The sequence below is a fragment of the Cryptomeria japonica genome, chromosome 1 (genome assembly GCF_030272615.1).
Source record: "Cryptomeria japonica chromosome 1, Sugi_1.0, whole genome shotgun sequence".
Classification (NCBI taxonomy): Eukaryota; Viridiplantae; Streptophyta; class Pinopsida; order Cupressales; family Cupressaceae; genus Cryptomeria; species Cryptomeria japonica.
The window spans coordinates 179,601,520-179,673,608 of record NC_081405.1 but is presented as its reverse complement, the minus strand read 5'-3'; positions in this window follow the sequence as shown (position 1 = coordinate 179,673,608).

Genomic DNA, 72,089 nt, shown 5'->3' with positions numbered 1-72,089 from the left:
TATTACTATCAGAAATAATGTTTTCAGTCTACTAGATCATGCTGGTCAGATAATGCATCTATTTCTCCGATGATCAGTCTCCTTGATTTGATGCTTTAGATAGCTCAACCTGCTGAGATATAAGACTTTCAAATCTCAGACCAAGTTTTGTTTTTAGCTCCCGGGCCTTCATCTTTATCCTTTCTTTTTCCTGCTCTAGTTTCTCTATCTTTTCGTCAAAAACTGCCATTTCTTGATAAAAAACCAAGGTAAGTTCTGAAGAACCTATCATATTATCTGCTATGTCATCGATCTCCTTTTATGTTTTCTTAATCTTCTCATCAATGTCTTCAGTCAGGTGGTGAGGCTTGCAGGCTTCCTTATATAATTCTTTGTATTCCAAAATTGTGGAATTAAGTACCTATAATAAGGAATCAATATGCTCAGTACAGTCCTTGATAGTCTTCTCAAAGAATTCAACTTTTCTTTATTCACCCTTTCCTTAATAGTTTCTTCATTAACCTTGTCTACAGTTATAACATTTGAAGCAATAAATTTGGATAATGCATCCAATTTACCCAAAGAACCATCAATATGATCTATCTTACATATCGATGCAATCATTTTCAAAACAGACAATGTATCATCACTGGCCTTGAATGCTAAGGCATTGCAATATGTGATCCTCTTAATGGAATCCAAAAGAGCATCTGTTATGTTTGTAGGTCTAAAATATTTAGTGGATGTGCTTAGTTCTGTAATAACTTTCTTTTCAATAGATACTTGACCAATTGCCTTAACCACTTCCTCATTTCGAACATTTATTTCCTCTTTATTTATAGTTTTTGTTGGTTTCTCACTCTGTGTATGTACCTCTGCTTTTGCTGGTTTCTCAATGTTAGGCTTCTTAGCTTCCATTGGTATTTCAATGTTCTAAGAGTCAGTAGTGTTAATCAGTGACTCAGAGATCTTAACATTCATAGTATCAGTTGTCTTAACCTCTGTAGTCTCTTTATCCATAAAAATATTAAAATCTTGTGTATATACATTCATACTAAAAGGAATTTCTGATTTCGGGTAAGTATCATCATGAGTTATTTCTTCAGTCTTCTTTTTCAGTTGACTGTCTATATGTATTGGTGTCCCTGAAGTTATTGGTGGGATGTCCTGTGCTGATGGAGAAGGTTATCTTTGACCTTTATAATAGGTACACTACCAATTCTACCTTTACCTTTGTCCTTCTGATATACCTTTGCAAAAGACTTATCCATTTTCTGTCTATCCCTTTCTTCTTTCTTTTCTTTTTCAACAAAAAATGTGTCCCATTTTTCTATGGTTTTATCTGCTATTTCTTTCACTCTCATATCCATTAGACTAACCTGTCGATGACCACTCACAAAAACTAATCAGTTGGCTTCAATAATTAGTTCATCAATCTCTTCCCTAGAATTAACAGGGTGAACTGCCAATAATGCTTCAACCTTTAACTTTTTATCCAATTCCATCATTGACATTCTTTTAGCCTCTAACCTCAAATATAACTCATTAGATAGATCATCTATAACTTCAATCAAAACTTTCTTGTAGATGTCAAGATGCAAAATAACACTTTCCTCTATTGTCTCCTTCTTAGAGTCCTTGAAAGAATGCTAAAATTTATTCACATTGTTAAAATTACCTTGTGTTATTACATTGATCAATTCCTTTGGTGTAAGGGTATCTAGTGCCTTAGGTTGTTATTTACTCTTTGGAGTTAATTTCTTCTGGGGCTCTCTCATAGCCTACTGCTTCTTCCTTAATGTTCTTGTGTTTTTAGTAAAAGGAGAAGGTACCAGTGAAGTTTTCCTCTTCTTCCTTTCAACTCTTTTGAACTTTGCTGCCTTACCACTATCTATATCAGAAGAAGTGACAACTAGTGAAACATGAGCTACCAGTTCCAGTCCTTCCAGTTCACTAGCAGAAATACCACTTAAGTTCGTCACTTTTTCCTTAACTTCTTTACCCATTTTCGATACATCTCTGATGAATTTTTCTCTTCTTTTTCTTTGCTTCTGCATCGAAACAGCACTCTCAATAGTGTCAGCACTGCCAAAAATTTCTTCAGAAGGTTCCCTTGGTGCATCAACAAGTGTCTTAGCATAAGCCTCAAGAATATTCAGATCAACTTCATATCTCATCTATGTTGTCCAAATGGTTCTAGGAGTAACAAATTCCATCTGTGTTTCATCTCTTTTGATTACAAAACATATTTACTTTTTCATACTTATCCATAATGCTCCGCCGTATCCTTTCTCTATCTTTCATCTTAGTTTGAAAGTTTTTGAAATAGTCTGCTACAATGTTATCACAGTTAGCACCTATGCTAGTAATAGCTTCCATGATCTGTCTACCTACATGGATGTCATATTCAAAGTCCTTGTGACCAATGTTGGGTATCTCCTTTGTGAAGTAAAGCATTAAACACACAAGTAGATTCCCAAAATGCAATGTTCCCTTCTTGTCACCCTTAATCTTTTTCAAGTTATCTAGCAGTTCATCCTTAAGCCATTCACAGATGTCAATTTTAGCATTGTTCTTAACCATATCATACGCACTATGTATACATAAGCTAGAAACAAATTTTAACTTGTTTACATGAGTAACTCTATCCAAATACCATGCTCACATATTTCACATTTGCATCAGTGATGTCACTAACTCTAAGAGATCTGTTGTCAAATGTAGCTCCAGTTAGGTCTATAACACCCTTGTTTGGTATCTTCTTCCTTTTGTGAGGTCTAGTACTGGTTGAGGGTAAACCAGTAACTACCTTGATTTCTTACTTAGTAATTTTGAAAATAGAGTCTAGCCACATAAACTCCCCATGAACTCTGCTTAGTACAAAATGAACTATCTCATCTGGAAATTCAGGAATGTTCAGAATTTCAACAAATCCTAAATCCTTAACAATCATATGCTCCGGCTTGACTAAACCTTGTTCATCAGTTATAAAATCTTTGTACATATTTTTCAAATCATGAGACCATAAATTCTCTATGTTGTAGTGAATATAAATCATGGGTCTTTGAAAAAAGCAACTCCCTTCAGAATCTTAGAAAAGGCTCTGATGGAATCATCTTGCTTAGCAATATCAAGAATGATTTTAAGCATGGGTCTAGGGTGCTTAATGTTTTCTACCATAGTAGGGTTTGCAATAAATTCAGGTACAGAAGATGAAGATGCCATTTCAAAAGATAAATACCTTTAATTTGAAATCCTTGAATGCTTGAAAACACCTTTCTACTTCACCTTTAGAATACCTTTTCTCTCTCTTTGCCCTCTTCAAATGCTTGGATGCTTGGTGAATTGAAATGAAGGTTATCTAGTGCTTTATAACCAAAATTTTCTCCAACAACTACATTAAATGCTTGTTGGTTAAGTGAAGTCTTAACATATCTACTGGTAAAGAAGAAATATAACTTCTTACCATCAACCGAGGGTAGAATGCATGATTTTCAATTTTCTACCATACCCTCTAAGGATTATTCCTTAGTTAGATGAAGAATCTCCTACCAGTGGAGGTTACTCTATTATACCAGTGTAGAGACAGATTCATCAACTCTCTGATCTCTCTTCTTAATCCATTATTTTTAAAAAAAATTCTTTATTTTGTTTACTTTTTCTTTTCCCTTCTCATTAGATCCTTTATTGTTCTCCGATATAGTCTTGCTTCTACAAAATTTTGTAATATTCCCAATGTTGTTACATGCATAACAAGTTACATTATTCCTCTGAATAGCCTTTCCATATCCTTGACCGGTTTGTGTTCTGCATTGATTAGATAAATGTCCAAATCTACCACAAACATAGCATTTCACATTCATTCTACAATTTTCTGAGTTATGACCAACTTTACTACATTTGGAACATTGATCAACGAGTAAATTTGTATTTTGATTATTTCTAAATCTACATTGATTTTGTCTATGACCAAATTTGTTGCAATTAAAATATTTCCCATTAAATTTATAAGAATTAGGAACTTGTCTTACCAGTTTGCTATGATCTTGATTGTTTGCAGTCCCGAAACTTTCTCCATGTTCAAATCCAAGTCCAATTGTATCTCCATCAAGTTTCTATCTTTTTAGCATGTCATCAAGCCTTTCTAAACTTTTCTTGAATTTTTCTTTATCTTCATTTGCAGTGATCAACTCATTTTATAGAATTCCAACTTGTCTCCTAAGCTCCTCTTTATCATGTTTCATGTGAATCAGATCTATCTTTAACATATCATTTTCATGACAAAGCCTCATATTTTCATTTTCTCGATCATTAAGTCTCCTAATCAAGTCTTCTTCATTCTTCTTCCTATCTTCAATATCCTTAGATATCCTTGTGGTTAAATTTTGAATTTCATTCTTCATGTTAGTGTTCTCTTGCCTCAACTTCTCTGCAATATCCCTAAGAGTTTCCTTTTCACCATCAAGTTTTTGCATTATCTCATGAAGTTCCCTCCTCGTGTTTTGTGTTATAACCAGGTTCTCCTGAAGTCCTTTAATGAATTCTTGGGCAGTCCATAGATCATCTTCAAGTTTTATATTCTTCAATTTTTCTACATCAAAATCTTCAAGAGCTCCTTCCAACTATTTTCTCAAACTCTCCATTGGTACTAGTTTTAGAATCTTCCTCAAGTTGTTAGACTTTTGCAAATAGAGGATCGGGCCTTGATACTAATTGTTAGATACAATGACAGTCCCAAATACATTGAGAGGGGGGTGAATCAGTGTCTAACCAGTTGATGGAATATTTGAACTTATTTATAACTTTGCAACCCAAATTAATATACCGATAAATGAGTAATAATGTAGAAAAGAGAAATAATAGAGACAACATAAATGCACACCATAATACAAGATATTTTGGCAAGGAAACCTAGTAACGCAAAAAACCTCGGTGGGATTTGTAACCCACAATATTTACTCACTGGCCAATATGAATAAATATTACTTACAATAGGGGCATGCACATGCAGGAAGTCCAACAACCTAGAGCGCACTGTTGAATGAAAGAGTCTCACTCACTATAAAGTGGATAATTAAATCCAAGACAATGTACTTCTCAAATTAGCATTTGCAATGCTTGATTCAGTACTAGTTCAAGCTCAATTAGAAACCTTAACCAAAAACCTACCGACGAATGATATTCACTCACTTAACCTATCTTCTAAGATCTATTACATAATTGCCTTTTTTCTATTATGTATATTTTCTCATATCAAAATGACCTAGAAGATCTCATACATATATATGTCTTTACAATACATCATGTCAACTTACAGATATTTAATTACATTACAATACAATTCATATAAAAAAAATTGTTTTATGTTGGCATGAGTGCGGGTATGCTTTATTGCTAGTGTAAACTAGATGCCAATGAATGAACTTGTTGTGCCTACCAATGCATGTAGATGATATCTATGTTGCCGGTGAACTTGTAGAGTCCTGTTACCACTTGGTTGCCATCAATGACAACATCAACCATTCTCATATGAGTGTATAATGCCAACAATTAGAACATATAAATATAAATCGATAAATGAAGAAACATATAACATGACGTAAATAAACTAGCCACATGAATGAACACCGTAACACACTAAATTTTATATGTGGAAAACCTCAAAGAGAAAAAACCATGGTGGGATTTGTTACCCACAATATCAATTCACTGGCCATATGAAAGATATTACATAGCATGGGAGCCAGCACATGCAGGAAGGCACATTGCTCAACACAAAATGGTCTCACTGACTACAAGCTTCTACTGAGATAAAACAGTAATGGTGAGCTCACAAAAAGCATCTATAATGCCAAAAAGGGTTCTGGTTATAGCTTTGTTCTATATCAGTTCATAAACACTAAACACTTTTACCAGTATCTCCTTTCCTCCAAGAACATTTTAGAAACTATCTACTGATCATTGCATGATATAAATTTTGCATACAAATGATCTACATACATATCCTTTGCATCACTCAATTCTACTTCCTTTTCCTATATCAAAATAACCTAAGAAACTGATTTATATACCCTATACAAACAATATGCCTTATGTTGGCGTACAATACATTACAAAAGATATTCAATGTCGGCCCTATAAAATAATAAAAAAATGATTTTATAAATAAACCTTTCGGATCCCAAAGTGATGTCGGCTTCACTGAAGTGCTTGATGCTGATGCTGGTGCCTGTGTCGGTGATGACCCTAGTTACTACAATGTAGGTATCTACTGGTGTATGCCTCTAATGCCGGTATCTGCTGGCATATGCCTTCTATAGAATATTGTTGCCATCAATGAAAACATATGAATTGAATGAGTGTCAAATACCAACAATATCCCCCTTTGGCATTGATGGCAACACTCATGTGAAAAATGGATTCCCCATCGGTTCAACTAAACCAAAACATGCTCCCCCTAAGATGATTGAATATATCCTCCCCCTAGGATTATATCCATACTTCCCTTTTCATTTCATTTTTCACATACATATACTCCCCCTTTGCTATCAATGCCAAAGACCGGTGAAAGAATTGAAAGAATTGTTAGGAATTTGTGCAAAAGAATTAATAATTATAGATTACTTACTAGAGCTTGACCAGTTTCAAGATTTCCAGATAAGCTTTTTCTAGTAAATGTATATAGGTATCCCAACCACTTTTGAATGTTTAAAGGTAGCAAGTGATTCTTTCTCAGTGACTTCTGTTAGTGTGGGCTTTGCAAGCATATCCATGTGTTCCCTCTTATGCACACCAAGTGAATCCAATATTGTAATCACCAAACCTATAAGACTCCTTGCTCTCTGAATGATCTTGCCTCTTTCCTTTTCAAAAGAAAAAATTTGGTTCTTGAAAGTCAAAATTTGTCCATCAATAGATGTTGTCAGTGAAGTTAGTCCATCAAAAGAATTAGAAATATTAGCAATCTTTTATTGTAACTCCTTTATCCTCTTATCTACATTTGTTGTAAGAATATCTATATTAAAATAGACCCTGTAGATGTTAGTACACTATTTCAAATAATTTTCAATAAGTATAAGTTTCTCTTCAATCTTCCTTTTCTCTCTCTCAATAATCTTGTCAAAAGTGGCTTTCTTAGCCAAAGTGAACCTTAACATTTCTTGCCGATCAGAAACCTGTTGTAATGATTGAAAGTTTTTAGAGATGTGCTCTGTCAATACCTTATGTTTTCCAGAAGGGCTCGCTTCATTTAAAATCATACAATATGGAATCAGTCTGTGCAAAACTGTTATTGATTGATCTATTATTCTTGTCTCCAGATCCCTCCTTCCTTAGCTTTTGAGCAGCCATCATCATTAGCTCTATGGGACTCATCTCTATTATTGATTTCTTCTCAACTTGAGAAGTGTCAACTGCCAAAATTTTTGATGAGGAATCAACTGTTGGTTCAGTTTCCTTTTCATTTTCTTTCTTTTCCTTATCCTCTCCTGGTGTATTCCTTTTCTCATCCTCTTTTACACAGGTGTCTTCGCCACCTGGTGTAGTATCTGTTATTGCCGGTGGATTATTATCCATAATATTATCAGTAACCTATACATTATCTGCATTACCTCTCTTGAAATGTACAAATGTTGTCTCTACCTTTATAATCTATACACTCTTATTATCTATCGGTTCATTCAAAATTTGATTTGAACTTCCCACAAATCCTTTCCCTTTAGATCTATCTGGAATGGTGGTAGCTGTTGCCCTAGCAAATTCTTCTTGAGAAGTAAGAAAATCAGGATTATTTTGGAATAATTTAGCCCAACCATCTCTATTCTCATTTATTATTTCATTGACTCTACCCATCATTGATCTTATTTGTTGAGGTTTGCTGCTAAAGATTGTTCAATTTCCAACTTCTATACATCTTTTCATTTCCTCATTATTTATAGAACCACAAATGCCTAAAAGCTAAAATTCTTTAATCTCTCTGTCCCTCTTGATTGCATCTAATCTCCTTGCATCTAACTTATTATACAATGATAAAGGAATTTCCTTCAAAACCTCTACCAAAGCCTTCTTATATATATGTCTAAATGTAACATAATTTCTTCTTCTATTTTATTTTATTCATTGTCATCTAAATGCTCATATAAATTTGACACATTCTACAAAATTTCATCTTCAGTTACCTCATCTATTAATTCTACACAAGTCATGTTACCGGATTCAGTTGCTTCATCACTCTTACTCTTCTTCTTGTTGGGGGTTGTAGGAGTGGATGGAGCAAGCTTCATCTTCTGAGTAGGTTTCCTTGCCAAAGGTGTGGATGTTGTTGTTACCTTTCTTATTAGCTTCCTCCTTGGTTCCACCTTCTCCTCTTCTATCGGAGACTTATTAGATTTATTCCTTTGTATCCTTGTGAATGTGAGAGGTTGATTATCCTCTACATCAGAGTCAAAAGTGATAGGAGATATGAAAGTTGTTGGCCTCTTTACCTCAGGAGCACTTTTCATTATAGTTGTTGTAGCTGCCATTGTCAGTTGATCTACTAGTTTAGATCTAGAACCTAGTTTTGTATCTATCTTGAGAATTACATTTTGAACGAAGGCAAAATTTTTGTCTATTTTATTTTCCCTCCTTGTCTTATTGAAACCAATTTTAACTTCATGAGCCTTCTCCTCTACAGTACCAAAGTGTTCAACCTTATCATCCAAAGGAGAATAAATCAGCATTTTAGCATATAGTTCCAGAATGCTATCATCAACTTTATACCCCAATTCAGTGCCCCATATTGTTCTAGGTTCCACCACTTCCATAAGAGCCTCATCTTTTTTTACCATGAAGTAAATTTTAGTGGAGTATTTGTCCATAATGTGTTTGGAGATTCTCTCCCTTAGTCTCATGTTCTCTTTAAAAGATTTAAAGAATCCCCATAGCTTCTCATCCTTGTTGCTACCAGGTCTGGTGATTGTATCTTTAATTTGCATACCTACTAGTATGTCATGAGCCCATCATTTCTTTCCCAAACCTAGTAGCTCATTCATGAAATACAACATTAAGCAGACAATAAGATTGCCAAACCAAAATGTTCTTTTCTTAACACCTTTGATTTTTCCAAGATTTATCATTAATTCATTTCTTAACCATTCACACAAATCATACTTTCCATCATTCTTTATCATTTGTTATGCAACATAGATACAGGAACTGGCAATATAGTTCAATTGACTTGATTGTGTTACCTCGTAGTCAATGATCATGCTAGAAAATTTTACATTTGTATCTTTAATGGTGTTGATCCTCATCGACCTTCCATCATGGGTTGCACCGATGAGATTTTCAACCTCAGTGTTGAAGATCTTTTTCCTTGGTTCCTGTCCAACATTAGGTAAGTAGGTGACTTCCTGGATTGCTTCTTTGGTGATCATGTGAGGCTGGTCCAGCCAGATGAATTCATTATGGACCCTACTCAAAACATATCTAATCATTTTGTCCTTGAATTATAGCATGTACAGGATTCCAATTAACCCTAGGTCTTCAATGATTTGATATTCTAGCTTGATTGTTCTAGAGCTGCCTAGTATCACAGTGATACATTCCCTTGATTTCCTTAGTGCCTAAATCCTCCAATGTGTAGTGAATATAAGCCCTGACATCTTCTACATAAACTACACCATTGAGAACCCTTGAGAATGTGCCAGTAGAGTTTTCCTTCATTGCAATTTGAGCAAATTCCTTGAAAAAAGGTCTAAGCATATCCTTAACCTCAACAATAGTGGGATTTGTAATGAAAGTAGGAGCAGATGATGATCTGGATTCCATTTCAAAGAATTACCTGGATAACAATCGTTGGTTTGAAAGATGTAGATCACTTCTTAGATAACTATTGGCAATATTTAGAATACCCTTGCTTTCTTTTGATCGCTTGTGATTTTCCTTTTCTTCGCTCTGGTTGGCTCGAGTGCTGGGTGAGTGAAAATGAGTCGATTTTCCCTTTTTATCAGCGAGTAAACATTAATACTTCATTATCATAAATGCTTAGCAGTGTGCCCTATTGGATGTCGGTTTCATAGTTTTATGCCGAATAAACCTCCATCAATGATCAATACGACTCTCCAGATCTCTTTCTAGAGCTCTTCCGGGGAATATGCAAGATTTGCAATGAATTTGTCAACCCTTAAGACATATGCCTTAGTTACCGGTTGAATTTCCTGTTTGTGTAGAAATGCTTTGTTCTACTAATGGATTTACTGGTGTAGTTGCATTTCCACTTGGTTCTTCAAACTTTCTAAATCATCTCTTGGTGTGATCTTGTTTTATTTCATCTACCTTTTTCTTTCCTTTCTCATTTACTTTGTTATTGCTAACCAGTTTAGTCTTGCTTCTGCAATACTTAGCAATATGACCTATTTTGTTGCATGCATAACATGTAACATTGTTCTTTTGCATTCCTTTGACATATTCAATGTCATTCCTTGATTTGTATTGGTTAGCGAAAGGTCCAAACTTTCCACATGCATGACATTTCACATTCATTCTACAATCATCTAACTTATGACCATATTTCTTGCCCAAATTTATTACAAACAAAGCATCTACCATTGAATTTGTAAGAATTAGATTGCCTTACCAGTTTCCTCTAGTCAGATGAGTTCTACATACCGGTTGTCTGATCTTTATTTGCAGTACCAAAGCTTTCACCTTGTTCAAATCCAAGTCCTCTAGAATTATCACTCTGCCTTTGTCTTTTCAATAAATCATCCAACTGTGAAGGACTAATCTTGATTTTTTCTTTATACTCACTTGCAGTAGTTAGATCATTTCTTAGAGTCATTATTTGTCTTTCAAGCTCTTGTTTATTATTTTGGGATTGTACCAAATCAGTTCTCAACATATCATTCTCATGAGCCAATCTACCACATTCTTCAAATTTGTTCTTCAGAGATACAACAAGATTTTCTTCCTTTTTCTTTTTGTCCTCAATATCTTTTAGCATCCTCATAGTCAAGTCTTGCATATCATTCTTCATGAGCATGTTTTGTTGACTTAACTTCTAACATTGTTCCTTAAGTGCATTTTTCTCTTCATCATCTCAGTTTTGCAAAAGTTCCTTCCTCCTAGCTTGAGCTGATGATAACCTTTCTTGTAGAACAAGAATGAATTCATTTGAAGAATTCAATTCATCTTGCAGCTTTAAGTTCTTCAACCTTTCAGCATCATAATTCTCAAGTGTCATCTCAAGTTGCTTCTCCATAGCCATATTCAATGATTCTAGTTTTAGGATCTTCTTCAAGCTATTAAAATTACTCTAAGGCATGAGGATCTGATACCAATTGTTAGAATACAAGGAATCCAAGAACACTTAGAGCGGGGGGGTTTGAATCAGTGTTCTGTCGGTAGTGTAAGATTTTACCTTATAATAACATACACATGTAAACAAATAAATGAAGAAACATATAACATGAAGTAAATAAACCAGCCACATGAATGAACACCATAACACACTGAATTTTATACATATAAAGCTATAAGGAGGAAAAACCATGGTGGGATTTGTGACCCACAATATCAATTCATTGGCCATATGAAAGATATTACATAGCATGGGGGCCTGCACATGCAGGAAGGCACACTACCTAGAGCACACTACTCAACACAAAAGAGTCTCACTAACTACAAGATTATGCTAAGATAAAATAGTAATGGTGAACTCACAAAATGCATATGCAATGCCAAAAAGAGTTTTGGTTATAGCTCTATTCTATAACGATTCATAAACCATAGCCTTTTACCAATATCTCCTTTACTCCAAGAATGTTTTACAAACAATTTACTGATCATTGAATGATATAAATTTTCTATACAAATGACCTATATACATATCCTTTACATCACTTAGTTCTACTTTCTTGTCCTATATCAAAATGACCTAATAAACTAACTTATATACCCTTTACAAACAATATGCCTTATGTCGGCTGACAATACATTACAAATGATATTCAATGTTGGCCCTATAAAATAATTACAAAATGATTTTGCAAATAAAACCTTTCGAATCCCAAACTGATGTTGGCTTCACTAAAGTGTTGGATGCTAGTGCCAGTGCCTATGCTGGTGATGACCCTGATTACTCCAATGTTGGTATCTGCCAGTGTATGCCTCCAATGCCAGTATCTACTGGTATATGCCTTCTATAGAATCTTGTTGCGATCAATGACAACATATGAATCCAATGAGTGTCAAATGCCAACATCTACTAGAAAAGAAGAAGAATAAAAAGATAAAGGAAACAAAGGTAGAAGAGGATAAGAAATATGCTTTGAAAATTGCTCTTAAGACTCTGAGATATGTGTAGAAGAATCATTCAAAGAAACAAATTATTGGAGACAAGAACAAAGGTGATATCACAAGAATCAAAGTGGCTAAAGAATAGGTGAACTTATGCTTAATTAGAGAAATAGAACTGAAAAATAGTGAAGGATGCTTGCAATGTTCAACATTGGATGAAATATATGAAAGAAGAATTGGATCAAATTGAGAAGAATGAGACATGGGAACTCATTCCAAGACTAGGTGACAATAATGTGATAGTAACTAAATGGGTATTCTAGAACAAAGTAGATGAGTATGGTCACATAATGACAAATAAGGAAAGACTTGTATGTAAAGGCTATTCACGGGTAGAAGGAATATATTTTGAGGAAACTTATGCTCTTGAATCTATCAGAATGTTTTTGGCTTTTGTGGCACACAAGGATTTCAAGGTCTATTAGATAGATTCCAAGTCTGCATTTTTGAATGGAGAACTAAAAGAAGAAGTTTATTAGAACAATTGGAAGGATAAAATCTATCACATACTCTAGATATGGTCTAGAAATTGAAGAAGGAGATGTATGGTCTGAAGCAAGCTCAAGAACTTAGTATGCAAGGCTTGATAGGTATTTACTGAAGAAAGGATTTCAAAAAGTTACTATTGATAATGTTGGATGTTTGAGATATTTTTTGGAAATTTCTATTAGTATTTTGCAAATATATGCTTAAGTGATATCTAATAGATGTGTTGTCATTGATATCAACATAATTTTCTATCTGTGATAGTGTTAGAGTGAGGTCAATGAACTATTTTGTTTAGCATGTTGATGAACAAAGTTTATAGATTAAAGGGTTTCTAAACGATTGTGTATAGATGATTTCGTGTAATTTTTCAGAGGTCCACATGAAGATTTGAGTGAGTTATGGTTATCTATGTTATGGTTGTTTTTCTATTATTCAATGATGCCAAAGTGTCAGTATTTTGATCTGCATTGTCCCGCATTGTAATATCTCAATTTGTGGATTTGGAAGAATATTTGGGAAATTGATGTGTGTCTCCAATTCAAGTGGTTCATGGTTTAGAACTTTGCAAGTGATTTCTCAAGGTTGTCAGTCGTTGCAGTTAGTGTTCTTGAATTTTGGTATATTGGTGATGTGATTCTAGTAATTTTAATTGTTGTAGATGTTTGCAATGGCAATTCATGTTTCTTGTGGATGTTTCGAGATCATATTCCTTTTGTGTTGGTGGTCCACATTGGTTGTTCTACATGTAATTGGTGATTTTCTTGGGTTTGTTAGTGTTCTTCATTGTTTTGGCTAACCAGATGATGACATTGCATAATTATTGGAGGCGTTTTTCTTTCAAGGCATGTGATATGGGTCTGTGCTATGTCTTAGATGACATTTCTTGGTATGCATTTGATTTTATAGCATGTATGGTTATATTTTTGTAATTAGGTGATGAGTGCTGAGCCAACCTTGTGAAGAGTTGATGTCATGTATAAATAAATGTAATATCTTTTCTAATTGATTGTGGTGTGGTGAGAGGTGATGTGTATGGATGCGAATCAAATATATGTGTGAATAATGTACTGATCTTTTAGAGGCAGAGAAGAGTGGAGAAGAAGTTATGCTTAATAAAAACCGTAATTAGGCATTAGGAGATGCTATTTTTTAGTTCATGATCTTCCAGATGTGATCTACATGTGTTTGTAAGAGAGTGAGTCTTCCTTGGGTTGTATCCTTTTTGTGTTTTTGAGCAGTGAGCTCTAGGTAGTGTTCTTGAATGCATGTGCATTCCTTATGTGATAGGTTCCCATCATGGTTTTTCCCTTGACCAGATTTTTACATCAAAAATATTGGTGTTATGTGTGTTCATGTTGTGTTGCTGATTCATGATTTCATGGTTAATTATTATATCTGAGAATAAGTTTAATTTGTATAAGTTTTTGTGACAAGTGATTCAAACCCCCCTCCTCAGTTGTTTGTCTGAAATCAGTCCTATTTCATCAATTGGTATTAAAGCAAGTTACTCCAGAGAAGCTTAACCACTTGAGGTAATTTGAGATGGCATCCTATAAGAAGGGTAGTCCAAGATTTACTAGTACTAAATACTCTATTTGGAAGTGTTGCATGGAATGTCATCTAAGATGGATTGGTGAATCTTACTAGACAATTACAAAGAACAAGTATACTATTCTTGCAAATGAAAATTCAACTCCAGATGAGATAAATGAAGATGAATGCAATATTAGGCCCAAGGAAGCATTGTTGAGTGCCTTGATAGATTTTGAAATGAAAAATGTTATTAAATTGTAGACTACTCATGATATTTGAAAGAAGTTGAAAACCCTGTATGAAGGAGATAGTTATGTGAATATTTCTAAGTTGCAAAACTTAAAGGGAAAGTATGACATGTTGAGGATGGGCGAAGATGAGAACATTACCTCTTTTATGTATAAGGTGAATGAACTTGTGTACAATATCAGATCTGCTAGTGGAAAGTTGGATGAATTAGATTGTTGTTAAAGTTCTCAGATCCTTTCTTGCATCCTACAAACACAAAGTTGCTGCTATTGAGAAGATTTGAATTGTGACAAAGGTGACTAGAGACATGTTGATTGGTAAGCTATCAACTTTTGAATTAAGTGAGTTTGGTGACTCCCTTCCTAAAGTAGAATCTGTATTCAAAGCCATTATTTCCAAAAAGGATAAGCATAGATATGATCCAGGAGAAAGTTATTTAAGGAGGATGCCCAAATATGAGAAATAGATGAAGGAGATGGAAGAAGAAGAGTGAGAGCTTGAGGAACTTGAAGAATTGATTGTGAGGAGATTACCTAAAGGATTTGGTAAGTATAAAAGAAAGTTACCCATTCAATGTTTTTCTTGTAATAAGATAGTTCATTTTGCCTCAAGGTGTACAAAAAGAGTTCCTAAGAAAAATTTCAAGCCTAAATTTCAGAAGAGATGTTATTATGTTGTTAATGAAGGTCTATCAGATGATGTATTAGATAAGGGAAATACATGTAATAATGAATGGGCATTTATTGATATCAAGTAAGATGATCCAATACAAGCCTAAATATTAGAAGAAATGTTATTATGATAATGATGAAGGTGTGCAAGATGATGAATCAGATAAGGGAAATACATGTGATAATGAATGGGTATTTATTGCTATCAAGAAAGATGATCAAATACCTACTGATAATTCTAGCTGCATGAATGTAGAAAGAGCTTTGGCTGCACAGGTTGAAGAGAAAGATGAATAGGTGATAGATAGTGGATTCTCTCATCATATGATAGGTGATAAGAGTAAGTTTGTGAGCTTGGAAAAATATGAAGGTGGACTTGTCAAATTTGGAGATGATAAAGATGGTATAATCTGTGGTAGAGGTTCTATTTCTCTTGATGATAAACATAATAATAATGATGTCTTGTATGCAAAAGGCATAAAAAATAATATTTTGAGTGTTGGATAAATGGTTGACAAAGGATATGATCTTCAATTCAAAAATAGAAACTATAGAATCGTGGGTAGATCAGGAATATAGATTGCATTAGGTACAAAAACTATAGGTAATATCTATCACTTGAATAGCTCTGATAAAAGTTGTTTGATTTCTCAAGTTGATTAAAGTTGGTTGTGGCATAGGAGGAAGTGTCATGTGAATTTTGATAACATTATTAGGATAAGTTCTACTTAGGTTGTGAGAGATCTTCCTAAGTTGATGAAACCTGCTAACCCTATGTGAAAGGAATGTCGGTTAGGGAAACAAACTCGAATTTATTTCAAGAGAAAGAAGCATTTTTCAAATGGATTATTAGATCTTGTGCATACTAATTTGTGTGGACCTTCTAGAGTTATAATCATGCAAGGAGAAAAATATTTCATGTTGCTGATGGATGATTATTCAAGGATGATGTGGGTTACTTTCTTAAGGGAGAAGTCTAAAGTTTTAGAGAAGTTCAAGATTTTCAAAGCTATAATTGAGAATGAGACAGGTTTGAAGTTGAAGTGTTTGAAATCCTATAGAGGTGGAGAATTAATTTTTGGTGAGTTTAATGCATATTGTGAAGAGCATGGGATACAAAGATAGTTGTCTTCTTTGAGAACTCCTCAACAAAATGGAGTAGTGAAAAGGAAGGACAAAACCATTCAGAAAGCTATAAGGACAATGATGTTGCAGGGAAATGTTTTGCATGTTTATTGGAGAGAAGCTTTGAGTATTGTTGTTTAAACTCTTAACTGAGTGCATATCAAAGGTGATATTGATAAGATTGCTTATGAATTATGGTTTGGTCACATGCTCCTACTGTTAAATATTTTAGAATTTTTGGAAGTGCTATATCAAAAGGGATGAAGACCTAGGTTAGTTTGATGCTAGATGTGATGAATAAATATTTCTTAGTTATTCTACTAAAAGAAAAGCCTACTAGTGTTATAACAAGAGACTGAGAAAAATAGTTGAGAGTGCAAATGTCAGGGTTGATGAAAGCAATGAGAAATATATCAGATCATGCAGATATGATTTAGATGATCAAAGTGATAGTACAAATAAAGGGAAGTAACCTTAGATCCAAAATCAAGTTCAGATCATTTTGGTGAATCCAATAAATCAAGGTGAAGGAACAAAGCAAGTGTAGAAAAGAGAACACAAGTTTGAAAATCAAGAAAATCCTAAGACTCCCAAGTATGTAAGGTTGAATCATTCTAAAAATCAGATTATAGGAGATAGAAATAAAGGTGTTCAAACTAGGAGAAGAATTGTAGAAGATCAAGTTGAATATTGTTTGATTTCTAAGATTGAACCTAAGGATGTAAATGAAGCATGCAAAGATGAACATTGGGTAAAAGCAAAGGAAGAAGATTTGAATCAGATTGAAAAGAGAAATACATGGAGTCTTGTTCCCAAACCTAAGGACAAAAAAGGTACTAGAACAAATTGAATGAGCAAGGTGAAGTTGTTAGGAATAAAGCTAGACTTGTTTATAATGGATACTCTCAAATGAAAGGAATTGATTTTGAGGATACTTTTTCTCTGGTGGAAAGGATTGAAGCTATTAGATTATTTATTTCTTATGATACTTACAAAGATTTTAAATTTTTTCAAATGGATGTCAAGTGTGCATTCCTAAATGGTGAATTGGAAGATAAGGTGTACATAGAGAAACTAGATGGATTTCGGTTGACTGATTAAAAAGATATGGTGTGTCGGTTGAAGAAATCAGTGTATAGATTGAAGCAAGAACCAAGAACATGGTAAGTCAAATTGGATAAGTATAATAGTAATCTATATTTCAAGATTGACCATGATAATATTTTGATTGTTGAAGCTAGGATTTAACAAAGGTACTATTGATAGTGATCTGTATTTCAAGATTGACCATGATAACATATTGATTGTTGAAGTTTTTGTTGATGACATTATTTTTTGAGGAAATGATAACTTGTGCAAAGAGTTTGCTAATGAGATGCAAAATGAACTTGAGATGTCTATGATTGGAGAGATGAAATTCTTCTTGGGATTGCAAATTACATAGAGAAAAAAATGAATTTTTATATGACAGTCCAAGTATGTGAAAAAGTTAGTTAAGAAGTTTGGTTTAGAAGATACAAAGCCAATTGGGACTCCTATGGTGACTAGATGTAAGGTGATGAAGGATGATGATTCCCCCTAAAAAAAATAAAACTAGATACAAATCTATGATTGGTAGATTACTATATTTGACTTGGACTAGATCAGATATCATGAATGTTGTTTGTCTTGTTGCTATATTTCAAGTTGATCCTAAGGAATCTCATGTTGTTCCTATCAAAAAAATCTTTAGATATTTGAAAGGAACCATTGATTTTAGTTTATGGTATCCTAAAGATGGTTATTTTACTTTCAGTGCCTTTATTGATGCTGATTAGGAAGAATATGTTGATGACTGGAAGAGTACTAGTGGTGGTGCATTTTTCTTGGGAAAAGGGTTGGTTTCTTGGTTGAGAAAAAAGAAGAATTCAATTTATCTATCTACTAAAGAGGCAAAATATATTGTTTCTTCTAACAATTATACTTAGGTTGTGTGGATGAAGCAGATGTTGAAAAATATTAGAGTATTGTATTTTCAAGCACAATTAACATTTCTAAGAATTTGGTGTTGCATTCCAAGACTAAGCATATATCAATCAAGTTTCACTTTTTGAGAGACAAGGTAAATGAGAAGGAAGTCAGATTGGAGTATGTGCCTACATAGGAATAGATTGGAGATATTTTCATGAATCCTTTTAATAAGGATACTTTTGAGTATCTCAAAGGGAACTTATGGGTGATTTCCCTTCTTGATTAGAACTAAGGTGTATTGGTATGCATCAATCTAGTACATTTCACAGTCATATCTTGTAATCCAAATTTATGAGTGGAGGTTGTTACTCAGGGGGAGTAGTCAATAAGTTAGTTTTTTGTTTTTATTGCAATATGTGTCTTTTCCATTGACGTCAAAGGGGGATAGATTCATGTGAAAAATTGTGCAGCGATCTAAGTGGGAGAAGTTATATGAGTGTTTTGTTGATTTCTTTGAGATTGATTATTTTCCACATCATATGTTGCCATCAATGCTAAAGGGGAAGATTGTTGGAGATTTCTATCAGTATGTTGTAAACATGTGCTTAAGTGATACCTGAGAGATGTGTTGTCATTAATGCCAACATATTTCTATCTCTGACAATGTTGCAATGAGGTAAGTGAGTTGTTTTATTCAACATGTTGCTAATAAGAGTTTGTAGATTAAAGGGTTTTTAGAGGATTATGTATATATGATTCAGTGTAATTTTTAGAGGTCCACATGAATATTTTAGTGAGTTATGGTTATTTGTGTTGTGGTTGGTTTTTCTATTGTTTAGTGATTCCAGAGTGTCAGTATTTTGATTTGCATTTCTCCACATTGTAATATCTCAATCTACGGATTTGGAGGAATATTTGGGACATTGATGTGTGTCTTAAATTTAAGTGGTTCATGATTTCAAGCTCCAAAAGTGATTTTTATAGGTTGACAGTCATTGTAGTTAGTGTTCTTGAAGTTTGGTATAATGGTGATGTGATTATAGTAATTTTAGTTGTTGCAAATGTTGCGGTGGTAATTCTTGATGCTTATGGATGTTTCTGGATTATGTGCATTTTGTGTTGGTGGTCTTTATTCATCGTTGTGCACGTAATTGGTGATTTTTTCTGGTGTGTTATTGTTCTTCATTGATTTGGCCAACCAGATGCTTGTAGAGTGTTGTAGATGTTTGATGCATAATTCTTGGATGTGTTTCCCTTTCGAGGCATGTATATGGGTCCGTGCTATGCCTTATCTGACATTACTTGGTCTGCGTGTGATTTTGTATCATGTATGGTTATGTTTTTGTAATTAGGTGATGCGTGTTGAGCCATCCTTATGAAGAGTTGATGTCATGTATAAATGAATGTAATATATTTCGTGATGCATATGGATAAGAATCAAATATATGTGTGAATAATGTATTGATATTTCAGAGGCAGAGAGGAGTGGAGAAGAAGTTGTGCTTAACCAAAATTGTAATCAGGAATTAGGAGATGCTATTCTTTAATTTATGATCTTCTAAATGTGATCCAAATGTGTTTGTAAGATAGTGAGTCTTCCCTGGGTTGTAGCCCTTTCTTGTTTTTGAGTAGTGAGCTATAGGTAGTGTCCCTAAATTCATGTGCATTCCCCATTGTATTATTTCTTATAATTCTAACAGAGTATCATCATATTGTGGGTAGGTTGCCACCATGGTTTTTCCCTTGACTGGGTTTTCCATGTCAAAAATCCTGGTGTTATGTGTGTTCCTATTGTGTTGTTGATTCATGCTTTCATGGTTAATTATCAGATCTAAGGATAAGTAAATATTGTATAATTTTTTGTGACAACTAGTTGAGCCCCCCTCTCAGTTGTCTACCCATAATCAATCCTATTTCATTAGATAGTAAAATATATTTTTTGGTTTCAGAAAATGATATCTTGATTGTATTTGTTTATGTGGATGATATAATCATTGAAGGAAATCATAGTATGTGCAGGAAGCTTTTTTATTAGATGCAAGAAGAGTTTGAAATGTCTATGATAGGGGATATGGATTTCTTTCTTGGTTTACAAGTTAATCAGAAGGGTGATCCTATATTTATATCATAATCTAAGCATGTTAAAGAAATGTTGAAGAAGTTTGGAATAGAAAATGCTAAACCTATATGTACCCCTGTGACTATAGGTTGTAAGTTGAGAAAAGGTGTTGAAACACCAAAGGCTGATTAGAGTATATATAGAAATTATTAGAGGATTATTGTATATAACTGGTACTAGACTGGATATTATGCATGTTGTTTGTCTTATGGATAGATTGCAGCAAGATCTTAGAGAAAAACATGTTGTTGCTGTGAAAAGAATTCTCGATACATGAAAGGAATAGAAGACTATGGTCAATGGCACCTTAAAATATCTAATTTCACTCATTGCCTATACCAATGTAGATTGGGGTGGTTGTGTGGATGACATGAAAAGTTCTAATGGAGGTGCATTTTTTCTTGGACTCTGATTGGTTGCTTGGTCAAGAAGAAACATGACTTCATATATCTATCTACTGTTGAAGGTGAATATATTTCTTCTACTACTTGTTGTACTTGAGTATTATGGATGAAACAAACACTGAAGGATATTGGAATATTGTTTGATGACCCTATTTCTATCCTTTGTGACAATACCAATGCAATAAGTATTTATAATAATCCGATACTACATTAAAAAAAGAAACACATATCAATTTGGTACCATTTCTTAAGGGAGAAAGTCTTGGAGAATGAAGTGAAGCTTGATTATGTGCCTACAAAGGAACATATTGTTGATATATTTTCTGGAGCACTTGCTAAAGATAATTTTGAATTTCTCTGGGAGAAATTAGGGGTTATTGTCCCTCCTTTTCTAAATTGAATGCATATAGAGATGCATTAGTTTAGTGAACCTCATGAATATTATTTTTCTAGACTAATCATTTGGTGCTACCTCTTAGTGGGAGATAGGTGTAGTTGTAAGATTTTGAAGAGTTTAACATTATGAGCTAACATTTTTTTGTATCTGAGATTTTTTCCTTGATGGCAAAGGGGGAGAGATCGTGAAATAGATTGGAATTTGAATTTTGGTATGAGATTGTTGTTGTTGTTTTTGATGTGTTTCTATCAAGGAAAAAGGGAGAGATTATTGTACGGTTGATCAGAATGAGCTTCTTATGTGTTTTAATTAATGTCAACATTCTTTAGTTGTCATTAGTGGTGTGTTAGTATAAGTAATGTTGAGTTTTTTGTATAGTTGTGTTGAGAGATTTTCTCTACATATTTTCTATGTTATATATCTATCATTGTGGTTTGGATATGTTATTAAGATATGTTTAGAGATGATATATTCTATATTTTGCACTCCAAATTGCTATGATAAGGAAGTTTTGTTTATCAATATGTTTGATAGTGTTTCTGTATGAAATGTATGCTTTATATTTTTTCATGTTATGGTTCTCAGCATTGTCATTTTGCAGATAAATTGATCATGTCATTAGATTCATTCTATTTATTTGGAACATGTTTTTGGGCTTCAATAGCATGGTTTCAATTTCAATGGTGTTTTACTCTAGATTTGGTTGACCTTGGGTGTCTACACTTCATTTTGTTGGTATGATGATTATGGGTTGTTGTATAACATGTTTGATGTTTATTTTGGTTGTAGCTAAGATGTTTTATGGTCTACTTTACATTATTTTCCATGATGTGATTGTTTAGTGCTAGCTTAATTTGAATTGTGTTCAATTAAGTCGCTTAGCCAACCTTTGGAGACTTTGAATATATAAGTATGATATATAATGATGTGTGGGTGTCATCCATGGATTAGAATAAGTGTGAGAGAGAGTGAAATGTGACAGTGTATGAAAGAGGATCTATCTTCCTGACTATTTTATGATTGGTGTTTGAGTTGGTGAAAAGTATTGACTAGTGTGATATTTCATGTGTAAGCTACCGGAATTAATAAGCCAAAGGTATCTACAAAGTTGCAGTTGTAGAAATGCTTTGGTGGTAGATTATTTCTCTTTTATTCTTCTCCATTGTGGTAGTGAGCCCTCTAGCACTAACCCTCTCTTTCTTTCTTTAACGAAGTGAGCCCTCTGGTAGTGAGCCTATCTTTATAAAAATCACTTTAACTCATATCATCCTATTCATATATTGAGAATAGATTCTTTATGGTTTTTCCCCTAATAGGGTTTTCCACACAAAATCTAGAGTTTCATTATTCATGGTGTGCTCTAGTTTTTTAGGTTCATATCTTTCAATGGATTATGTGCTAAAGTAAAGTTGTTGTAGATTTGATTTAAGAATTCTTTTAAGATTTTATATAACTAACTTACTCCCCCTCTCAGTTGTCTTGTGCATTAGAATATTCAAGGTATGTATTGTATCTCCTATATATTAGGTGCATGAGATGACATTTGTGTGTAAGAGTCTTATATTTTTTGAGTTACCTTTAGATTTGTGCATGGTGATACTCTCATGAGAATCTTTCTCTGTAAGTATATTATATTATGTTATTGATTTGTGAATAATAATATGTTATTGATTTGTGAATAATAATATGTTATTGATTTGCGAGTAATAATTTGGGTACATTTTGGAGTGTGGGGCTTTTATCATGAAAAGGTTTTCTCCACATAAAAATTTGTGTTGTAGTATACTTTCTATTTATATTTATTTTTCATAAGTTTATATAATTATTGTAAAGCTATAAAGATTTTTGTGTGACCCTCCTTTAAAGGTTATTGTAGGAAGTTGTTCCAATACCTTAACTTACTTATAGGACCTCCCTTATTCTCCTCTTATGCTAGTGCAAAAACAACTTTGAACTAGTAAAAGGAATTTTTGAATCCCTACATTCTACACAACTATATTCAAATCTTCCTAGATGTGGGTTTACTCAATTGGAAAATCTTGGGCTTGTACTAGGGTTTTTTAATTTATTTTAAAATTCAAGATCTTCTATACTTTAAAATTACACATAGAGGGTATGTGCAAGCTAATGAGTCACAAATTCGTGGAAGTCTGTGCGTTGGAAAACGTGCTCCGCAAAACGGGGGCCCGTTAATGGTTCGGCTTCCCAAGCCGAAAGGTCACGGGGTGCCGAAGCCAAATAAAACAGGCCCCCATTTTTTAATAAACGGGCCCCCATTTATTCACAAAACGGGCCCCCATTTGTAAACAAAACGGGGGCCCGTTTTAAAAAGCTATTTTTACCCTTTTTTTTGGATAATTTTTCATTTTTACTGTTACACAAGAGGAGATCGAAAACGGGCCCCCGTGCTGTGGTTTCCACTTCAAGCCTCCACCACTATCCCAGGTACACATTCTGTCATCTATTTTCACATTTCATAATTTTCTTGTATATTTTTTTTTTTTTTTTTTGTGTATTATTTAGTTTTTTTTTTATTATTTTAGTTTTTTTTAATAGTAGCATATAAATAAATTATTTTTTATATTTGTAAATTCTTGATTTTGATGTAAAATATTTTTGAACAGTTAACCCTAAACCGTAATCAACAAATTTAGAAACAAAAACCAAACCTAGATAATTAACAAAATGAAATCGACACAAACAAAAAACCGAAAATGAAATGGGAACAAAAACAAAAACGTTCGAAAATGAAATCGACACAAACAAAAAACCGAAAATGAAATGGAAACAAAAACAAAAACGTTCGAAAATGAAATCGACACAAACAAAAAACCAAAAATGAAATGGAAACAAAAACAAAAATGTTCGAAAATGAAATTGAAATAAAACCGAACATATGTACCTAAATTGTTCTTAATCCTCATTAGGCAATACAAAAGTTACCACTAAATTAGTATAACCTTAAAAGTAATTAACATTAAGTTTTTCAAATTTTAGATATGAAAGTTTAGGCTTAGGTTTATGCCATGTCATGGCATAAAGGTCCTATTATGTCATGTGATGGTATAAAAGGATCAATTATGGACACAATTTTAGAGCAAAACTAGATAAGTTACTAAAATTGGAGTTTGGTTTACATAGGTTCATAAAGGAAGCTAATATGCCAAATATATAATTCATTAATACAAAATAAAAAATATTCTTGATTTATAATGTTGATTGATAATGAGTTTTCTAAATGGGGTGCTAATTATATATACATCCGAAAGATTTGAAAAATATAATTCCCAAGAAGTATTTTGAATATACAATTGAGGATATATATAATCTCATGGTTAAAGATGCTTAATTTCGATGAAAGTTATTTTTTGTATTACTATGTAAGAAATCCATAAATGGGATGAAAGTAAGACATGGCCATCTAGCATAGATCATCTTATATGTTGAAGGAGTATTTTGAGTTATATTAGAATTATTTGATGTGATTAAGTCCTAATTTTAGGATATGTAGAGTTCTTTTACTTTTAAGGTTGAAATAAAACATGGTGATTATGTTTTATTATCACTTTTATGCTTAACCTAGGTAAAAATTTTAATGGAATTATTTTCATATTTAGATATATAGATCACAACTTATTATTATTTGTATGTTTCTTGTTTCTTTGAAAGAAATGCATATTGATTTATTTATAAGTAATAATTTATCTAATTATGCATTTATGAAATATATAGAAATTGAGATTTTTTTATTGAGGCTAATTAATTTTAAAACTCAATGGTTATATCCATATTATAATAATTTATTTAGAAAATATGTGACAACATGCTTAGTGTTAGACCATTTTGTCTTATATTGGCCTAGACATTCACTAGCGTTTAAAATATAATCTTTTTCTTGGTTTATTGGTTAAAAATTACATTTTATTAGTTAATTATATTAAAATTATTTTAGAGGAACCCTTTGAAACCTTCAATATAAAATTTGGAGTTAAAAATAAGATGATCTTGGCATTTTTTTTACTTCTCACCTACTTAGTTAAACTATCATGCTAGAAAAGGGTGAATATCATAAACCATGCAGAAAATAACATTTTGGACCATTGGGTAATTTTGGTAAGGTGTGAAATATTTTAAAAGGGGAAAGTGCCAATAGTAAATAGTAGATGCATTTTTAAGAAAAAAATTCTAAAGCAAGGTTGACTATTAGAATGTACCTTGATGTATTATTTTCCTATTTTATTAGATTATAATTTTATCTTCTTTGTTACTTATTTTTCCATTTGTTTCATAATTCATGTCTCAAGAGTAAATAAATAATTTTTTGTAGGACTAGATTGAGAAATTGATTATCTCCATTGTTCATTCTTCTATTATACATTCCTTGAGGTTTGAATATTGTTTCCACGTCATTTTGGATGTATAAGTTTTTTTTGGGCTATGTATATAGTGATAATGTCTGAGTTCTTTTGTATTAGAAAATGATGATAACCTATTCTCATTCATTCCTTATTTTCTTACAAGGATTATGTAACCTTTCAAATTGTTAAGTTAAAATCTATCATCTTATTTTTTTTATTGTACAACATGAGACAGGTGGATCTGGACCACGTCCTGGGGACAAGAGAGATACTGCTACAGGATCTGATGAGCATATGGTAAGTTTGTAACTTAATTTACGAATTCTACTATATTTGATAAATGATTCTTTAAATAGTTAATTTCAAGTAATATTTTAATATTATTTTTTTATTGTACAGCATGAGACAGGTGGATCTGGACCACATCCTAGGGACAAGAGACCATGAGATGTTATTGATGATAGCACTTAGATTTTACTATTTATTTGGCTTTGATATGTACTTTTTTATGGACTTTACACATTTGTTTACACGTGCACATACTTTATATATATGGATAGTTGCATAATAGGATTAGATCATATATATTTTGTGCATACTTTATATATTTTGTGCACATTAGATATTATGTGGAGTGAACATCATGTTACCATCTAGACATATATATGGATTAGATATTATATGGATTATGTGGACTTGAAATTTTACTGTTTATTTGGCTCTGATATGTACTATTTTATGGGCTTTACATATTTGTTTACACGTGCACACACATACTTTATATATATGGATAGTTTCATAATAGGATTAGATCATATATATTATGTGCATACTTTATGTGTATTGTGCGCATTAGATATTATGTGGACTTGAAATTATGTGCACATTAGATCATATATATTGACTTGAAATTATGTGGACTTGAAATTTTGTGCATACTTTATATATTATGTGGACTTGAACTTTTATTTATGGAAGTTGTGCTTAAACAACTTTATAGGCATTATGTGGACTTGTAATTTTATTTTTGGAATTTTATTTAAATAGTTCTTGTGATTAGATAAACTACATGTGCATACATCATGAACTAAGTATCGAAACATATCTTATAATTATAACATATTCTAAATCAAAAAGTATCATTTAACAAATATAATGAATAGAACTTGATTAAAACATAATTATCTCATTCATAAATTTGACCAATAGTCTCTCATTTATGTATATTGTACACAAAATGTAATCAAGAAGACATATCTAAAATAAAATAAATAGTCTATTTAAACTATAATAATAAGGATTTATATCTCTCAAAATACAACATAAAGTATGCACAAACAATAGTAGTCATTGAGGGCAAGTCTACTCTGAGAGACCTAGAAAAAAAAAATACATATGATTAGTTTTTATAATCAGGATGCATCGAATTTAAAATACAACATAAAGTATGCACAAACAATATAGTAGTCATTGAGGCCAAGTCTACTCTGAGAGACCTAGAAAAAGTAAATACATATGATTAGTTTTTATAATCAGAATACATTGAATTTAAAATACAAATGGATTTGCCTTAAGGGTACAAAAATTTAACTTACTTGTAATTATTCAAAATGAAACATAAAGTATGCACAAATAACTTTGTTTTCATTGATGCCTTCTACTTGTGGTAGAACTGAAACAAAATTTTAGTAGATTAGATTTTGTAATTATGATTCATGATTTAAAATACTATATATAATATGCATCGCGACTTTTAAAAGGGAGGTGGATTAAGGGTTCAAATTATAACTTACTTGATATTCATTCTATTATACCATCTGCATCCTCTCTCTTTTGCAAAGCATCTATAATTGTCTCATGCTCTTCCATAGAGAGAGTCCATAATTGTTTATTAGTAGGTCTGCCATGATATCTATCCAATTTTATATTAGTTGCCACTACCAAATGTGAGTAATGTATAATCTTTTTCTCTAATTCATAATCTTCAAATGCGGGCAATCCATTCTTTCTTGTTAGATATTTGCGTAGCCAAGTGCCAACAACAACCACAGATCCTGTTGGATAGTCATAACCATCATCATCTACTCGAGGAGTAGTTAGCTTATGTTTTGGCTCTACACATCGAGCCAACCAATACTCTATCCCCTCTTCATTGTCCTCTAGTGCAACAACAGCATAGACATGTCCTGTGCACAAAACAATTTTATTTTAATATTTAATGAGAAATAAAAACAAAAATATACACTGTAAGATTTCATAAATTTATTTACTATTTAATAAATCAAAACAAATTTCAAAAATAATTTTACCTTGTTGTATAAGATCTGAAATGCGATCATAGTCATTTGATGCAAACATTTGATCCATATCTTCATCAGTTCTTTCATGCGGATCATTTGCATCTATGGGTGTCAATGATCTTTGTTGCCATTCTTCAACCCATTCTTTATTCTCACAAAATTCCCAATCTCCGGAAACACAAAACTGACAAAAGCAAGCAAGTTGCCTTGTGAATATAGTCCATGTGTTTGAATTAGAACTCTTAAACGAATGCCATTTAGCTGATCCAATGATGGTATTACAATCATGTCGAATAGGAATACTATCTTCCTCTATCAACCAGAAGAAACATCGAATTGCAGAGTTTTCAGTTGATCCTTTTGACAACTTTGAATTGCACCAATCTACAACTGCACGAGCATCTCTGAATTTCACTGCATCCTCAAATTTCAATTGTTCTCTAGCAAGAGCTCTTTTTATACAGGCACTGGCTCCATCGTGTTCCCCCTTACCATGTCCCGCTTCAAAAAAACTCCATAAATGTTGGACATTGGTTATCTTGTGAACTTTGCATAGCCAATAAAACATTCTTGCATTTTTGAATTGTCCAGTGCAGTTATCTGACCATATCATATGTTGTTTCATGTCAATTTCTCTTTCCTTAAGATTATCATAAAATACCTCAAAACAATGTTGGACAAACTCTGAAGAGTGTAATCGATTATCACTAACATAGAAATGATACTCCCTCAAAAATTTTCTATTATCTTCTGTACTATCATGGTCATGTCTATATATAATGTGCACAAATATGGCCACTTGCACTGAGTTGTAGTATTGTGATTGAGTTTCCTCTTGTGGTTTTAGAGTATAATTTTCTGCAAAATCCACAACTGATACTATTGTTCCAATTGGAAATGTGTTCTTGCATATGCGAAACTGTCCATCAAGCCATCAGGCATGTTGGGAATGTTTCACATATTTTGGAACAATATGAGTTTTAAACTCACTAATAAATGCATTCACACTATTCTGTTCTGTAATCAATTCTAAACGTTTCCCCATCTTTCCATCCTTTAGAGGGTATTCTATATTTTTAAATCTCCTAACATCAACCATTTTTTGTCCAAACTCAGATGAAACATGTTCATGCAAACATTCACCTATCGAAGAATAGTTCCCACATAAATTGCAAAGACCATAAATGCATGAACTAGAAAGAAATAATTGTTCATTAGGTGGTTTACAAAATAAACTTCCAATAAAATCTTTTATAGTTTCAGGTGGAACATAAACACCACAATCCTGCACAAGATCATTACCATGCAACATACAACGAATATATCAAAAAACATCATAATAGTAATGAAACTGGACATGAGTTTTACAACAACAAGATATTCTTTGTTTATTGATTTTAACATACCAGGGTTTGCATTTTTCAAATGATCTTTGACTAATTCGTAAATTCATTAACACAGATTCATCACTAAATTTTTTAAAGAATTCAGTTTGAGTCATGTCAAGAAGATGTTTTGGATGAGGATCGCGAATTTTTGATCCCACCCTTAACTTTAAAACATCTCTAACATTTGATGAAACTCTAGTGTTATCATGCCAAAATTTTGTAATTAATTGTTTAGTTTCATCATTTAATTTCATGTCTGACCTTTGAAGTCTACCACTAAAACTCCAACAATGGTTTAGTGGATCAATTTCAATTGTGTCTCTTCTTTTGGCCGCTCTTGACAAGGTTCTATGATGTAAGTTCAAATAGCCACTTATATCACTTAACATTCTTTTATTAATAATCATTTTGTCAACTATAGCAGTCGTTATAACTCTACGTGCTGCATTCTTATCTTTAGATCAACTTGTTTTTCCTATAGAATCGATGGCACTGGCAACAGTAGATACAACTTGCTTATATGATTCATCTTTTCTTTTTGGTTTTGCATAAATACCTATTTTTTTCATGACTTTACGCATTTTTAACATTTTTATTAATTTTAGCATTAATTGACATTGGAATCCTAACTTTTTATTATAGAAAAATTGTTTATATAATCTGTTTGCATGTGTTCTGATTTGTCTCCAAGAAACTAACCCATTAAGATTATCTAGCACATAGCTATCAATAGTAAACAAATTACATTCATTTTCTTTTAGAGATGGTGGTGTAATATTTTCAATTTTTATTTCTTTTCATATTGGTGTATGAAATTTATATCCAGCTTCATCTAAATCAGCAATTTGATTGGCATCATAGTCATCAGGATTTAAAAACATACCAGGATTCGCATCCACATCAACATTTGCATCAACAGTCATACCCGTGTGTGGTTCTATATTTCTTGCATCCATCATGATGTCTTCAATGGTCTCATCTACAATGGGCACTGAACTAGATGCTTCAAAAGTGTTATTCAATTGTCGTTGTTGTGATCTTCGATCTCTTTGGCATTTTGCCTCCTTCTCTCTTTGTGCTTGAATTTCGTCCACTGTCATTGTCCTCTTTTTTTTCTTTTGACATTGCTTAGAACCCATTTTTACAAACTTGTCTTCAAAAAATCGCGTAAAAAATATTAAAAAGTACTGCCAAATGATGTAAAAAATCTTTGTCAGTACGGATTTAAATGATAGTGTAGTAAATCGATGCAATCTGTTTTTTTTTTACAGCAACGGTTATTTAATAACGGACCCCATTATTTTAACAACGAGCCCCCGTTTTTAAAACGGGGGCCCGTTATTTAAATAATGGGGGCCCGTTATTAAAACGGGGGCCCGTTGTTAAATCCAACGGGCAAAAAATGAAACGGGCCCCCATTTTATAAACGGGCCCCCATTTATAAAACGGGGGCCCGTTATGTAAAATTTGAATTCACAACCCGCCACTTGCCTCAGGATTAGGCCCGGGATAGGCCTGGGATGGCCACACTTGAGACATGAACCTGCAAATTCAAAGCTCCATGAATGAAAGGACAAATATGATGAAATGAAATAGTTTACGTGCCTCTAATCAAAGAATTTTTATACGGAATTGAAACCCATTTCAGATTATACTGTCTAGATTCTAAATATGTAAATTAATTTAAAAATTGATTATTTTAACTATTTTTCATTTAATTTATACTAAATCGGGGTCATAAATTTGAAATATTAACTAATTTTCTTAATTTAATAACTTATTTATTTTAATGAATTTTGAAAAAAAAATTATGTCATCAATCTACACAAAATTCTTTTCAATTTAAAAAAAAAAAAATTTAAAAAATACTAAGTTTACGTCAAATTATGTGGGTCGTACACGTCAAATTTTTAAAAAGATAATTACGGTCATTAAAAAATTAATTAAAAAAAAATATTTGAAAAAAAAATACAGAAAAATATGCTCATCAATCTTCAGTGTGTTACAAACCATTTCCCAAAACTGTTTGAGAAAATAATTTTAATTGTGTCAAAAAGTGTGGGTCGTACACATGCATGGTATGGTCCTGAAACAGGCATTTTTAAAACATAGTTTTTAGAACTTCATTCAAAAAGTTATTTTTTATTATGTGGGTATTAAAATAAATTACATATTTGAAAAGTACACTCAGAGAGCTATCTTTTATATTACTAACTTTTTTCAAGATTCAATCTCTAAGCGTTTCAAAATTTAAGCTCAAGTGAGACAAAATCTGAAAAACAGGGAAAACACTTCCACTTTTTGGCCAAAAAGTGGACTCATCTTCTTGCATTGACCCTAGACAAGCCTAAACTATTGGAAAATTAAAAAAGTCTCATCAGAAATAGAGATTTGATCACCTATATGAAAATGTAATTAGAACCCTAATTTGTCACAAAGATATCCTTTTTATTTTTGAAACTGTTCTCAATTCTTCATGTAATCATAAGTGATGAGCCAACAATCCTAATAATTACATTATTAATTAAATTTGGTGAAGTGTGTTGGAATTTGTCATTTTCACTACTACTCTCCACTCACATGAATGAACAACTATCAACTAAAAATTTGAATAAGAACAATTTATTTTGATCTTGCTTTTCGTATTCAATAGGTGGACTATTTTGACAATCGCCAACCAAGTTTGAAAAATGCTCAAACCAATGAGATATAACCATGTTAGCATAGATTAAGGATAAGTTGATATTGATTTGGGGTATAAAGTTTAAGTGATTGATCATGACTGATTCACCCCCTTTCTCAATCTTGGGTTATGCGTAAGAAGAACATGTTATTTATATAGGAATCAAAAGGTTATTTCAAGCATAGGTTGAATGAAAAGATGAATATTGGATTAAACCAGGTCACATTTGTACGGACTGCAAAGAAGAAAAGAAGAAGAAAAATTAAAAGTTTGATTCTGATTTTGAGTTTGAGAATGAAGATGGTGATGCATTGATTGCATCTTTGGCTACTCATGTAGGTAATGGCACATGGTTAATTGACTCATGTGCATCTTTTCATATGGCTTCTAATAAAGATTAGTTTTTTGAATATGAAGAATTTAATGAAGGCAAGGTGTACTTGGGTGATGATTCACATTTAGACATTGTTGGTCAAGGTAAAGTTAGGATCAGGTTTCCTGATGGTAGAGTAAAAAAGATTAGTGGTATGCTGCACATCCCTAGTTAAAAAATTTATTATGTGTGAGAAAACTGATAGATGCATGTGTGTAGGTAGTCTTTTCTGATGCAGGATGTAAGATGATTAAGGGTGCTATGGTGATTGCTAGAGGTGTTAGGTTCAACACTTTGTATAAGCTAGAGGCATACACTATTGAGTGTAATAGAACTTTTGTAAAAAGTAAATTTGTGGATACTCCATTGAAAGATTTGAGGGTTTCACCTTCAACGGATGGACATGGCTTTTGGGTATGGGTAAAAGCACAAAGTCGTGTCACACCTTTATAAAGGAAATGGCTAATGTTGATTCAAATTTTTAATTAAATCAATAGAAAGCGAAATATATGTTTTGAATTTTGAAATGATTTAAACTAATAAAATGTGTATTTTTTATTTTACATTTGTAATTTAAAAAAAAATAAAAAAAATATTTGAATATACTTTCTTATAAATTAAACACTCTAATTTAGTTGTTGATAAAATTTGAAATTGAAGTTACATGAGGCATCACACTTTATATAATAAAGTTTACCTTTTTTCTTCATCTTTTTTGTGTATATTGATAACTTGAAGCTTTAGTGCAAAAATATATTTTAAACTATTTTTTATGTATATATATTTTTCAAAAAATTTGAAAAGTTGCATGTATTGAAATGTAACTCTTTTCATTTGGCATCACTTTTTTTCTTAATTATTTATCCAAATTAGAAAAGAATTATATCATATTGAAATAAACTCTTTTCTCTAGTGCATTTATTTTTTCAAAGTTTTAAAATAAATTTTAGTATTTTTTTCTTTACAAGATAATCAACCTTATATTTTAGTGTTGATGACCTACTTTCAATGAAAATAAATTATAAAATATAAAAAACTAATTAAAATATTAAAAGATATATATTTTGGAAAATTCACTTATAGATCTATAAAAGGGTATTTTTACATTTCAAAAAAAATATTATTTATAAAAGTAGGAGTTGTTGAAACATTGACTTTTCAATTATTGTTTCTCATAATTAGACCCAAAGTAATATAAAATATACATCTAGTAGACAATTCCACCGGGAAATGTTGTGGACCATATATAAGATAGCTATAATGAATCTCTATAGACCATATGTTTGATCAAAATTAATTTTTAGTTAGAATTACTTAAATTCACTTGTGTTGATAAGTTGGCCTAAAATGTGACACAGTTATGTGCTATTACACTACAAGGTGTCCCATTCTAAGGGTGTCTTTATTAATGGAATGTTCCAAATTCTAGATCATAAGTACTTGTAGGTTCGTCTCTCTGAAAATTAGATGAATTTTTTTAGACATGAGAGAAAAGCATTCTAATATATGGGCTTCCTCCTATTCAAGGTTTGAGATAATCTTTCACTGCATTCTCTACACTTATAACCCTATCTACTATTGAATATACACCTACACAAAACAAAAGGAGGGAAAAATATTGTTTTGTATAGGGGATTTCCTAAAAATCCCATGTTGGTATTTCCAGAACCACTACAACAATGATTAATGAAAAATGATCTTGTCCCCAGAATTACAAAGGTTCAAACCCTAATAAAAATGGTTGAATTGATAAACGATACCTTTGATATGAAACCCTTGCCTTGAAGTATCACACAAATATTTATGTTGCTTGATTAATGTTCATGCAAGCCTTCATCATGGAATAACACATAAAACTTGATCATAATTATTGAAACTTGAATTCTTGAATACTTGGTTGAGAAATTGTGTTGAATTCCCTTGAAGATGCTAGATTGAATATACATACGAAATGATGCTTGGTGTGGAATTATAATAGAGAATTGTAGTTATGGAATTATTCTCAAATGATATTTGAATTGTAGTTATATAAAATTTCCACCTTTTTAATTTTATATTTTGCATGTTAAGGCTAACATTGGGGAGCAATTTCCTATATGAAAAGATGGTTGTTTAAATTTTAAATTTTATCCCGATCTACTTGAACAAGGGTGTTGGGTTCCTTTGTCCACTAGGATAGGGACTATAGGAACCCTAGTACTAGAAGTTTAGGTTGAAACAAAGGTCATTGAGTGGGGGATTGCACAAAACTTTTAAAAATGATCCCCAAATTGAGCACGACTAGATATAAAAAAGGAAAAATAGGCTCAACCACCAAAGTGACTCCAAAGTAAGTGTGAAATTATAAAGGTATACAATTTAATCACTATAGTTTATCATCAGTTCTAGTATAGTAATATTCAAAGGTACATCATGTGCATGAATTATAGAATAATTGATGGAAGTAAAGATAATGTCAGGTTCAATTTTTTTTTTGGTGAGGATGAGAATAATCATACTAACTAGGTTCACAAGATGGCTATCTTGATGATCAAGATGGATATGGACCATTTCTATGTAAGGTTATATAATCTTAGCATAATCAGTTAAAAAATGATTCATAAAAAATTACATGTTTAGGTGTGGAGGAGCTATAGAATTATTCTCTTTCCATTCACACCCACTACTTGAATTACATTGGAGCAATGAGATCATGAATTTAATTTGTAAGAAGCATATGTCACTTAGTATCACATCCAAAAAAGTTATAATATTAAAACATGTATTCACATTAAAAGGATTTAAATATTTTGAGGTATCTACAAGATAAATAAGGGGAATATGTTTTTGTTAAGAAGATACAATATAATGGAATGGAGGGAAAAAAAAATATAAGAAAAATATCAAGTCATTTGTTTAGGAAGAGAGGAGGTCATAGAAGAAAGTGTTGTAATCACAACTAGTGTTTGAATATGGTTAGGGGAAGGATTAATTTCAATTAATTTATTTCATTATATCAATAACTAAAAATTAGGAAGAGTAGCCTAGGACTGACCAACAAGAGATGACAAGGAAGAGACTTCATACTGGCTAATTTATTGTTCGTAATCACAATAGTTGTACATTAGTGTGTAAATGAAGGATATTTCATTAAAATTATCTTATCACATATATGAATCTACAAGTTCCAAATAAAAATAATTGCACATTAGAGTCTAGAATGGGATAAGAGATTTAAGAGAAAATATTTTGATAACACCAAATGAAGTTAATCACTTTCTCCTTCATCCATTTCTTGAAATGAACCAAATTAATCAAGGAGACTTGAGGTCCAATATTAACATGAAAATGTTTAATAAATTGATTAATAATTTGTGAAAAAGTATAAATTAAATTATTGGGTAATGAGAAAAAACAATCCAAGGTTGTGTCTTTCAATGACCTAAGAAAGTATTTTGCAAGGAGAGAATTATCTAATATAAAATCACTTCATATCATGGTAAAGTGAAACACATGGCTATTAGGATCTCCTTCCCCATTGTAATTCTCAAAATGAGGGGTCTAAATGTTGGTAGAGATTAGACTCTTTAGGATTGTATATGAAAAAGGACTAAAAGTGTAATAATATGAATTGTTGGACTGAGATCATCTTTTGTTCAAATTGGCTAACAATTGTTGTAAGGATGTGACATTTTGCAAAAGTTGTTTTATGAAAAGATTAGTGGTGAATTGGTAGAATGTGATTGAATAGAGCTAACTATGGGGCAATTTGTGTCTGAGTTTGTGAAAGGTGGAGGTGAATGGATAAAAATGTGTTGTGAAAATAGTGAATAGCTATTTGGAGAATTAAATAAAATGTAAAGGAACATTATACAAAGTCATTTTAGTTTAAAGGATTCCAATATGAAACTATAAAAATATTGTGATACAAGAGCATCCTCGGTTCTTGACAATCTTATATCAACCAAAAATATTCCCTTTTTGTTTTTCTTTCCTATTTTGCAGTCTCAACACTTCATTTTGCATTTTCTAGAATTGGCTCATTGGATCTTGAGGAGTTGAATTTTTCTTGAGGACTTGATCATCTACCTTATTCCCCAACCATGGAGCATTTGGATCATTTTCTAGCAAGTTATCGCTACCGGTTTCCAAGACAGTTTTATGGTACTAGTTGCTTGGACCTATTTGCATCTATAATCTATGGAGATCTACTGATGGACCTTCTTTCTTCATCATGTTCTCTTAGATATTTCCCTCAAGCTATTAGGCTTAAACATAAGAGGACCTAAAATGCTCTAATACCAATTGATGATATGATGAATCAATAATGACCCGGTAAACTACTGAGAGGGGGGGTGAATCAGTAGTTGAAAAACAAAATAAACTTTCACCAAACTTAATCCCAACTCATAAACAAATCACTGAACTAACCATTTTAGATATTGTACCATAAACTGTAACTGCACTTTCAAGTTCACCACTTGACTAAAATATCAATATAACAATGTAATGGATTTGAAACTTATATTCCTTTTAGTCAAAACATCAAAACACTTTACTAACATTAGTAATAGCTCATTTCAGATCACTTCCAATCATCTAAACATGTCTTAGTGGTTTTACCAGTTAAACATATTAACCATATCAAAAACATACACAAAATCATTCACCACTTGACACAATCATTTTTTGACGTGGAAACCCAAATGGGAAAAACAACAATGGGAATTAATACCCACAAGTATTCTTAACTCTTCTAAAGTTCGCCATGTTAGGAGCCAAGCTTTGTTAGAAGTTTTACAAAAATGTCCTGTTAAGAACAAATCCAGTTAAGGACCACCCAGTTAAGAGATTGACTAAAATACCCTGTTAAGAGCAATATCCTGTTAAGAGTAACCTCAGTACAGGATTTAAAATCCAAGCTAATGGGTCACCTAATTAGAGAATTTAGATAGCACCAGGCTTGTTAAAGCTTACCTGATTAGGGGATTTAATTGTTGTAATTATTAGAGAACAATAGGGTTTTGTTGATCTAATAATAGTACTACTCTCCTTAATCAAATCCTTTTATGTTCCCATCTGCCTTCAAAACATTCTACAGATACTCCTTCTGGCTTGGCAACAATCCCACTACCACACTTACTCAAAATTGCCAACACTATTACAAAACAACTCATCGACTTTATAAGAAAATAGAATAGGTTGGTAACACATCACAAAACCTAAGATCTCATAGAGATTACAAACATATCGGTTCAAACATGACCATTGGATTGCATATTAATGATCTACACATTGTTCTAGACAACCTTGATCGCTCCTAGATCACTGCACATCAAATCCTATAACTCATCACGTGGTTTCCACTTCATGCTATGCACTTGCTCATTCCCAAGCTAAATAGTTATCTTCACATGCTAAAATCTCTTTGAAACTCATCACATGCAATATGCATACGTGGCATAATCATCTTGAATTACCATTCGATCATAGATCATCATTATGATTCACCAAGATCCATCAGTTAGGGTTTTAGCATATCAACAGGTTAGGGCTACTAATTGATCACTCTACTTCATATACTAATACCAGTTTCCAACACTGCTTCACTACTGGTTGCAAAACTGGCTCACTACCAGTTGTAATACAACTCCATTACCAATTACTATTGATATCAATGAAAACATTATACTTTATCAATGTGATCTTTATGCAATGCCAACAGTTGGAACTAAATGGGTTTTTAGGAATAAATTAAATGAAGAAGTTCAAGTTGTAAGAAATAAGTCTAGACTAGTTTTTAAAGGATAGTCATAGGAAGAAGGAGTTGATTATGATGAAACTTATGCTCTGGTTGCAAGGATTGAAGCGGTAAGACTATTTATTGCCTATGCTGCACACAAGAACTACAAGGTATATCAGATGGATGTTAAATGTGCATTTCTAAATGGAGATCTTGAGGAGGAAGTATACATTGAGTAACCTTATGGATTTTCATTATCGGAGGACAAGGACATGGTTTGCAAATTGAAGAAAACTTTATATGGATCGAAACAAGCCCCTAGAGTGTGGTATGCTAGATTAGATAAATATCTTTCAAAGCTCAGTTTTAGCAAAGGTAATACTATGAGTAACTAATATTATAAAATTGAGTGTGATGACATTCTAATCATTGAAGTCTTTGTTGATGATATCATTTTTGGAGGACAAGAAAATCTATGCATGAAATTTGCTGATGATATGAAGAATGATTTTGAAATGATTATGATGGCAGAGATGAAATTTTTCTTAGGTTTGCAGATTACTTAGACTGATAAAAGTATTTTTATTTGTCAAACTAAATATGTGAAATAATTGCTTCATAAATTTGATCTTGAAAATTCAAAACCTATTGTTACCCCTATGATAACCGGTTGCAAATTGTCCAAGGAAGATGAATCTCCTAGAGTGAACCCATCTAGATGCAAATCAATGATTGGTAGATTATTGTACTTAACTCAGACTAGACTGGATATAATGAATGTTGCCTTCATTGCTTCTAGATTTCAGTCTAATCTGAGAGGAAGTCATGATATTACTATTAAAAATATATTCAAATATTTAGGAGGAACAACAAATTATGGGTTATGGTATCCAAAGGATGATGATTTCAGATTATGTGCCTATATAGACTCAAATTGGGCTGGAGATGTTGATGATAGGAAGAGCACTAGAGGTGATGCATTCTTTCTTGGGAAGAAATTGGTTTCATGGATTAGCAAGAAACAATCATGCACTTCATTATCTAATATTGAAGCTGAATATGTAGCTGCTACAACTAACTGCACTCAGATCTTATGGATGAACCAAATGTTAAAATATATAAGGGTAAGTTATGATGAGCCTATTGTTATTCACTATGATAATACTTCTTCTATTGATATGTCAAAGAATCCAGTATTTCATTCCAAATCAAAACACATTTCTATAAGGAAAAGATTGAAGCAAAGGAAGTCAGATTGGTTTATGTACCCACTAAGGAATAGATTACAAATATTCTAACAAAACCATTACCTAAAGATACTTTTGAATATCTCAGAGATTAGTTGGGGGTAACCATCCCTCTGATAGAGACTTAGAGATGCAAGGATGCATCAATCTAGTGAGCTTATCAGATATATTTTATGATCTGGGTTGATGCGATGATGCTTCTGCTCACAGGGAGTAGTCAGCTATTTGGTTTTGCATCTGCCCTTTGTCACTAATGTCATAGGGGGAGAGGTGTTCATGTGAAAAACATAAAATCTTAGGAGGAGAGATATTTTGTTGGTTCTTGATTGTTTGGGGAGATTGTTGGCATTCCTTGGCACATGGATGTTTTTCACATTCACTGTTGCCATCAATGCCAAAGGGAGAGATTGTTGGCAATATGATTAAATTGTTTATATTTTGTCATTGATATCAACACTGTGCTCCAGTTGGATATGGTTCTGTCCCAATTGGTTGTTGCTATCCCGGTTGGACCTATTCCGATTGGACTTGGTTATCAGAGATTCTGATCCGGTATGACCAGATTAGTTGTTTCAATTTTGGATGGTTATTCATGATAGTTATAAGCTTGTCACATTCATTTGGTTCATGATTTGCTACTCCAGAAGTTATCACTTATGTTCTAGATTACAAGTTGATATTTCTTGGTACCGGTTGGCTTTACCAGTTGCTAATATTCGATGATTTGGTTAAGTGATTTTTTTTAGCTTATAGAAATGGTTCCTAATGTGCTAAAGGAATTCTTTATCATGTCCTAATTGTTTGGTGGTTTTGCATTGGTTGGCGTGATGATTTGGTGGTCCTATTTGGACCTGGTTGGTTATAATGTGTTATTTGCACTAAGGGTTTCTACCGGTTGGTGAAACATGTTGGAATTGGTCTTAGCAGAATTTTTGATGGATATAATTGTTTGGGAATTTAAATTAGGTCCATGCTATGTAATGTAGATCATAATATTGGTCTGGTGATATCATGTGATGAATTTTTTGTAATTACGGTTTATGGGTTTAGGGTTTAGCTGACCTTATTATCAAGGTTGATGATCTGTATTTATAGGCGACTTATTCATCTAATTTGTAGAGGATGGTATGGTATTGTTATGTTTGTATTATCTGAGAGTGGTTTATGTGTGAACAAGGTTATATCATTCAATGAATGTTTGAGAAGGTTATTGTAGGGTAGACATATGTGCTTGATCAGAACTGTATCAAACATTAGGAGATGCTATTTTAATAGTTCATTTTCTTTGTATTATAGTTCGATGTTTATGTAAGTTAGTGAGAATTCCCTTTATTGATAAGCATTGAGCTCTAGGCAGTTGGTCTAATTGTAAGTGCAATCCCCATTGTACTTATTTCACATACTACTACAAAAGTATTATCTGACTGTGGGGAGGGTTTCCCACTGTGGTTTTTCCCTTTACTAAGTTTTCCATGTCAAAATATTGGTGCTATGTGTTTTGTGCTTTCATGCTTTATCTGTCACTGTGTTGTTTATATTGTGCTCCAATAAATGATTTATAATATGCATTAATTGTTTAATTTATGGAAAATTGATTCACCCCCTCTTAGTTTTCCTCCAATATCAAATATTATAACAAGCGGAAACTTGTAAGCTCACATGTTGTCGATAGATTGTAATTGAATTTCATGATATAATAAAATCTTTTCTGCATAACCTCCATCACATTGTGTTGCTTCTATTGTGTTAACTCTTGTTGTACAGTTTGAACTATTCACCTTGAGCACCATCCTGCCATGACCACACCATTTAAGAAGCCACTTATATTGGCACACCTACTTGCATTGATGAAGCATTATGGTTTCAAAAAGAAAATAACATATGAGCATATAGTATCTATAAACAAGTTGAAAAATACAAGGCAAATCAATAAAATGAGCTTACCGAAGTTTCTATAGTAGGTTGTTCTGGACATCACTAGAGGTTGTTATCGATGACATAGTGCTAAGTATTTCATAGTGCTGAGGAATGAAATTTTGTTTGGAAAAATAAAAATTCTATTGCACAATAATAAACACAAATAAATAAATTTGAATAGTAAATACAACATAGATTGGACACACATGTAAAGAAGACAACAAACAATATAGAGTAGGAAAGGAAAATTGCACAAAACAAGATTCACGATAACCAATATGGATCACCAAGGCCATTGGATGGATGTAAATAGGGTAGCAAGGTAATACCTACAAACTATGTAGACATAAGGAGTGCCATATAGGTATATCGCTTCGACTAAGCCAATGGACACACACACACACAGACATATATATATATATATATGTGCATATAAATTTAAGATGAACATCCACATATATCCATACATACATGTGTATATGCATATACTTATAAATGTTAGACACAATGTACCATTGAGAGGGGGGTGAATCAGTGGTTCTCAAATTGTTTTCCTTTAACTGACTTATGTGAGTATACCGGTTATTAGATCTAACTTAGAATAGACTTACTAGTTAGTGGGGAGACCAACACAAATATAGTCACATAAGGGGACATCACATAACACCAACATATACGAGGAAAACCCAAGATGGGAAAAATGTCAGTGAGCAATGCTAGTGGAGTCTACTGCTCCAATCTAGCCTCACAATCAAATCTTTGCTATAATGTTTAGGGCACCAACCCTAGGAGCTACAACCCCTGCCTTGTTTATGGGCTAAAACCCAAAGGAGCTACAATCCCTAATTTATGGCACCAACCCAAGGAGTAACAACCCCTACCTAATTTATGGGCCACAACCGAAAGGAGCTACAACCCCTACACCGAGATACAACTCAATGATCTTTATGAAAACATCAATCATAAAAGTAGTTATTCTATAACAAGTGAATCTTGCAACCATTCCAAGTACCTTACTCTATTGGTGATATACCTTCTCTGCTACACTAAATCACTCTTTTTCTTCTCTCATCTGCTGCTTAACTATCAATAAATTCTACTGGTACACCTCTCCTTTTCTTTTGCTCTGTTGGATCTCCACCTTACTCTCTTCTCTACACCGGTACAAAACTTTGCAAGTTTTCTGTCTGCCTTCTCTGCAACTTCCTTCTCTTCTGCTCTACCGGTATGGACACTATTGGTTCTTCTCTTCTACCGGTTGAACACTTCAACCATGTTCTCCCTTCCTCTCACTCTTTTCTCAAATACTCATTAAGCACTTGGCTGATTTTATCTCACATGTAGAAGTAACACTCTATTACTTTGTAGTAGCACACTCTTCTTCCATTCAACAACACTTAACTATATCTTTTGTTTGCATATTTATAGTCTAGTTTTCTTGCCAAAAGACAATTCAAAAAGATGGGCAGTTAGGGTTTCCTCATCAACCTTGCAAAAAACCACATCTAATCAGATATTCCCCAATCTAACCACCCAGACAACTAAATGTACAACTCTACCATTATCACGCCTTTTTGATAATGCCTTCTATCTCTGACGATCTTCCTTTTCCCTTATCGACTGATTTCTTGGTCAACCATCAAGATTGGTCTTCTTTTTTCATTCATCCACCTCAATCTTCTCAATCACTTTAGCTGTCTCTTAGTTTTCCTCCAAACCTTTGGCTGCAAACCTCTATAACACATCCTGTGATTTGTGGGATCTTCCATTAATGTCGACCAACTCTATAACCACCCATTGGTGTACATTCCTTCTTCATCTAAATGTAGGTCCACCACCTTGATTCCATGTGGTATAAAGGTCGACCAACTGCTAGCTTGACTCTTCATGTTGGTCCAGATAGGATCACTAACCAAACACTCTACCAATTTCTCTTCTTTGACGGTTTAGTAACTCTGTCAGTATCTCACACTCTACCTATTAACCTTCATGTCTACACTTAGCTAAACTATCAGTGGAACCCCTTAACCTGTTACCAGACATGTCTATCCAAAGCATGCACATTCCCACAAGTTGGGAAGACATCTGCATCTACACCTTGTCCATATTACCAATGGACTTCCATACCGGTAAGCACTCTTGATGACACTATGTCATCAAACTTCACCAGACTCCATCTTCAGTCACGCCACATTCCTCTATTTGTATCTGCTCAAATTTTCCTTCTACTTGAACAACTCAGACCATATCTTAGCCAGTTTGTCAAGTTGACAAACCCATCACTTCTTCTTTTGTACTGGCATCTCAACATGCCTTCTTAGTCAGTCTAGTGCATATCCCTAATTTCATGCACTTGAGGCATTCCAATGGAGTGACACATAATCATCAACTTTTTGCAATGTACTTATGTGGCTTCCCTATTTGTGCAACATATCTTCAAGCAAGCACATGTGATCTAGTGTTAGCACATTCACTATCAGTCATTGCTTCTCTTGATGACTACATCTTCATCCAGTGGGAGTCCTATTGTTCTGCAACTTCACAACATACCTGTGATCTGTTCATTCTTCTCCTATTGTGTTGATGTGATTTAGGTAACATTCTACCTCTTCATCATGAACAACAACTCAAGCACCTTGGCCCTCTAGTTTGTACATCAGTAATGAGATTTTCTAGCTGACAACCACTCACTTGGTTGATTTGACTTTTACATATCAACACATCACTTACCAATTGCCATCCTTTCCTTACTTCTACCAATCACCTTCCCAACTCATCTACACAATTTAGGCACTAACTTGTGTATCAGTGACTCTCAGGGTCATCTTCCTTACCTTACTGATGTTCTGCAATACAAGGTGATATCAAAGATATCTCAACTTGGACTTGTCCTTGACAATGTTGTACATACATCTCTCATACCGGTAGTCATCCCATATCGGTTGACATCAATGACAACATAATGCCAACAGTGTCCCCCTTTGGCATTGATGTCAACTCATGTAGTATCCAACATACTTCATAATGTTTCTCCCCCTTTGTATGATCCAATGGATTCTCACATATGTAGTATACGGTATACTACAAAATCCTTCTCCTTTTGACAACAATGGTAAAAGGCATTGTGAGGGTATCATTCCTCCTTGTATTTTCCAGGCACTAACAAAATTCTTTCTCTTTCTTTGATACCAATAGTTGCATTTTGTTACATTTTCTCAAGTCACGACACTTGAGATGGAGGAATCAACCATCAACTGACACCAATTAAGCATGCAATTTTTATATGATTTGTTAAACTGCTCAATTTCATAGGGATGTGCTAGTGAACACTACTCACCTATCGGTCAACCTACATCATCTCATGTTTGATCCCAAATTTCTTTAGGAATAAAATGTGATTGTTCTCTGAATACAACCAACCAATTGATAGGTAGATACCTCTTACAATGAAACATTCCTGGGTATTCCTATTGTAACTTTTCATCATCTACAGTTTTGGGTAGTCAATGCACTACTCTTCCAAGTTTAAGCATCCTGACTTTGCATCATAGCCACTTGAACTCCCCCTGAGTCATACATCTTAGGTCCTCAACTCTGGTGAGGTATAACATCGGAGCTCCAATTGTCTCCATACTGGTTGAGCTATGCAACTGTGATAATCTGATGATCTTTTAGTTCCATTACATCTACCACAGCCTATGACATGATCCTGGATGAACACAATGCCATACAATGTCATCATCAAGTCATAAATCTAACTGGTTATTCCATAAATATGCATGCCTGCATGGTTAGCCACTAGGCTAGGAAATGTCATTTAGGTCTTTTCCAATACCACCTGAGACATGAACTCTACATTCCATTCTACCGAGGCCATTGCAATGGTCTCCAACTTTATTGTCTTACATAACCTACAAGTACCTATTTAGCATTCATCTCGGAAACAACATGTTCTTCCATGTTGCCTTCATTAGTGAGGGGGTGAATATTAGATTTAGTATATGAATCCCCCTAAGATCTTGCATCTCATTTAGACCTTAGGAGATATCACCTATGCATTGGATGCACAGTGTCGGTCCATGGTCTTCTTCTTCCATACCTGCCTAGTCTCATTTATCTTCCCATTTTTAAGCTTGGGAGTAGGTCTTTCCTTCTTCTGTTGATGAGTCCTTCCATTTTCTGATTCTCCATCATAGCCAGAAGTAGTACTATAGTAGCACACAACATCCATCCCAACTTCATGTTTGGGTAATCTCTTGACATATTAGTTTGACCATCTTCTTCTGATCATGTTGCTGTGTTTAGCAACTAGAATCGGTGGACCTCTTGCTCTTGCAGGGATAATTCTCTTTTGGTTCCATGCAAGTCTCTGACTTCCATATGCTCTGAGTTCACCTTTCTACAGAGCATATTTATACCGACCTCCATGTGACTACAGGTTCCTCTTCCTGCACTCAAACTTTCTATGGCCAAATTCATTGCAATTATAACATACAACAACAAATTGATTCTTTCTAGCATAACCAGGAGAGGGGACATGCATGTATCTACTCCTGGATACATTTTTCTCATATGCATGATGTCCATGAGATCCTATATTGTTCTTTCTATATCTCTTTCTACATTCCTCTACCCTATGGCCATAGCCATTACATGTAAAGAAATAACCAGTAAAGGATGGCATATGACTTACAATTTTATTTTTCCATGCATGAGGAGATCTTACTAGTTTAGCATCCCCATTTCTTCTTCTTTGAGAATGGGTCATTGGATTTCTAGTCTGTGCAACTCTTCCATCTGATCTCTTCTTTTCTTACACTTGCTTTTCCTTGGGGGTGGCAACATTTCTTTGTCCTTTGCTGGTAGGAGGGATTTTGTGCTGCTTCCTCATTTTCTTACTTCCAATGAAGATGTCTTCTCCCATCTTCCCTTTACCTTTGGGATTTGCATTGAACCTTCTTCTTGTAGTATCAGTTTCCCCTTTTGTCTGCAAGTCCTCACCGGTTGTGTTTAGATCAACCTTCTTCCAGGGAGCATTTCTCATTGTGAAGGTTTGGCCCTTGTTTTCTCAATTGGGGGAGGCAAACAGAATGTCATTGTGGGGAACATTCTTGCTAGTGGAGCATTCACTGGCACCACTTCCTAATCCTTTAGTGTCCTTAGCATTCTTTTTCTTTTTTCAGCATTTTGTCCAAGGCATCACTACTGCCATCAAACTGGATTCTTACTTTGAGCTCATCCTGACACTTCTCAAGGTCATTTAAGAGAAACTCCATTTCTCCAAGTATATTCTGATATTCTTTATCATTTACTTCTAGCTCAAAAGATAGATCACTACACCGACACTCCCTAGTGTCTTCCCAATGAGACATCATCCCTGAGATGCTTTTCTTAGATTCTTCAAAGACATCTGATCAACCAGTTTTTCTCAACAATTGCAACAATCTTAAACAACTTGTATTCATTTATGAGATTCTCCATTTCACTTTCCTTAGAGTCCAAGACTAATTTCAAATCATCAGTAAATCATTTTGTCTCTTCTAGTTGCCTGGTCAATAAACCAACCTTTTGGTTTGATGTATTAAGGCAGGTTCTCAACTGGCTGCAATCCTCATTAACTGCTCTTTTGTAGTTTATTAAATCATTTCTAACATTTTGAATCTCTTCAAGAGTACTTACCATTTCACACTCAAGATCTACTTGTAAAGCGGAAAATCGAACCCTAGGTGTTCCCTCACTCCAAGGAGAGAGAAAGGAGGTCACTAGGATTGATGGTTTTCACTTAGGAGAGACTTTACATTCAAAATAGGGGTTGAAACTCACAAGATCCAATCCCACATAATGCAAGATTGAATTCTAAATGAGTTTCAAGGGTTGAGATAGCAAGAATACCCTCTTTTGTAAAGCATGTGGATAGAAGGATTGAACTAGGAGTGTATGTAAAAGTAAGAAAGATTCGCTTGTAGACGGAGATAGAGACACGGGATGAAGTTGCAGATCTGAAATTAGTAGTAAAATGTCGAGACGATGCTATCCTACAAATTTGAGTGAAAGTTGATGGGACGATGGCGCCCGGAGTGCACATGGTCCTCCGAAAAATCCGTGAAATGAAGGGGGATCTGTTCATCTCTGCACAAGGATTCCAGATCTTCAATTATAGCCACGTACCTGCAATCTACACATAGAAAAGAGAGGATGATTGGGGGGTTAGGAATGAGGGGTTTTCCTTCAGGTCAAACCCCAGTTTTGGAATTAACCAAGAAATGAGAATGCTGTAAATGTAAATGTTTGTAATGTAATCAAGTATTGATACCTTGTTGTAAGAATGTTTGTATTCTTACATGCGAAGGTGTAATGATGTTGTATGTTGTATGTTGTAGGTTGTAGGAGATTTCCTCTTCAATGGTTGAATACTTGTCTTGAATGCAACACCTAGCCTTGAATGGAGACCTCGAATGCTCAATTGCTTGAAGGAATGCTTGAATGTTTGAATGTTTGAATGTTTTCCTATCGCTTCCACCTCTTGCACACATATGTTTTTCCTCTTTTTTCTTCCTGAAATGGGAGAGGAAATGTAGTTTATATACTTGTCAATTAGGGTTAGGAGACTTATTTTTCCGACCTTAGGCCGACCTAGAAGCATTATTTTTCAAATTGAAAACTTGAAGACCTGATGCCCAACAAGAGACCGGGCCCAAAATAGGGCCAGGGACCAGGGCGCTGGGCGCCATGGTCCCACCTCCCAGGACAACAGGGTACAAGGAGGATCAAGCCAAGGTGCAGAAAGATGTAATTTTTGATCTCGTAAATAGGTTTCGGGGCCTCCATTCAGGTTAAACGTTGCACCACCATCATGAAGACCCAAATGTAGTCAAAATTGCAAGTGTCACAATTTTACGATGCTACATTTAACCGCCACTTTAGCGGGAGTATAAGCGTACGCCCATACTTCTGGTAAAGTACAAGGAAACAACATTGAAAGACTTTCACCATGTCAAGGAGGCAAGATACACCAAGCCCCCAGTGGACTAAGGATCTTACGACTTCAATTGACAAAGTAAAAGGGAAGATCACAAGGGAGAACCATGACTGACAGTAGTACGGTTCCCTCACTATGAGTCATGCAAGAAAAATACCAAAAATTTTCAAGGCAAAGCTAAGTTCACCAAGAAATTTTTAAGAATGTTGAAGAGATATGGACGAAGTGTATGCCCCCTACGTTAAAGCAATCACACACGCCCCATCAGGGGTGATTGCTTTAAGGTAGTGATACACATAAGAAATGAGAAGGGAAAGGAGCATGCTATCACAAAGATTTAGCCCCCAAGTGTGAGATAAACCCAAGGATAATAGACACAAAACACAAATCATGAGGTGACTTCACTTTTCTTGGGGTCAGTATGCTATATGATAATTAGAAACAAGTAAACTCAGAAAACAAAAGTTTTTCTCTAATATCTTTTTGTAAATTAGAAACAAAGATTCTTTGAATATCATTGTCAGGTACTGGAAAAGAAATTTGAGCACACAAATGCTTATATCTACCAATGAAATCAGTCACTTTTTCTTTAACACCTTGTTTACAATGCATTAAATCAATCAAAGTAACTTTAGGACTTATATTGTTTTGAAATTGTTGAATAGAAGCATTTGCAAGTTGTTGGAAAGAAGTAATAGAATAGGAAGGCAATGAGAAATACCATTGTAGAGCCTTATCTCTTAATGTTCTAGTAAACAGTTTTGCAAGCAACCTTTGGTCATGAGCAAAATTGGTACATATTGTTTGAAAGGTCTTAACATGTGTTAGAGGATCACCTTTACCATTATAAAGCTCCAACTGCGGGATTTCAACATGCATAGGGGGGATAGCTCGAACAATGTCAAGAGAAAGTGGGCTTGCAACATCAAATGTGGGCACACTAAACTTAGATTGATTCATAGAGGCAATTTGTTGCTGTAACGAAGAGACAGTTTGTGCAAGATTGTTAATGGTCGCTTCAGTCGAAGAGTTCATATTAGACATGTTAGATTGTGATGGAGGTATTATGTTATTGAAAGAAGGTGTTGATTGAGAGTAAGGTGGTGGGACACTATGATAGTTAGTCATAGGAGATGATTGGAAAAAAGGAACACTACAAGGAGGAATGGAATGGTTAAATGAATTGCCCCCTTGCGTCATGTTCATTTGTGGAGATGTAATAGGGACACTCATTGAAGGAATGAATGAAGAAGTCGGATTGAATGATGGAAGAAGGTTGATTGAAGAAGAAGGATTGCCCCCATGACTGGTGATCATAGTTGGAATGTTTTGTATTGATGTAGTCATTATGTTTGATGTAGAAGTAGGTATACTAGCAATAGAAGTTGTCAAAGGGATAGAATGATTGACTTGAGTAGGAGGTTGTGTATAACCTAAAGTTTCGGCACAACTCTTCATAGGCATCACATTCGAATCCACAATGTGTGCAATACTACGCAAAATATCAATTCCATTCTTATCACTTTGAACCATATGTTTTAGACCCTCAATTAATGAAAGAGATTGACTATTGGGGTATTCTTGAGACATCAATTGCTGAAAATCATCAAATTGGTTATCCAATTTTGAAAGTTGTTCTATAGAAACCTCATGGAGAGCTTCTTCATCATTAAGAGGATTAGAGGAATTACCCATGTCTTTGTTAAAAAGGCCATTCAAATTAGGTTCCATCTCCTCGGTAATTAAACCTTGGAAAGATTTAATTCTAAGGCTTTGTCTAACGGGAATAGTGTAAGTAGGGCTTATTGTTGTAAAACTCATGCACTAGAGAGAGAGAGAGAAGATTTTGAATTTTGAAAATAAATCTAGCAAAATTGAACAATGGGATAATGATTATCCAATTTGAACTTTGTGAAAGAAGAGGGAAACACAACTTCCAAGAAAGGTAGGCACAATTGAAAAATTAGGGCCAAGGGGGGTAGCTCTTAATTTTAATTGTTATCTTGAAAATTGAAATCTTGAATTTTGAATTTATTTTTGAATTTAGAGGTAGCAAATTTCAATAAAATCAACCAATCTCCTAGATTTAAGCTGTTAAATGCAATCATGACAATCTCCCAAAATTTCAAAAAAAATGTCGGGGATCGTGGCAAACGGAGTGCACACGGTCCTCACAACTTTTTTTGAAATTTTCAGGGATGAAAGTTATGATGATTTTAAAGCTAATCTGAAAAAATTGAGTGATTTTACGATTTGTAGATAGGCCAAATTAAAAGTTGCAATCTCAAAATTGAACCCTACCAAGATTGTTGAAAAATGCAAAATTTGAATTTTGAAAAAGAGAGGGAAACTGAAATTTTGAATTTTATGATTTTAGAGGGAATACTAAAAGTAATGCAGGCTTTGAAATTTAAAAGTTGACTCAATTTCATGCAAAATTCAATTTTGAAAGCGGAAATCAAAGTTGTTGCAATTAAACACTTAATTTCAAAAGTCACAAATTGCAAAAATTTGAATAAAGCATTGAAATTCCGAATGAATGCTAACACACTTTTCAGATTTAGGATAGTAAGAAACACAATTTTGACACAAAATTTCAATTTCCACAATTTTTGAATGATTAGAACCCTTAATCCAAGCAATCACTAGACCAACTTTGACTTTAATTTTGAAAGTGTTAGAATTGATAAAATCAGCCAAGGTTCTGGATTCTAGCAGAAAAATACAGTAAGATCTAGCTCCCAAAATTTTGGAAAAAATGTCAGGGACGATGGCGCTTGGAGTGCACACGGTCCTCACAACTTTTTTCAAAATTTTCAGGGATGAAAGATATTATGATTTTGTTGCGGAATCCAAAGTTACAGCCGATTTGGAGGTGTTTTGATCAGTGAAATCGTCGGTCAAAGGTTGAATCAAGAGGGTTTTAAAAATTAGGGTTTTGACACTTAACCACTTAATTTTCAGAATTAAAGCACAAATATGAATTGATAATTTGCAATAGAAGGGTAGATCTGAAACAAGCATTAACAATTAAACATTTCACAAGCTCAATTACTAAAAAGAAAATTTAGGGTTTTTATGCAATTAACCTCTAAAATTTGCAAAAGATCAAACATAGAAATGTAATTAAAAATGCAAAATTTTCAGATCTAACCATGAATAATCAGAATTAGGATGTTCACATCGGGTTCACCAAAATGTAAAGTGGAAAATTGAACCCTAGGTGTTCCCCCACTCCAAGGAAAGAGAAAGGAGGTCACTAGGATTGACAGTTTTCACTTAGGAGAGACTTTACATTCAAAAGAGGGGTTGAAACTCACAAGATCCAATCCCACACAAAGCAAGATTGAATTCTAAATGAGTTTCAAGGGTTGAGACAGCAAAAATACCCTCTTTTGTAAAGCATGTGGATAGAAGGATTGAACTAGGAGTGTATGTAAAAGTAAGAAAGATTCGCTTGTAGATGGAGATAGAGACACAGAATGAAGCTGCAGACCTAAAATTAGTAGTAAAATGTTGAGACGATGCTGTCCTACAAAATAGAGCAAAAGTTGACCGGATGATGGCGCCCGGAGTGCACACGATCCTCCGAAAAATCCGCGAAATGAAGGGGGATCTGTTCATCTCTGCACAAGGATTCCAGATCTTCAATTACAGCCACGTACTTTCAACCTACACATAGAAAAAAGAGGATGATTGGGGGGTTAGGGATGAGGGGTTTGCCTTCAGGTCAAACCCCAGTTTTGGAATTAACCAAGAAATGAGAATGTTGTAAATGTAAATGTTTGTAATGTAATCAAGTATTGATACCTTGTTGTAAGAATGTTTGTATTCTTACATGTGAAGGTGTAATGATGTTGTATGTTGTATGTTGTAGGTTGTAGGAGATCTCCTCTTCAATGGTTGAATCCTTGTCTTGAATGCAACACCTAGCCTTGAACGGAGACCTAAAATGCTCAATTGCTTGAAGGAATGCTTGAATGTTTGAATGTTTGAATGTTTGCCTATCGCTTCCACCTCTTGCACACATATGTTTTTCCTCTTTTTTTCTTCTTCCTCAAATCGGAGAGGAAATGTAGTTTATATACTTGTCAATTAGGGTTAGGAGACTAATTTTTCTGACCTTAGGCCGACCTAGAAGCATTATTTTCCAAATTGCAAACTTGAAGACCCGATGCCCAATAAGAGACCGGGCCCAAAATAGGGCTAGGGACCAGGGCATTGGGTGCCATGGTCCTGAGGGACCAAGGTGCTAGGCACCATGGTCCTAAAGGACCAGGGTGCTGGGCGCCATGGTCCCACCTCCCGGGACAACAAGGTGCAAGGAGGATCAGGCCAAGGTGCAGAAAGATGCAGTTTTTGATGTTGTAAATAGGTTTCGGGGTCTCCATTCAGGTTCAACATTGGGCCGCCATCATGAAGACCCAAATGCAGTCGAAATTGCAAGTTTCACAATTTTACGATGCTACACTACTTTTGCATGTTCTTCTTCTTCTTCATCATTTCCAAATAGATCTTGTCAGCTAGATCTATTTAACTTTTCTCCTTCTTCTTCTTCTTTTTCAATGTCATTGTCAAACACATCATACAGGTGGGATCTATCTTCATTATCCCCTTTTGATGTGTGACTCTCAATGTCTATCTCATGGGCCATGAAGAGATGAGTCTCCACATCACCAATGCTATAGCAACAATCTGAATTCCCTCTGTCATCTTCACATGTATCATAAACATTGTTTTTCTCACTCTCACAAGCTGATTCAGTGGAGTAGGGTTCATTTCAATAAAGATTATTTAGTCTATCACATAGAATTTTTTTTTATTTACATCTATCCACCTGTGAGGAAACATCATTAATGAGCCCATTGAATGTGGCCTTCATGGCTTCTTCATTACATATGCATCTTCTTCCATCTTCAGATTTGGAGGGAGGACTACCATTCCTAGGGAGACCATTGATAACCGACATCCATACATCAAACCCTAGAGAGGATAGGAAGACTTCCATTCTACAACTCCAAATAGAATAGTTTGAACCATTGTGTTCTTAAGCCAAAATCTACCCAAGCTGGAGAAAACTCGTCTAACTGGGAACCTAAGCTGTGATACCAATTGTTAGACACAATGCACCATTGAGAGGGGGTGAATCAGAGGTTCTCAAACTATTGTTGGAGTATACTACTCCAATCCAGCCTCACAATCAAATATTTATTACAATGTTTAGGGCACCAACCCTAGGAGCTACAATACTTGTCTTGTTTATGGGCTACAACCCAAAGGAACTACAATCCCTAATTTAGGGCACCAACCCAAGGAGCCACAACCCCTACTTGAGATATGGGCCACACCCCAAAGGAGATACAACCCCTATAGTGAGCTACAACTCTATAATCACTATGAAAAAATCAATTAGAAAAGTAGTTATTCTGTTACAAGTGAATCTTGCAACCATTCAAAATACCTTACTCTATTGGTGAGATACCTTCTCTGCTACACCAACTCACTCTTCTGTTGCTCTCATCTGATATTTAATTATCAGCAAACTCTACCAGTACACCTCTCCTTTTCTTCTACTCTACTGGATCTCCACCTTACTCTTTGATCTACACCGATACAACACTTTGCCGGTTTTTTGTTTGCCTTCTCTGCAACTTCCTTCTCTTCTTCTCTACCAGTATGGACACTATTAGTTCTTCTCTTCTACCGGTTGAACACTTCAACCAGGTTCTCCCTCACTCTCAGTCTCTTCTCAGATACTCATTGAGTATTTGGTTGATTTGCTCTCACATGATGAAGTAACATTCAATTACTTCACAACAACACACTCTTCTTCCATTCAACAACAGTTAACTTTATCTTTTGGCTACATATTTATAGTCTAGTTTTCCCACCAAAAGCCAATTCAAAAACATGGGTGGTTAGGGTTTCCTCATCAACCTCGAGGCACACCAAACCTAATCAGATCTTCCCCGATCTAATCTCTTAAATAGCTAATTGTACAACTCTTCCATTATCGTGCCTTCTTGATCATGCCTTCTATCTTCGGCGATCTTCTTTTTCCCTTATCGACTGATTTCTTGGTCAACCACCAAGATCACTCTTGTTGTTTCCTTCACCCACCTTGATCTTCTCAATCACTCTTAGCTATCTCTCAGTTGTCCTCCAAATCTCGAGTTGCAAACCTCTGCAACACGTCCCATGATTTGTGGGATCTTCTATTAATGTAAACCAACTCTACAACTACCCCATCTGTGTATATTTCTTCTTCATCCGAATACAGGTCTGCCACCTTGACACCATGTAGAATCCAGGCCAAGCAACTACCAGCTTGACTCTTCATGTCTGTCCAGATAGGATCACCGACCAAAAACTCTACCAGTTTCTCTTCTTTGTCAGTTTACTACCAAACACTCTACCAGTTTCTCTTCTCTGTCAGTTTACTAACTCTGCCTATATCTCACACTCTACTAGTTAACTTTATGTTTGCACTTAGCTGAAATTCTTGTGGAACCCCTTAACCTATTGCTAGACATGTCTATCCAAAGCATGCACATTACCACAAGGTGGGAAGACATCTACATCTGTACCTTGTCCATATTACCGGTGGACTTCTATACCAATGAGTACTCTTGATGGCACATCAACTTTCACTAGATTCCATCTTTAGTCAGTCCACATTCCTCTATTTGGATCTGCTCAACTTTGCCTTCTACTTGAACAACTCAGACCATATCTTAGCCAGTTTGTCAAGTTGACAAACCCATCACTTCTTCTTCTGAACTAGCATCTCATCATGCCTTCTCGGTCAGTCCAGTTCATATCCCTGATTTCATGTACTTGAGGCATTCTAGTTGAGTGAGACCTAATCATCAACTTTTTGCAATGTGCTCATGTGGCTTCCCTATTTGTGCAGCATATCTTCAAGAAGGCACATGTGATCGAGTGTGAGCACATTCACTGTCAGTCATTGCTTCTCATTATGACTGCATCTTCATCCAGTGGGAGTCCTGTTGTTCTGCAACTTCACAACATACCTGTGATCTATTCATTCTTCTCTTGTTGTGTTGATGTAATTTAGGTAACATTCTACCTATTCATCACAAGCAACAACTCAAGCACCTTGGCCCTCCAGCTTGTACACTGGTCATGAGCTTTGCCGACTGACAACCACTCACTTGGTTGATCTGAATTTTCCATGTCAACACATCACCTACCAATTGACATCCTTTCCTTACTGGTACCGATCACCTTCCCAAGTCACCCACACAAGTCAGGCACTAACTTGTGTACCGATGACTCCCAGGGTCATCTTCCTTACCTTACCGATGTTCTACAACACAACATGATATCAAAGATATCTCAACTTGTACCCCTCCTTGACAGTGTTGCACATACATCTCTCATATCAATAGTCATACCATATCAGTTGACATCAATGACAACACAATGCCAATAATAAATACATATATATACATGTATCATATATAAATGTATATGCATACATGTTGATATATACCTGTATACATCTTGTCTACCTTTGTACTATTTGATATATATATTTATAAATACATATATATAAATATACATCAATATATACTCTATATATATATACAAGCTGGTTCATATTCCACAAAGTTTTTGAGCATATGCAGATGGAGAAATCAATCAACTATTTGGAAAGAATCAAACATGCAAGGACAATACCAATAATTTGTATTACAAGTGATAAGAATAAGCAAAACAAATAAAAAGCATCAGAATAATTATTTAGACGTATCCTATTAAGTTTTTTTTTGCTTTACTAGTATTAACTATATAATTTTGACCATGCTATAGACATGCAAGCACAATACTAGTAATCAATAACACAAATTTGTATATATATATATATATATAATTGCATATATGCATACATAGACTTCTATATAAATATATGTTTGTGAAAGCAAAGATGGAGGGGTCATCTTTGTGAAGGAAGCTTATGGGGAAGATACAACTCTTGGCCTCCTAGAGTCAGGTATCTATATATGGATGAACTCATTGTTATTCTCTAAAAGAAAATGATAAACATTATGGAATATATAATCAAAATTAAAATCTATGTATATATTGCAGGGATATGGGTAGAGTATGAGAGCTTTAAGGATGATGGAAAGCATCTTATTCCAAACATATTACAATACTGACTTTTGCCAACAGTTAAAATATCATTGTACTTTTATATGGGAGGAAATATCATGCAACCATCAATATCATTGTAGAAATAGTTCAAGTAATTCTTATTTCTGATAGCAACATTTAAGCATCAAGCATGCAAACACAATATCATTATTAAAACTATTTGGCAAGAACCAGACATGCATATATATCTGCACATATATACAAATACATAATTGCATATATGCATACATAAACCTATATATATATATATATATATATATATATATATATATATATATTTTAAATAAATATTTCCAAAATGATTATATTAATAAACATACATGAATATATATATGCCAATATATATGACCACACATACAAATATATGTGTATATGTATACATATATAGATATACAAACATATATATACACTATTCATATAGAATTTGATAATCAGATTAGAATCCTTCCTGAGAAACACATGCTTGGCAAAAAAACAAACATTAGATAAATGCTTATTATTGTGTTTGTAGTAGTTAATCACACAACAAGGGAATCACAAATTTACTTTGCAAGGATAATGGAAACTGTTCCAATCCAAACAGATTTTAACAGTGTCCTTTGCCAATTCAAAAATGCTAATGTGGTAAAGTTTATTAAAAGTTGTAGATTCGATTGTCAATTGCGATGCGATTCAACAACTGTGTGAGGCAAATTACTCATGGTGGATACCATATAATCATTTGTTTAGACCGCATGAACATCAATGGGACTTGCACAAACTAGACGATCATTTTAATAGGTGAATACAAGGTTTCTCGCCTACCCAAAAATTAAAAAAAAGCCTACATAAGATAATACAAAGAAAAACCCACTTTACGATAAAACTAAGATATAATCCTGTAGCTGGACAAGATTCAAATCACGATGTCATTATTGCAAGAATGACAGTTCCTTCATGTCAAACTGGGGGCCCTTCTTGTAGAGTGCATGACTGCAATGAGGAAATCACTTCAACGTTTCCTCCACCTTGGGCTGGTATGCGATTTGATCCATTCACGATATTTTTGTGCTTTTGTTTCATGTAATTACTCTTGTTAAATTGCATCCCGTGGGTGTCTACATGACATTTTTTATAAATGGGTAGTTTTGATGGGCTCTTTCTTCTCAATTGCTTTTTTCTTCCCAAATGGTTTTTGGTATCCAAATATTCTGCCAAAAAGCATTAGCCAAATTATAAAAGCAGATCTGGCAAAATTTGAAAACTATAGATATAATGATTTAAATACTGCTATATCTAAAACCCTCGCAACCGTAGAGTTTTAGTGATATTTGAGGACACATAGATGTGGTTTAACAAATCCTAGGGTTTATGCATCTATAAAAGATAGATGAGGGTTGTATTCAAGAACAAATGATAAAATGGTCTACATGAGCTTGTGAATGTACTGAAACAACAACACAAAAACAAATTCTTGAAGTCTAAACATATAGTTATGGTTTTAGAGGAATTCCAAACTGATTCAAAGGCAGTTCAACTTTCTGAGCTTGCAGTCATATAGCCCACTATAAGCAACTTTGGGGCTTTGGGAGATGAAGGTCCATATTTTAACTTAAATACTGATTTTATATGATATAGAAATTGTTCTAAAGAAATAGAGGCAATAGAGACATTTTTCTATTTATTCCTTATACTACCTCCTTTTTTCTAAGCCTCAAAAGTTTAATCCTCAAAACCACAAGATATAGAAAAGTAGGGTGATTTCCACACTCGAATATATATACTTGATCGATGTTATTAAAAATAATAACATTGTGTCAATGAATGAATGGTATATGACCTTGAATAAGATGAGGATCTACAAAATAAAAATATAGAGGCCATTGGTGACAATCAATATGTTTACCAAATTTTTAGGTTCAAAAGTTTCATGTGGGGAGTAAGTTGAAACATAACACTAACTAATTAAAAATGGAATTCCTACTTTAACGAAGACAAAAAATAACTTTTCATTGCCATTTCACTATTTTAATGTGAACGATGTTCTCGAGGTATTTGCCATTTGATTTTGTCTATGCAAGGCTACAAAAAGGTTTCTTCGATAGGAGTAAATTAGGAGCCGGCTGTAGAGACATAATCTATGCATAGCCCCTTTTAACTGGCCATGGTGAATAGGAAAACATCATATCCACCATTGAAAAAACACAAAATAATAGATCTTTTTGCTAAATAATTTAGTTTGTCCTAGATATTTTACTGAAAGCAAAGTTAACAGCAATAATGCAATCATGTATATGAAGAGGTGAAAGTACATCTTGGAATGAGAATAAGCAAGTTTTTTTTCAGTACTTGGTTTTGTCTACCTGGCAGAACTCCTTACTTAATTTAATGAAAACACATAACCACATAAAATGAAGAAAATGTATCCGTTTACAGATCGTTGTTGTTTTCTTAACTCTAGAAGCAACAAAACCATGCTATGCTTTCCAAAAAGAATTAGCCAAATTATAAAAGAAGATCTAGAAAATTTTAAAAATTATAGATATAATGTTTTAAACATCAACCATAAAACCTCAAAAAAAAGAGCAAAACCAAACATTGAACTGAAGAATGAAAAACTTCAAAAAAACCTACCGCTGGAACTCCATCACCAAAATTGTGCCAAACTTTCAAATCACGAAGGTACCCTTTAAACCAATAGGAACCATAATGCTGAAGGGAGTGAAGCTCATTATTAAAACAAAAACCAATGAAAACTCGTGCAGCTCATCAATAAAGCAAAAACCAATAAAATCCTTATAGTTGTAGGCTGTAAAGTTTAAAATTAAAACAAATAATGGGAACCCTTGGGATTTGAGAAGATAACCCTCAAAAAAATTATTGCAATTCCTTTCGCTTGGACATCATAAACCATTAATACCCTAGCCACATTCCATTGCAGGCATATGTAAAGCCTTTGAAACAAAACAAAAAAATACAGAAGCCAATGAAAACCATAACCCATTGCAGGCATACATAAAGCCTTTGTAGAATCATTGCTTACCTATACACCCAACAAACACTCCCTTTGATGTGCAATAGGAGTGAAAGAGTGCAGCTAAAAACACAATATGGTCTTCTCCTTGTATCCGATACTCTACCCCTAATATTTGAGACCTATTTTGCAACCCAGTTTTCACACATGGCATCAAACAAAAAAATAACGTACAAAAGTATGATCAACCCAAATGCATATACAATATGAACCTTGCCACATATAACACATGATCTTCTCATCTCTGCGACTTCTCTTCTCAAAACAACACCCGCCTCTAGAAAAGAATTCAAATAACTTATTCTATACAACTTGCTCTGCATAATAAACTTGAAAACTAAGCAATTAGCAAGGGAACCTAATCCGAACAACAATGCTAATAAATCAAATTGAATGTCTTGTACCCTAAAAGTTTTCCATTGCATACTTTTTATCTATCTTTGCAATTAAAATAACACTACTTGCTTTACGTTTACGAGGCCACTGAAAAACGTGACCCCGAAAATAATACGATGCATGTGAAATACAAATAATGGGGAGGCTAATAGTGTACCAAGCAAAAAATCCCATACTAAGAGCCTGTCGGCTCAATAAATGGATAAACAAATTCACTAAGGTATTATGTCATGGAAACTATTTGAGACACTTGTTCACTAATGCACGGGGATCTGAGTCTATTGGCAATCCTACATCACCCAAAAATATTTGATGATTTATTTTTTTCAATTTTGTTTTGGTTTCATTTAGGTTATTTCATTCATCTTACAGAAGAGGGTGAAAAGGAAAGTTTAAAATGTTGATTATACAAATTTAAGCACCATCATCACAATCTACGTTAACAGGGGAACTTCTACCAAACCAGTTTGATCTTTCTTCCTCTATGAAGAGGAGAAATAGTTGTGTGTAATGTCTAGTCTAGTTGAAGATGTTGTTTAATGAGTACCTAAGTCATTGCTAAACATAAAAAAGGAGGCCCCCCGATCACAATAGGCATTGCATATGATTACACTATGCAACTCATGTGGACTTGGTGCATTAATATTCATTAAATTATAAAAGACTCTACCATTTTATTAGATGTTACTATTGTCCTAGTACACATGTATGTCAAATGTGGAATAATAGATAGGTATATGAAACTGTGGACAAAATGCCTGAAAAATTACAAAGATTTCAAGAGATAAGGCTTTAGACACTTCAAACAAATAGAATTGGTAGGCGAAAAGCCAAATTTTACAACCTTTTCTACATCCTCCTTGTCTTCTATAAATACTTAGAAAAGGAATCAATTAAGATGACCCAGGAATATGAATTGATATACAAAGTAAGGAAATATAAAAAACTAAATCCATCAATGATAGCTAGGGTGGGGGTTGCAAATGCCATGAGAAGTGGCCTATGTGTGTACTGGCCAAAGAGGAGAGCAGTAGGAGTATGGAGCTGCATAGTTGGACTAAGAAGATTGAAGCTACAATGCAAGTAGAAGAGGCTAGGTGGGTTTGTATAGAGGAGATTTTAGCTTGAGTGTAAACTCTGAAGTAACAAGCATAAACTTTGTTTGGGTGTAATAGCCTTTTGCAACCAAAATTGTTGAGTGAATGAGATTGTTTCTTCATTGTGTGAAATCTTCATTTTGTGTGTATGAAATTGAATTGGTGAGAAAAGAGTATTTATATTAGAAGGTTTATGTTGAGTTTTGAATGCAAGGAAGTCCTCTTGCATCAAAAGGTATCAAAGTTGGTGTTTGTGAGCATGCAAATAGAGCACTGAATGTAAGGCAGTCTCACATGAGAACCTACAGGTGAAGAGCGGAGTAGTGTGAACAAATTGCCAACCATGATGCAGTCTTGCACTAGGACCTATAGGTGAAGAGTGCAGCTATGTGAATAGATTGCCGATGGTGAGGTAGTTTGGACTTGAAAGTGAGAAGTGGTTGTGGAGAGATCGAAAGGATCATTGCAGGTGTGCAAAGTCCAAACTATGGAAAACATGAATGTGTGCAAATTATTGCCTATAAAAAAGAGACAAGTCCAAGAAAAAGGATGACATGGGTCATGAGGAGGTCAGTGTTGATTGCATTTATGGAATAATATTTGGATAAAAGCTATGGGATGTGGAGATTCTTGTTGAAGAGAGAGTTGTAATGAGAAGGAAAAAGAAGTGAGACCACCCCACACACCTTTAGAGGAAAGAGAAGAGGAAATGGTCATGGTGGACCATCAATTGGCGAGTTAAAGAAAAGAGAGTGATAAAGGTAAAAGTACATCACATATTGAGGTAGTGGAAGAGGAGGAAGTTCAGAAGGATAAGGTCTATGAGGACATCATATTTGATCATGGACTGGAAGAAGATTGTGTGTTGCTTGCAGAAGAGATTAAAAAGATTGAATTATTTAGTTCGAGTGAGAAAGAGGATGAGAAATATAAAGAGGTAGCAGTTGTAGAAAGAGGTGATGTAGAAGATGTTGCTATAGTGGAGGATATTGTAGTGGAGGTAATTGTTAATTTTTTTGAGTGTAGTGATGACTTAATGCAAGATGATGTTGCATATGATCATGTATAATTTAAAGAAAGAGTGCAAGTGGATGTGGTGTGTTTGCATGTTCCAACAATGGAAGATAGTGTTGGTGAAATTTGGTGGAGTTATTCCATGAAAAAGGGGATAAGTGCAAAGATTATTAGGTAGAGGATATTAGTTAATGGTAAGTTGGATCCCACAAAGGCAATGAGGAGAGAGAGAGTTTTGGTGGAGGTAAGGTGGATCACACAAAGGAAAAGTTGGATCCCACAAAGGAAAGGAGGTCAGACTATAGTGGACACGAGTCCATGAGAGGAAGAGAAGAAGAAGCCACACTTGGTGGAGAATGATGGTAAGTGTCCCAGTTAAGTGAGATGGAAGAGGCAAAGGAAGAAGTGTCTCTATCTACACTAGCAGTTAAGTTTTCTACAGGTTGTTTCCAGCTTGAAAGGGTAGTCAAGCTACTCTACTCCATTTTGTGAGTTCTACTCACAAAATTTCATACTCGACATGTAGTACCCCTTCTCGATTAGACTTTTTAGACTCATGTTTGAATTCTGTTGACTATTCAGTGGATATATTATTGTTATATTTGATTCAAAATTTATGTGATGTTATTACATGCTTTAACTTGATATGTAATGTATGCTTTCATGAAGTATTTCATTGCTTATGGTAAATGTGATTTTTATGGATTACTGACATGGACTAACACATTTACTTTATATGTGTGATGTGTTATTTACATGTTTCATGTTTGTAAGTGTATGGGATGTGAGAGGATGATTTTCCTTCACTCACTCTGATGAAAGAGTGAATGTCACGATTCTCCTTCATCGGTGTGTCTGTCATGTCTATTTATATATATGTATATATGCATGTGTGGTTCTTTGATGCGAGACATTATAGGTACAAGTACTGGGTAGGTATGGGCTATTGACTCCACCTAGTTTCACAAGTTTGAGTGTGCCTTATTTGTTCGATGGGAGTGGAGGAGATAGTTGTTAGAGCCTAAATTGACCCACAGTTACACTCATGTGAGTGTTGTCAGTCGGTCGTCTTTTCTATTTGATCGATATGTGAGTCATAGTGCTTTGGTATTTTCATTTTGTGAGTCATCGTATGATATTCTCTCATTTTGAGTGCTTCCAGTTATTTGAAAGGATTTAAATTATGTTACTTTGTGTTGGCGTATTTAATTTAATTAATCTACCTTGAGTTTATTGATTTATTTAAATAAATGGAGTTGTTAAATTAAATGGTTAAATTGCATGTTATATTGTGAAAATAGTTGTATTAAATTGTTTGAAAAAGAAATTAGTGAAATGACTATGCTATTTGAATTTTAGTGCAAATGTTGAGTTAAATTCATTTGTGGAAAATAAATTAAATAATAAGCATTCCCATTTACCTTTTTGGTTAACTTTTAGATTTTATTTTTGTTTAAAAAGAATTGTGTCACAGAAAAGGGAAATTAGATTTTATTACTTTTAAATATCTTATTCCTATTGGTTGAGGAAACTTTTAACCTAAAAGTTTATCTTGAAAATATTTTTGGCTATATTACCTATGAGTTCACCAGAAGAAGAGGAGGCATTTTTTAAAACAAAAACTTGGAAACCATTTGGAAGGAGGAATCTAGATTTTGGAATTGGTATGCATGATTGAACTCTTCTACAATTTTCTTCCTAGATTGCTTGTTAGGTTGGATAGATTTCCCTCTCTTTGCTGCAATAAAAATTTGAATGTTTTTAGCTTTTTCCCTGTGTGTGTGATTAAAATTTGTTAAATCTTATTGGAGATTCTTGTTGAAGGTTTGAATTGGAAATAGAGTAGTTTTCTATTGAATTTGATTAAATCCCAAATCAATATGTGTATGTTGAAAAGAAATTGTCCATATCTTGTTGGCTTTGTGCTTCCAAGTTCATTGATAAATTTAGTTTTTGATTATTTTCTCTATTTGGGTAGTAAGGAATAGAGTTTTCTTTTTGAATGATTGCAAGTTTTATTTGTTTAAGATTAGGGGGTTATGCTGGCAAAATCTTGTTAATTTGCCTCTTTGCATGATGCAAGGATTTTTCCTATGTGTGAAGAAATAAAGAAATGAAACAAATGCCCTCTTATTTCTTAAAAGTTCTTTTGAAATTTTGCCCAAGATCTTTAGATTTGGGTCTTTTATGCTTTATTGGTTTGAGAGAACTCCTTATTGATAAATTTCATTGCAAGAATAAAATTCTATTCACAATATTTTATTACCAGTGATTTTTGTGTAGTATAGGAATGGTTTTTATTTTAAATAAATTTATTTTAAAAAATAAAATAAAAAATAAATAAATTTAACCCCACATGGCAAGGTATTCCCACCATGTGGGATGGTAGTGACTGCTACCGGTTGGTAGCAGCACTATCAGTGGTAGTGACTGCTACTATAAGGTAGCAACACTACTGGCGGTAGTGCAGTAGTGATTGCTACCGATTGGTAGCAGCAGTACCGGTAGGTAGCTTTAGCCACCTCTCTTTACCTTTTTCACTCCTCATGGTTTTATTATGAAAAGTGTTCATTGTTTAATAACAACATGTGATTAATTCATGTTTTAGTTTCAATATTATTTTATTAATATTTTTATGTATTCACTTGTCTAATCAAGACTTTAGTTTTTCGTGATTAATTTAGTAAATTGGAATTATTCTTGAAATAGATTAAATATTTTGATATAATTCATATGTTATTTTTATGGATTTTTATTAATTGGATTATTGTGTTGGAAATAAAATTGAATGACGTCTTAGGATGATGTATTATAAATGTGGGGTGTTTTATGTAATTTTAATTGATGATTTTGCAAGTGTATCTGATGTTATTATTCTTAAAGATTGTTAGAGTGCAGTCTTAGTGAATTTAGCATTTCTTGCAAGGGATTTATTTTGTTGCAATTTCTTGTCTATGTTTAGTCGTCTTGTTGTGGTGTATTTTGTACCTCTTGATCAAGTGATGTATTTATGACCTCGTTGTTTTAACCATATTGTGCTTATTCCTTATGGTTAACCAAGGGTTAGTAAGTATTTGTTTTGGTCACTTGTATGGTTGTAGTGGTTTTATGGTTGTTTGTTTAGGCATAGGGTCCTTGTAGAGTGACCATGTTTTTTAGTGTCCTATGAGAGAGTGGCTTTTGAGTGGGGGTCATTCCCAAAGTGTATGGCAAGATAACCCCTTGAAAGTTAGATACTAAGTGATATCCTAATAATTGATTAGGGGGTGGGTAGTTTATAACATTAATTAAGATATTGTACCCCGCGCATGGTTGACTTCTTGTATAGGCTCAAAATGTAGTGGGAAGGCCTGGAATGGCAAACCGACCACCTTGTCTTTATGAAGGGTTGGTAGGGTCCACATGAGACTTATATGGAACTGGGGGTCTGGGAAAGGTTACCAGGAGAACCTAGGATGGGGGCCGGGACCTATGGAGACCTACCTAGGGTAATCATCATAAGCTATGTGATGACACTCTCTCTTTAGGGTCACTTGAGTATTGTGATGTTGAGTTCACCTGGAGTATCATGGAGTCATATTGTACTATCATCCATGTCTTGCTTATGCTTGCTTGAGGGTCTTCTTCTATCTCCTAGCATGGTGGGGTGATTCCATTTTGGTATCACATGGTTAGGTGGTAGTGCCACTTCCCATCGAATGTTCTTGTTTGTTCCTTCATGTGAGGATTGGCTTCGCAAGTGTTCTTCTGGTTCGTGATTCATGCATCATCTCATGTTGGAGATTATTGTACTTTTGAGACATATGTGGTCATTTGTATCTATGGATTTATGTAACCTTCTAATTAGTAAAGATGTAAACTTTATATGTATTATTCAGAGCCATGTGTTTGATGAACAATGTAATCTCAAGTTTTGGATGTTATTTATCAATTATCATTATACTTTGTGCAAATTCTTTATTGAAGAGAAAATTATATCGTAATACTTCAATCTTTTAATGGTGTAATCTGTTATACGTTTATGGGTTATTATGTTCATTTAGCAAATGATGGTTAATTGGAATAATCTTAATTATGGAATTTAACCTTTCATTTAATTCTTTGTTGGTAACCCTTTAGGAATTCTTGTGTTAGTATTTCGCTTTTGTTATTATTGTGCAATATAGTAATTAAAGAACTTAATGTGGTTTATACATTAATTTTTTTTATTTCACCCTTAGTTGCTTAGTTGTTTGGTTTTCCTTTGGAGTTCTTGGTGGGGCATTACATTTGGTATCAGAGCCCATGTTTCAAAACTGGGTACTCTATTTTTACAATAAGCCCATTCATCTTGACCTTTTGATTAGGTCTTAGTGTTTTTGTTTCCCTTGTTAGTATCCTTGCCATAGATCTAAACCTTTTTCTCTTGTGTAGTGTTAGGTCATGGCTAGGAAAGCCAAGGGAAGTGGTCATGCTAGTGGCCACAATAGAGGCAGAGGTGGGGGATATGGTCGAGGTTTTGACTTCCATAGACCTTCACCACCTCCCTCTCATGTGAGTGTGGATCACAATCAGTCTGTTCATCAGGATGAGCAACATGCAGGAAAGCAGGTTCCCAAAAGGGAAGAGTTGAGGCAAATGTTTTAGGAGGTTCTAGCCAGAGTAGCCCCAGACCTGAGGCCGATCAGACCATCCATGCTTAGGTAGGAGAGTCGCATCAGCAAATTCAAGAAGAGAGAGAGAGAGAGAGGTCTCCCAAAAGGAGAGAGGTCTCCCAAAAGGATAGAGGTCCCAGTAGACTAGGACTCAACTACAATGAGGCACATGAGGGACTTGATGAGGTCCCATCCTCCTTACTTTGATGGTAAGCATACTAGTCTCAAGGTAGAGACCTTGTTGATTAGTCTAGATCAGTGTTTTTCCATGCATCCGTATGGGAACAACACTAAGGCAAGATGCATCATCATGTGTCTCGAGAGTTTTGCATCTATTTGGTCGCAGTTAGAGGAGGAGAGGATAGGTGTGAGCATTAGGACTGTGTCATGGGATATTTTTTTGGAGAGATTCAGGGCATGATTTCTCTCACCTTAGTGGAGACAGTCATGGGAAGATGAGTTCTATGCTTTGCGCCAATTTGGTATGTCTATAGATCAGTTTGAGAAAAGGTTTTATGAGCTCAAACAATATGTAGATATTGGCAATGATGAGGTGATGCTAGTTCAACACTTCTTGAGGGGTCTAAACAACCGCATCAGTGGAGGAGTGAGAGTGTTTGAGCCTGTTTTAGTAGAGGTAGCCGTGGCAAAAGCCAAACTAGTGGAGTAGAATCTTAGCCATGCTCATGGTGGTCAGTCTAGAGTGTAGATCGGTAGTGTACCTTTTAGCTGGTCCAAACTTAGAGGGAATCAATCCTAGATTGCTACACCTTTTAGGGGTTCTTAGGCACCCGCTAAGGGTGGGCAACAACAACAGAGTTTTTAACTGAGACTAAAACAATTTCAGGGCCAGTAGGGTGGCAACTCTTAGTATAAGAAGAATAGGAACTTGTAGAGGAGTAGGTAGAGTTTCCTAGGGTAGTCCTCTTTGGGTGCATCTCAGGCGCCTAGTAGGGGAAGCTTCAAGTAGTCCAGTGGGTTGTTTGGAGGTAGAGGACCTAGTAGGGGAGCTTGCTTCTCCTGTAGTCAGTTTGGCTACATAGCCACTCAGTGCCCTCAATGTTCTCACTATCTGGGTAGTCAAAGGATAGCAACATCAGAGCCAACAATAGGGGATGCAAGTAGATTCCATAGAGTATTTGCAGTGGTTGATGATTGCCAGGTTGAGCACCAAGGGACAGTGATTGAGACTATAGGTGTGTTGGGTGGTATTCCTATCTCTGTACTTTTTGAATCTAGTGATTTTGATTCTTTCATTTCTTCATCCATTGTGGAGCAGTGCGGGCTCACGTCTACCAAGCAGGCAGATAGGTGGCAAGTAGAGTTGGCTACCAGTGTGCTTGTGTCCGTAGATACCTTCATTCCTAGTTGTGAGTTGGACCTAGGACCCTTTGTTACTTTATTTGACCTTTGAGTCATTCCTTTGGGGTCTTATGGAGTTGTGTTGGGGATGGATTGGCTATCATCTCACAATGCTCATCTAGACTATTGTCAGAAGATAGTGGAGTGTTTAGATGATCACGGCAGGAAAGTAGGGATTGTTGGAGTTCAGAGATCGATATCCTTACGTATGATTTCCGCTATAAAACTTAAGTAGTGTATGCATCAAGGGTGTCATATTTTTGTAGTTTCTCTTGAGGATGTGGATGAGGAAGAGAGCTGATAAATCTCTCTTGATGGTCACCCTATTCTTTGAGAGTACACTGATGTTTTTCCTTTGGATATTCTTGATATGCCTCTGAAGCGGGACATAGACTTTTGCATTGACTTGGTTCCTAACACGAAACCTATTTCGAGAGCTCCATATCGGATGACTACTCAAGAGTTGAGTGAGTTGAATTTGTAGATGGAGGAATTGTTGGCCAAGGGGTTCATTCGTTCTAGTGTTTCTCCTTGGGGTGCACCTATTATCTTTGTTAAGATGAAGGATGGTTCTCTTCGGTTATGCATTGATTACCTACAGCTAAATAAGGTAACCATCAAGAATCGATATCCATTGCCTCGTATAGATGATCTTTTTGATCAGGTAAAGGGAGCCAAGGTGTTCTCTAAGATTGATCTAAAATCTAGGTATCATCAATTATGCATTCATGATGCATACATTGATAGGATGACATTTTGTACTCGTTATGGTCACTATGAGTTCACAGTAGTGCCATTTGGGTTGATGAACGCGCCCTTAGTTTTCATGAACCTCATGAATGGGGTTTTCCACACCTACCTTGATCATTTTGTCCTTGTTTTCTTGGATGACATATTGATTTATTAGACTAGATCTATGGAAGGGCATGAGGGCCACTTGCGACAAGTATTGTAGTGCTTGAGGGAGAATTAGCTTTATGCCAACTTGGTGAAGTGTGATTTCTTCAAGTTAGAGGTGAACTATCTTGGTCGTATAATTTTAGGAGAAGGTGTATCCTTGGATCCTTCTAAGATCGAAGCCATTGTAGATTGGCCAGCACTAACCAATGTTTCAAAGGTTCAAAGTTTTATGGGTTTGGCCAGATATTACCTTCGCTTTGTTTAGAGTTTTTCTTGGATAGGTCGCCTGATCACTTCTCTTCAAAGGAAAGGGTAGAAGTTTGTTTGGTCAAAGTAGTGTGAGTCATCTTTTTTTACTTTGAAGGAACTCCTTGTTAGTGCTCTGATTTTGGTAGTTCCTGATCCATCCAGAGATTTTATGGTATGCACAGATGCCACTTTAGAAGGTATAGGAGCAGTGCTTATGCATGATGGTCATGTGGTTTCCTATGAGTCTCATAAACTCAAGGACCATGAGTTGAACTATCTTGTTCATGACTAGGAGTTGGCAGCTATAGTGCATGCGTTGGTTAGATGGTGACATTTTCTGTTGGGGTGTTGGTTTGACCTGCATAGAGATCACCGTAGTTTGCAGTATATTTTCACACAACTGAACTTGAACGCTTGACAGAAAAGATGGATGGAATTCCTCTATGAGTATGATTTTGAGGTTTTATATATTCAGGGGAAAGAGAATGTAGTGGTAGATTCTTTGAGTCATAGGCGAGATGAGGTTGCAGCATTGTCACTTGGAGTGGACTTGAGAGAGAATTTTTGGGATTCTTCCTCAGGACACCTGGTATCAGGATGTTAGAGCAGTGATGGAGTTTAGAAGACCATTAGAGGGTAGATATTCTAGATATAATCTTGAGGCAAATTGTCTTCTTTGACATCTTTGACGAATCTATGTACCTCCTTTGGAGGGTCTTCACATTTTGATCATGACTGAGGCCCATCGTGCACCTTATTCGGCACACCCTAGTATCAAGAAGATGCATGTAGATCTTAAATATATATATTATTGGGCTGGTATGAAATGTGACATTGCTGATTTTGTGTCGAAGTGTTTAGAATGTTAGCAAGTGAAGGTAGAGCATCAACACCCTGTAGGGCTTTACAGCCTAATTTGGTCCCAGATTGGAAATGGGATATCATTTCCACGGATTTCATAGTAGGGTTTCCTATTTCTTCGCTTCGTCATGATGCCATCATGGTAATTTTTGATAGATTGACCAAAGTTTCTCATTTTGTTTCTATTCGATCTTCTTATACAGCAGTAGTGGTGGCACGAGTCTTCTTGGAAGATGTGGTGAGATTGCATGGGATTCCTAGGCAGATCATTTCTGATAGAGACCCTGTCTTTACTTTAGCATTGTGGACGTCACTTCAACATGCTTTGGGGACCCAGTTAAACTTCAATTCATCTTATCACCTAGAGACTAACGGTTAGACTAAGCGTGTGAATTAGGTCTTGGAGGACATGTTTCGCATGTATGTTATGGATCAGAAGTCACGCTGGGAGAAATATCTTTTCCTTGTGAAGTTTTCTTATAACAATGGATATCATAGTTCCATAGGCATGTCTCCCTTTCAGGAATTGTATGGTCATCCTTTCCATACTCCTTTGAGTTGGGTTTAGTTAAAGGATAGGGTGCATTTAGGATCGAATATGCTTCAAGAGATGGAGCAGCAGGTTGAGAGGATTCATGCGCATTTGGTAGCTGCTTAGGATAGGAAGAAGAAGTATGTCAATGCTCATAGAGAGGATAGCTAGTTTTCAATTGGTGACTATGTGTTCTTGAGAGTGTGTCTGCCAAAGAGTCTGATATGTTATGGAAAGGGTTCTAAGTTGGTTGATGAGGAGGTAGAGTAGAAGTTGGTCTTCTTCTGAGGTTGGTGGGCTTTTGTTCTCAATGTGCTTCCCAAATCAATCCCTAGGCACAAATGGGATTCTTCTAAACCTTTCTCCTATCTCCTCCTCTCTATTCAACACTACTTGCACCCTATTGTATTTTACATCACTCCTCCTTACCTTCCATGCTAAGGCATTCAAATCTGAAATGAGGTCCTCTTGTGTGTCACTAAAAATGAACAAGTTTGGTTGTCCAACTGGCTGAATCTCCTCTCTTCCAGGAATGGGCAACTATTGGAGAACCATGGTTTACCTAACCTTGTTTTCACCTTTTGAGGATTTCAATCATATTAATATGTTGAATGAGAATTTGGATAGGTTTTCAAATTCTAATGACTATTCCTCACCTTTTCAAGAGTAAAAATATCCAAGTTGGATGCAATGAGCGTTGTTCTACTCAAGGCAGCTTCTAGGTTCAAAAGGTCATCTTGATCAAATGACTTGATGCAATGCTATGGATTTTGTAGTAGGGTGTCTCAAGTCTCAACTTATCAGTTTTGATGGTTTGAAACAGTCAATTACTTCTCCTTCCTTACCGATTTCATGAAATTGTCAAATTAGCCCCAAAAAGGCTACTAGGATTAGCCCTAGTTTTTAGTGAAAATTGTTCACCCCGCTCAATCTGTTAAACTTCATGAAAAACCATTGGATATGTGGTCAATTGATGATGAAAAATCAAGGATTTTTGCTATGGCAAGTACTGTATGGACTGTTTGAGGACTGTCCCACAAAATAGGCACTTTTCAAGGGTTTTTGAGGGTTTTAGTGAGGGTTTGCAATTTAAAAGTCTTCTCCATGATACTAGACCAATTTAAATGTTTCAAACCTTGCTATGATATATGCCAAACACTCCCAAGGATTCAAAACCCATCCTAGAATACTATCATTATGTCAAACAAATGCCATACTACTCCTTTTACATAGAAATAACAGTCTAGAGGACCGAGACATCAATTTTTTTAAGGTTTTGCATACATTTTCAGCATTAGTAAACCAAATACAATGAAGGTATGTCAAATATAGATGCAAAAATGTCTTTTCATGAGTTGGAACAACCTGCAAAACAAATAGGAAAGGATTTTTTTTCATAACTGTTGTTCATTCACCCACCTTCACTACATTTTGACAGTGTTAAACTGATACAACTGTCTTTCTTTGTTTTTATTACTTCTTCACTCTATCCCTGGCCTACAAAAAGGTGTTAATGGCAAGGTAAAAAATGCATATAGCCTCTTCAAAGATCTTGAAGGTTTGAACACTTAAAGGATGCCACAAAGCATGACAGCAATATAAGAATGTGACAAAGAATACACTTTTCT